The sequence below is a fragment of the Argiope bruennichi genome, chromosome 11 (assembly GCF_947563725.1).
Source record: "Argiope bruennichi chromosome 11, qqArgBrue1.1, whole genome shotgun sequence".
NCBI lineage: Eukaryota > Metazoa > Arthropoda > Arachnida > Araneae > Araneidae > Argiope > Argiope bruennichi.
The window spans coordinates 100,363,895-100,426,295 of record NC_079161.1 but is presented as its reverse complement, the minus strand read 5'-3'; the positions used below and the strand labels follow the sequence as shown (position 1 = coordinate 100,426,295).

Genomic DNA, 62,401 nt, shown 5'->3' with positions numbered 1-62,401 from the left:
TATGTATACAGAATTATATAAGTTATATCGGAATTTTACTCCATTGTAGTTTGAAGATTTTTAATTATTGGTATGAAAATTATTCGTGCTTTAAGGTATTGAAATACCTGCAAAAATGCTGTAGCACCATGAAAAAAATAATTTTACTTTTAACCTTTTATAAAATTCATTTTATGCAAAAGAAATCCAATTATCCACTGCAAATTCCTTATCAGGTTGTTTCCACTAAACAATTTTATTTTTCACTACACGGCAAATTTTATTTGACAAATTTGTCACTAAACAAATTAAAAAAAAAATAGTTTTTAAAAAATCTATGAAACCAAAACAAGTGGAAAGCAAAAGGTCACTGCATTTAAACATATTAAACTTTTAACAATTACTCCCCACTACATGTCTCTGAATGCTTTCTTATCTTTTAACACTTAAAATAAATCGCCTTCTAAAGCTATTAATGGAACGACCCGCTCTTTATTTAAACATGGAAGTGCTCGAGAAAAACTATTTGTTGAGTTTTTTCCCTGCTTTTTTTTCCCCACTCGAGTCTTTCCGTGAACGACAATGCAGTGGGGATAATTAAATTAGGAGTTTTCCCCATTCCGGACTTGCTAATGAATTTTTGCTACTTTAAAATTATCTCTAAGAATTCATTAGTTTAAATTCACGAATTTAATTCTCTACTCATGCTTCTCCATAAATTGAAATCTTTAGTTTTTAATGAGCACTTTTTCCCTTGCCCTTTAGATACAGCGCGGGAGAGAGAGGAGGCCGGCTTAATTCGAAAATATTGCATTTGTTTGTGCCTTTAATCCTTAATTAGTTCTATAATCCAAGAGAATTTCTCCAAGAAATGATATTTATTTGAAATTAAAACATTATTTAAAGTATTTTTCTGATAGTTTATGTCATGATTTGGAAAGTAATGAGCAACATGTAATCTTAGGTATTTCGGAATCATATTTAAAGCTTCGCTCTAAACGGGGGGATATCTTAAAATATTGGTCCCTTTTGGTTTTAAATTGTATTTTTAACGAATAAATATGTAGATATATATTAAATGCTGCCATATACTAAGATTAAAAATAAGTTCTAAACACTGAAACCTTGCTTTTAATAAGTTTCAGAAGAACACATTTCACTCCAATTAGTAGTTAGAAGCTCTCATTTCCAGAAAGATTATAATCTTTAATTAAATTTATAGATTTTTATGGTTGATTTGTATTTCTAATACTTATATCAATAAAGTTTTCTCTTTTTTCAATTCATTTACTCCTCCAAATTATATTTTTAAGGATTAAAATGAGGCATCATCAAGTAAATGCATTTTAAAGCATATAAATTGCTTTAGATAAAAGTTCAAAATTAGGAAGCTTATTGATATAAGGTGGGTTGTTACATTAAAGTGTTCTTTTTAATTTTCGAATAAATTTAAAAAGTGATAGTATGTCAGTATATTTCATATATAATTAGAAATAAGATTTTCAATAATTTATTTGTGAGCCAATGTTCTGAACATCGAAAAGCGAGCTTGTGTTGCGTACTGAAACAAAGATTAGCGCCCCTAGTGGGTAAATAGGGAATTCCATTATTTTTTCTGAAAAATGTTTGGAGATAGAGAGAAGGGAAAAGAAAATTAGAAAAGCTTCAGAGCTGTTGATTTAATAAAAAAAAATGACAATCCATGTACAATTACAACATAAAAATCATTTGCATATTTGACACATAAATAGCTACAGAACTTAACAAGATTCACAGAAAACTATGACACATTAAAATTAATGGGCAAGACTGGATTAAAACATTTTAGATCCATTAATCAATGCAAGTATCTGGCCTCTTTTTCTTCCCTAATTCTTAAAACAAATGTTTCTTTTATATAAATTTCATTTTTTTTTTCGTATGGATCTTTACGTAGCATATTTTAACAAAGTGAAATATTAGAATATTTAACCCTTTTTTGCATGATGATGGAAATTTCCATCATAATATTTAGTGCACAAAAAATTATACTCAAAACAGGTGTATTGTAAATTGGTTGTTGCTGACAACTTTTTTCACGACTATTGCGTAATAAGGAATGTAGCTGTGAAAAAAAAATCAAATGTCACAATGATTAAAGCGGGTTTGAACTTTTCATTCCGTTGTTTGTTGTGGTTGTAAGAAACGTGCGATTTCTTGAATATTTCTTTTATAACTTATCTCAGATTTTTTTTCTAATAAACGCGATAATGAGTAGAGAAATTCAGAAGAGAGAGACACTGAAGATATTTTACTGAGCTTAACATGTAAATTTGCATGATGATGGATATTTCCTTCATACTTTTTTTAATTGTTTTTATTATATATTTATACTAGGGTTTTTTAAACATTTTTCCTGAAATCCAGAACATGAGTTATGTCACTTTGATTTATTTCACTGACACACACACAAAAAAATATATAATGCAAAGAAGGGTTGATTGCGGATTATTTTCAAAAGAGTTAGTTTCTGTATATCGCATTTAAAAAACACACAATTAAGATATGCATATGTGATTTTAAACTATATAATAAAAAAATGGAAATATTTTTTTCTTTTTTTATAAAATCACTTTTTTCAGCTATAAACCACCGCATTATCTAGAATTATAAAAATAGAATTAAATAAAGAAACCAAATAATGCATAATTTTGAAAGAAAATATTCCAAAATGTAAACAGTATTTGATTTCAGTTTGAATAAGTCAACTTTCCTAAATATAAAATTTTTATTGCTATAATTAAATAAAGAAATCATATGGAATAACATAATTAAATAAATTTGAAAATACCGCAAAATGAATTTCATGAGCTCTGTGTTTTCTAAAGTTATTGAGCCCAAAACAATTGTCTATTTTGCCTATTTAATAATCTGGCCCTGTTAAAAAAACATAGATATTTTTTCTTTAATATTTTTGAAGAATTTTCCTTTTAATATTTCATATTTTTAATCGAGATGTCATATTTATTTTATGATTCTTTGATTTATATTATTGTTCTTACACTAAAAGGTTTAATTCTCCTTTTCCATTTCAGGACACATGAAGAGGAACTGCAAAACGTAAGTGCATTATATAATTTTTCAATAATTATGTAAAGAATTCTTTTTTGTTGCATAACAAATGCATTAGTTTTTTAAAAAAATTTAAAGTATCACTTGTAAAATCTATTTCCATTTTTTTAATAGATTAATTGCATCTAGTGTTTCAAATTTTATTAAATAAATTTTAGTAATTTTTCATATGAAAATACCTTTGTAACAATATCAACAAAGACAATAAGACAAATGTTTAAATATTTTGTTGTTGTTGTTTTTAATTCTGAAACCTAAGATAGTAATGTTTTATTTGCATATTTTTAAAATAAAAAAAAAAATACACCTTGAATTTAAATTTTGTTGGAAATGGAAATTATTTTAAATGCATAAATTGTCTAAACAGACTTGATCATGCCTAAAGTCTAAGGAGTTTTACATATATAATATATCATTTCTTGACAGTGAATTCGAGATAACGGTTGTTTTAATTAACTCTTTAAAGTATACATAAAAAAGCCTTTAAAGCCACGATGTTATGATTTAATGAAATCTTGAAAGGACTGATGAAGTCAAAGTCAGTATCTCTTAGTAAATGAATCACGGCTTGAAAGTGGGTAGTAATCATTTCTTACAAACTTTCCGAAGACTCACACTCGAAGTGAAATAAAGAGCTTTCAAAATGCATCGCATGTTACATCTATCACCACGTGACTAGATCGAAATAGATCTTTTGGCGATCCTAGGGAGAATGGAAATCATTATTCCACCGACGAAAATAGAGAAGAATGATCGTCTGTCTCTTAATCACAAACACCCCATCGTAGACCCCCTATCAAGAAAAAAAAAGAGCATCAATCATCACATTGCCTTTATATTACCTCTGTATTAATCAAAACATCAGACGACTCTTCGGGCTCTTAAGCCCCCTCATCATACCCTTTGCCAAGTCCCGAGGAAACCCAATAATAACGTAGATCTTTCTTCGCCCTACCCCTGTGGCATACTAAAGCAGACGACTTTTCTAGGAGACGTCCATCCCCAGCGAGTCGTTCCAACATTCGAAAATTCAGGACCCACATAATCCCGAGGTGGTGGTCAGTGGACAAGATTCTTGACCGACGTCCATCCGCGTGAGAAGTAGTCTCGCGAAATCTTGTGGGATTTTCCGTTGACCCTTGCTAATCCTTTCGGCTGGTATGGAATAAATTGGATGTGGGCCAGCAGGGGGCGCTGAATGAAAGCTATTAAGGCAGTAGTGGTTTCCATCGGGCTCCTGCCCGGTGGGGAGCTGGGGAGGCCCTGCCTGGAGATTGCAGGAAATGTTTCTGTGGTAAGGGGATGAGTTTAGTAGGAATAAAAGGGTAGAAAAAGTTCTTTTTAAAGAACATTTTTTGTGACTAGAAGTTTTCTTTAGACTATTCGTAAATAGTATAAAGAATCTAGCAATTTATTTTAAAGTAGAATTTTGGTGATTTAGTATATCCTAAAGTAGGAATTCGTAAATTGGGTATCCTAACCTTCCATATATTCTTAGAGACTGTTTGGGGGATTTTAAGAGCTTGAATTTGAGATGAATTTGGAATTTGTTTTTAACTTAAAAACTGAAATAAACATAAAAAAATATTTTGCTTTAAAAGAATTCTCTAAAATTTCCAAGAATTTTTGCAAAGCTTGAAAGTAGTCATAATTGCTTAATCACAACAGTTCTCCTGATAATGAGGAGTTAATGAGTGTAATAACTAGTATATCTTGATAATCTCGTTATTATGTAGAAAGAAGACATTTATCCATCCCATATACGCAAGAAATCAGAAGAAGTATTTTTTTCTCCAACGGTTGTTCTTCAAATGTATATCCTACATTGGAATAACGTTTAAGAAAAAACAAGTGTACAAAAATTTGATCAGAATAATTTATTGTTTTAAAATATATTAAGGATTTGCTATTTGTGATTTTCTTGGTACCACGAATTGATTTAATAGTCATAACGATTCTACGTAAAATAGTAGAACGGCTGTATTTCCTTCACGGTTGGTCCTGAAAGAAATTACAACTGTTTTTTTTTTTTTTTTTCACATTTTCTTCAGATAAAAATCTCTGAAAAATATATCTTAAAAATTATTTTATTTTGTATCAGTGATAAAGGTTGCATATTTATTTAAGATTTGGGAATTACATTATTAAAATAAACCACACATGACCATAATAATGTAAAAAATACGTCCTTTCAATTTCCACAATGAAAGATATAAAACAATTATTATCATGTTTTTGTTTCTAATTATAATTACTCTACAACAATAACGGAAGAATATGAATGTTAAGCAATGTGAATAACGAATGATTAAATTTTTCGATGAAATAAAAGGTCATTCAGAGATATTAGGTTTATAATGCAGAAGTACCCAAGAATAAGTATCCTCATGAAAGTAATGAAAATACAGTGTCAAAAATCTGCTTTGATTGTAATCAATTAGCACGGAAATAAAACTAATGTTTCTTCTTGTCTTTTCCCCATTGTTTTAGGTCAGAAGCGCTTTTGAAGAATGGCAAAGAGGGCAATCCAGACATGTGCATCATTGTTCCGGATGAAGACGAGAAGCCACCGGAAATCGCTTACCAGAATCCACCAGGTTAGAAAAAAAATTGAGCATTTTATTCAGTTTTAATCTTGAAAACAACCAGCGGTAGTGGTTTCCCTAAAACATTCTTGTATAATTTCAAGTAAAATTTTGTCCTAGAGAACGCCTTGCTTGGTATTGGTGTACAATAGTTAAGAAATATTTCAATTTGGCGCGAATTTAGCATTTTTATCGAATCTATCGTGCCATGATTGGCGAGTTATTTTTACGATGAAGCCCTGGCATGCAGTTAATAGCATCCGAAAATCAAATTTGTATTTGAGACACACTTTTTTCCAACTGAAAGGAAACAAAAACATTTTACACAGAGTTACATTTGTAGTCACAAAATCCCATACCAAATTTGATATATTTAAGTCACTGTGTTTTTGAATCATCTCGTTTATATGTTTCTGAAAGTGCAGACCGAAGGTTAATTAATCCCTTATTGGATTTTTCTGAACATTTTAGAGTTATCTACACTATAGTTATTGAATAAGTGTTCTGAATTTTATTCATCTAGATCCTTAGATATCAGTTTAACATTTTTACTGATTATATATCGGATGATTTTGGAGAGTATCCCGTATTTTACATGCGTTTTATCCAACTGATTAAAAAAAATTGGCGCAAAACTATCATTGTAGTCACAAAATTTTATAAGGAAATTTGATATATTTTGTCATTGCGTTTAAGAATTTTCGCGTTTACATATTTCTGAAAGTACAGATGGACAGACGTTTAACCCTTTTTTGGATATGGCTCAAAATTTTATGGGTATCTATACCAGAGATGTGAAATCTATGTACTGAATTAGTTCTCTTTATTAATCATCCTAATTTGCATTCCAATAGTGGAGAGACATTCAAAAAGTTCAAAATTGATAAAAATCTACATTTGAAGTAAAGACGTATACCACATTTCATCCATCTATCTCAATGCATTTTTGAGTTCATTTGTCAGATGAAGGACAGACAATCAAACTGGCTTATACTTTTCAAAAGTATTGTTACGAACCTGTGATGCTGTTTCCCAGCATAGTTGGTTCCATAGAAGGTCCCAGAGCTTGGCGACAAACTTGGCGACCATTTGGCGACTTGGCGACAAAATAGATTATACCCGGAACATCGAGAATTTTCCCGATCCGTCCAGTAGGAACCGAGTGACGCCTCGAACGTTCCTGATTGGTTGAGAGGCTTCTAGCCCCTCCTCCTGAGACCTATAAAAGGAAGCAGCCGCAGCTGCCGGGCAGTCCTGGACCAGTGGAGTCGAAAAGTCGTGAACCAGACGGTGGTGAATTGAGTAGTCGAAGAGTAGTCGAAAGCGACAGAGAAGAGTAGTCGTGGACCAGTGGAGTCGGAGAGTAGTCGGAATCGACGGTGAAGAACTGATCTTCCAGGGATTAGCGGAGCAGCGACGGAGTCAAGCTAGTGCTGTACTAAGCTGTGTGCTATTGTCTGTCTGTCTGTCTTGTTATATGCTGCTGTGTATGCTGTTTTGTATGGTGCTGTGTATGCTGTTGTTGCTGCACGTCTCGGCTGAAGATAATCGTCTTCTGTGCTGTATATAGTTGTCGTCTTTGTGCTGTCCTGTGTGTCTTCGTGTAAATAAACGTCGTTGTTTTATTTTCTACTGCCGCCTGCTGATGGAGATTTCTCCACACCATATAACTTCCACTATCCGAACGAACCCCAGGAAATTTCGGAACAGTATAATTTTCGGACTTATGGAGGTCTAAAATTTTGAGATTTGTCAAAATCTTTTTGTTTGAATTTTTTGATGATTACAATACTTGCACTGTACTTCGCATACGAGAAAGTAAAAATTTCTTTAACCAATGTATTAAAGTGTCCATGGAATGAATCACTAGACTCTTTCAGTTGATTTGAATCTATGTCATGCAAGATCCTGAAAAAAAAGTAATTTATCATGTAATGCAGCTGCAAGATTGAGAATCCAGTTAAAATGCAAAGAAAAGAAGCAGAGTCAAATACAAGAAAACTTGAGTGAAATACTATTGCACTCAATAAATTTACGATTGATTGAATATTGAAAGTATAAACTTTGTTTAATATAAACCCTCGTACAAATGATTTCGGGGACAGAAAGTTCTCTAAGAAATCTGAAAGGATGGTCAAATGGCTCAAAAAATGGCCATATTTTGCTTAGTATCCCTCAGCTTTACTATCTTTCGTCTGTCCACTTCTACATGAGCTCGAAGGATCTCAGAAATGAAAGTTGAATTAATTCAATTAAATGAGCATTTCCCGTCAAGAGGGGATAATACTTTGAATTCGAACCAAAATTCAGAAGCTGGTCCTAGCAAAGATTCATCATGCGTGTGCATTTGATACACTTTAAATATTAAAGTCTCTTACTGGCGTGGTGCAGAAATGAAGACAGAAGCAGTTGGCTATGCAAAAATCATCTTTGTCGTCTGAGTTCAGGGGAAAAAATAGAAAGGTTAAGGATATTTCAAACTATCAAATCCAGATGATATGTTAGATTTTCATTGTTTAAAAACCCGTTTTAAGGCAGAGATACTATATCAGGGTTAAACCTAAATGAGGTGTTAGAAATAAAAAAAAAAAATATTTGGATATGTCTGGAACTTTAAAAATTTAGTAACAGAAGAAAATTTTATTGCTTTATTTGATTACAGTTTTATATTTTTAATGGCCTTTTTATAAAATATATTTAAATAAATGAAAGTGATTTTGAGTATGATTTTCGCTCCATTTCTCTCCTATCCGTAATATGGATAAAGTATAGTAGTCGTCAAAAAATTCAAACTCAAGATGTTGACGAATCTCCCCGTTTTAGATCTCTCTGAGTTCAAAAACAGATGTTTGGAAAATGTCCGTCTGTCTAAAGTAAAGATAATTCGAAAACAGTACGAGTTAGAGTTGAAACTTAGTACATACTCTTTCACACCAAATTTGCAGATTTTCATCAAATATTCCTTAAAATCTGCTCAAACGAAGTCCGGCTGTTCGAATATAAGTTAACGCAACAATCATAAAGCGAAGAGAGCCGGATAAATAAAATTCGGCGCACAGAGTTAAAATCTGCAGTGCGGACATCTACCAAATATTGGACTAAATCCAACAACGGGTTAACTATCTGTCGGTCTGTATTTTTAAAAATAAATAAACATGATAGCTCAAAAACGCAATGGCTTAAATACATCAAATTGGGTGTGTGATTTTGTGACTAAAAGTGCAGTTTTGAATCAATTTTTTTAATTGGTTGAGAAAAATGCGTCCAAAGCACAAATTCTGTTTTTGGATACTATTAACAGTATGTTAGGGCAGCGATTCTCAACCTATGGGGCACGCCCCCCTAGGGGGGCGCGAGCACACTAGAACGGGAGCGTCAGAATATCCAAGAGAAAATATTATTTAAAAGAGAAAATATTATGACTGAAAGAGAAAATATGACTGAAAGGAAAGCTCACATACACATATAAAACAAAATACATTTCGACATATTTAATAACTTATTAAAGTAAAACAACTTACTTAATCAAAACATACTAAATTAAAAACAAATTTAATAATTATTAGTGACTTCCTTGGGCCTGTCTTGCAAAGCAAAGTTTTTCTAAGAAAGGCTTAATATTAGAAATATCCATTCTCAGTTCTCGAATATGTCGACCAAGTTCCTCAATTTCATCACAAATAAACTATCGTGAAAATTCTCGGCCTCCTGTCAGTTTTCTTCTTCTAGGAAATGGCGATTTCTTCTCTTAATTCATAAACACGTTGCAAAAATTTCCCACGTGATGACCATCTTGCCTCGCAATAAAATAGGAACGCTGAATGTACTGAACCCATGTCTTCACAAAGTGCGGAAAAGATTCTCGATTTCAGGGGTCTCATTTTTATATAATTTACTACGGTTACAACCGTAGTTAACGCAATATTCAAACCAGGACTCATTTCTTTCGAAGCCAAAGTTTCTCTGTGGATCATGCAATGTGTGCACTGAGGCGATATTTGTTTTAAAAGTGCTTGTATATCTTGGAATCTTTCGGGCATTAAACGAGCACCATCAGTGCATATTCCGACGCAATTTTTCCATTCTATGTTTGCCTCGTTCATAAAATCATTCAAAATAGCAAATAATGTGAGCGCTGATGTTTTGAGTTCTATTGGTTTGCAGAAAAGTAGTTCTACTACTGACATATTACCACAAATTCGAACGTGGCAATTAAATGAGCATCTTTATTACTATCTATTGCTTCGTCAAGCTGTATTGAAAACAATTTGTCACGCAAATTGTTATGATTGTTATTGCTTATTATATGATTTTAATTTTAATTCGAAGAATTCTCTGGGTTTGTTGACGTACTCACTATGAAGCCTTTCCGAATGTCGTTTAACGATATTAGGAACGTTTTACGTCGTTAACGATATAACGTTTTACGTCGTTAACGATGTCGTTTAACGATATTAGTTTTATTAGGTTTCATGCTGTCTGCGGCCAACAATTTTGAGCAAATGATATACAGGGGCCTTTTTTCTTCATTTACTTCAGTACTGGTAAATCCAAAATCTAAGTATTCTTGGGAATATTTCCTTGATTTTATTTTCGGAACCACACACGTCTGTGTACTTGTTGATGCTTGAGTATCGTCTAATGCTTGCTTACTTCCGCTTAAAAATTTATTCATGAGTCTGCATAAATCTGCTGCCGTGAATATTTAATATGGTGAATTGCAATTAACACGAAAACATATATAACATACACATTCACAATTGATTCGATAGCGATAAAAGGATCGACTCGAATGAATCTGGCTGGAATTGAAACTTGCGTTATCGAATATTTTTCTTCTTCTTATGAGAAAACATTTACTCCGCGCATGCTCGGGACGACCTCGGTCGTGTGGATTTCCTTGCACAAACATTCCTATTTTTTTTCACTTTTGTTTTGTTATGCTTCTATTTTATTTCTTTTATTATTCTAAAAAATGTATTCCCGTTTCTAATTTTAGCTCACCCCGTCTAGGTTAACTTTCATTGACGATTTTTTCTACTTTCATATTCTTTTCACGTTATCGCCCTATTTGACTTTCATCTCAATTATAATATTTAAATTTTCACCGCTTTCATTCGCTTCATCTGTCCACTGTCCGCTTGTCCAAAATGCAAGATGTGGTTTCTCGCCAACGTTGGCTCGCTTTTACTCTTGTTTTGGCAGTAAATTAAAAATAACTGAAAAACAGAATCCAAAATACTCACTATACATTATTGTTGTATTCATTTTATTGTAAGGGGGGGCGATGAAAGTTAGGATTGAAAACTGGGCCACGAATACTGAAAAGTTGAGAAGCGCTGTGTTAGGGTTTAATCTCCAAATAACTCGCTAAGGATGACACGATAGATTCAGTAAAAATGATAAGTTCACACCGAAATATAATATTTCTTAACTATTGTAAGTCAATGCCATGTAAGGCCAGTGTGAGAGAAAGTTTTGGGCAGACCACTCCTGATGGTTAAACATTGATTTTAGAGAAGAAATCTCAAAATTAAAAGTTTTTTTAATTATTTCAGTGCTAGTCATTTTTCTCATTATTATCAATATTTTTCATTTTTCTTGCATGATTCTTTTAAAATATAAAAGAGATTCATTGCTACGAATAGAGTTTTGTCAAGAAATTCGTTTCCAATGCAAAACTGATTTCTTTTCGGCGAAGTAAGCCACATTAATCAATTCACCGAAGAATTATGAACCGATGGAGCCTTGCAATGCGACCCAAACTTGTTCTCTCCGTTTCCATCTGGAATATTAAGCGTGCTGCAATGACAAAAGACAACTTTTGCTTTCGTAATTCTGACTTGAGTACGTGCTTATTTCGTTTATACACTTCAGATAAACGCTCTGTATTCAGAAACAATGTTGTGAGTCGCGCCTCACGTTCGGCTTTATTAGACGGAAATTTCAAGCTGCAGGTATTAAGGGCTCTCATAGACTTGTCATCAGCGAAACTGTTAGAATAAAGTATTGTTCTGTTTAATTTTCCGTAGAATCAGTGTTTTCAGAAAAAAGGAAGTTCTTTAGAGCAAAGTAGCAAAGGAAAAGAGCCATGAAATACAATATGGGAAAATAATAGGAATGGCCACAAATTATTTCTAAATATATTCATAGAATATTAAATATTAGAAATAGTACTTTTAATAATCTTTTAAACGAAATGTAACATTTTTTTCTTCTACGAGGATTTTAGCAGAATAATAGGAAAGTACTTGTCATCTTTTTTGAACAAATTCATAGACACATTTTGTTGGCCTTTTAAATGACTTATGGGGTTAGTTGAAAAATATGAAAGTGCTTACTATCTTTTTTGAACAAATAAATAGACAAAATATGTGGGCCTTTATCCCACTTATGGGGTTATTTAAACTTTTCTTTTCTCAATAGCAATGAATCAATCCTTACCTTTACGTATACCGGAGGATAACGAACTAAAAACTCTGCTAAGTGTTTAAGTATTCTATAGATTATCATTCGATGGAAATGAAGAGCAGATGTTTCAAAACATGAGCCATGCAAAAATTCTAATAGGACAGCGTTTACTACTGATAAAAGAATTCATAAACAGAAAATCACAAATTAAAGGATGGATCCATTAAAATGATTAAATTATCAATTAAAGATGTTTAAAACATTTTTTAAAAATAATGACAGAATATCAGACAAGAATGTTCAATGTCAGTTGGCTTTGTTATGCTCACCATTTTTATCTTTAAATTTGACGGCATTTTGATCGATTATGAAGTAGTAATTTAAGAGCCTTGAAAAATTTTTTATCCACCTTATTAAAATAAACATAGTTCCATTTACATTTACAATAAAATTACCGCTAAAAATCATTCAAGATAATAACTTAGGCATGGTTAAAGTAACATTAAAAGTTGTAGCGAAAGTAACACAGACAATGTATATTTTGTAAGTGCTGTACCTACGAATGAAAACTGTTTTTTGTTACTAAGAGTATTCCAACGGGTTCGGCCATAACAAATCCTGTCGACCCTTTTTCGTTCAGTAATGTCGAGGTGGTCAGCTATATACAACAAAAATAAGTACTCTAATGAAGGACTCTTGGAGCGTTTGAACAGTATCGGGCACAATCAGTACTTTGAGTACTCCAGGCATCCTTTTGACTCGCGGACATTTTTAGCTTTATTATATGATGTTTAATTATTCATAACTGGCTCAGTAAAACGTTACTTCCAATTTAAGTATAAATAATTACATTACCACGAATTTTTTTCTATTAATCTATTATTAAAAAGTCTAATTAAATATAATTCTGAAATATTTCTCATTGTACTTACTACAAGCAGTTTCTATTTTTAACAAATATTTAATAGTTTGTTTTTAATCCGTTGTTAAATACTACAGAACAAAGATGTAAATTATGTTTGGAAAATACGATTTGAACTTATAAATTATTTTTAAAAAAATATTATTAACAAGTCCCATTGGATGGAAAGTTATAGAAATGAACGTAAACACCTTAGGGAAACATATTGCTTAAATTTAGATCACACACTAGTATTAAGGAGGAGGAAAAAAATAAAATTATTGTCTACAAATCAACTTGGCCGAGACGAAAAGCGATCCGTGGTGGTCAGGTGGTAAGACCAAGCCCGACTTTACCGTAGAACCATCATGTAAGCGGGCTTGGTGCACGTTAAATCAGTAAAGGCCAAATCTCCTCCCGAGGTTGTGGTGTAGAAGTTTGGAGCGGATGGCGGTGCCGACTCAGGTATCATCCTCGGCTTCTGACCACAATTTAAAATTACAAAGTTCGCCTCAAAGTAAACTTAGTGTTTCTTTAAAACGCGACGTTAATATTATTAAACAAATATTAACTGGAAAAATAAAGCGAAATGAGTTGAAAAAATAAATTTTATAAATATCACTTTTAACTATTTTTTTCCACCAATATTTACATAGATTTGTAATGAAAGTTACAGGAAGGTGGCTAAAATCGAACTTGTGTCCTGAAAGTCAGAAAGTGAGTACTGTACCGATCATGCTGTTAGGACTTTGCATGAAATGAAGATAATTGAATGCTATTTCCTTTCTTTCATTTCCTCTCATTTGTAAAAAAATTTAAGGTAGACAATTCAATGAAAATTTGCAATTTTTCAATGGTGAATCAATCAAACAATTGACTTGCATTCCCAACAACTGCCAAAAATAGCTTCACATTCCGTTAAACATCATTTAAGCTTATGGAGTTCATTGAGATAGTAAATTGAATTTATATCGATATCTTGCAAGAAGTCCAATTTTAGATCTGAAAATCTCAGTAAATATATTGTCTGCAGGAAAATAAAGGAAATGGATTTGAAATTCATATTTTAAATTAGATTAAATGAAAGTTGAAAGCTTCAAACTATTTTTGATAAAACGTTGAAAAATAACGTTGATCTTTCTTTTAATAATCTCATATCAGATTCAAAGTGCAAAAATAATGTTTCTAAATTGATACGGTACCGGCATATTGAATTTAAGAAAACTTGAAAATAACATTTTAAATTAGAGAATAGTGCAGCAAGAAATAATGATTTATCCATAATTATCAAACTTGCCAAAAAAGATCCCTTTCAAAGCTTAAATCAAAAAAGTGCCTTTTACAAAAAGGTTTTGGAAAATTGAAAAAGATATTTTTAACTTGATTTAAAATTTCTTAATAAAAGTTTTTATTATATTTTTTTGTACTTTTTAAAATTAATTGTAACTTAAGTTTCTATTTCTACCGGTTTCGTTTGAAAAAATTATCAGTTGGGACCAGCTGTTTCTGTAATCCTTTGCCAATAATCCTTAAATTTATCAGACAGACAATTTAATTAAAAATTGCTTAAATCTACTCAACAAATGTCAGAGTAGACAGACTGTTTTCGTTCTAGTAAGCTGTGAGCTACAAATAAAAACCCCAAATTGATAAATGATTTCAAAATAACAATGCCTAAAAGATAAAATGTGTGAAAGCAGCATGGTTTTAGGAAAACTTTATTTTTTTTAAACGAATTTTCCTTTATTAGTTTTTTTGTGAAAGAAAAAGTAAAAGAATTGAATAGATTTTGGAAAACAAGAACAGTAATAAATAAGTGCAGAAAACAATTCATAATAATTTTTTTAATGAGACAGCATACGATAATACAATCATCGTCCACTATGAAAAGACAATTATATTTTTCCGAACTGCTTGATGTATATATAAAAAAATATCTTTCATGCATGAAGAAAGTCATACAAATAGTGAAGTATTGCAGAATTTTACTAAAGTTTTGAGCAGATTTTCAAACATAACATAGAATATTTTTTATCGTAAGTTATCAGCTTGAAGATTGATAGTTTTTAAAAGAAAGGCCAGCTTAAAATATATCATTACAGATACAAAAACTATATCAGCTCATTTACTAATGAGCTGATGTAGTTAGTTTTTATGCAATACCAGCTGGTATCAGGCGCGTTAGTGCCTCAGAAGAAATAATTTTGGAAATATAGTTTGAAATTTGAAATAGAAATCCTGTTTAATTAGGAATGATAGAATAAATGATATTTGTTTTCTTGTCGACATTGAATAAACTCAGTGAAATTGAATGATATATAAAGTAGAATTTAGTATTTAGTTTGACTTTTTTTTTTACTTTGTTATTCAACTGTACTTTAGGATAGACAATATTTTTGTTTTTTGTTTTTCGGTCTTCAGCAAAATCAAATAAATTTCTTGGCTGTCGGACTTGTGAATATTCAAGATACAACTGACCATTTGAAAAGCATCGATTTTCTAGGTTAAATCAATAAGTTGGCAACATCTTTTCTCAATCAGAGGAATGGTATGGCATCGCATAAAATGCGAACAAGGAAGAATTTATTTTTATATATTAGATTTTTTTAGCGCGTGTTAATATACTTTTAAATTAATAACGCAAACAAACTTTAAATTCATTCATGAAAATTAATTTTTCGTATTTTGCCTTATTTCAATCAACAAATACTTCAGGGCATTTAAATAAATCATCATATGTATAATATTATCATATTGCATCGTTTCTATGTAATAACATTTCTGTATGTGAGTGTGCATATGAGCGAATCATTTCATAAGATAAACGAGCTTTAAATTCATTTTTGAAAGTAAATTATTATTATTTCACCTTATTTCAGTCAACAAGTATTTCGTTATATTTAAAAAAAAATATATATGGAATAAATTATTTTAACCATAATATGGGACTGAGAAAGAAATTCGGACACCTAATATCTTCGTAAAAGAACTTTTCGATTTGAAAGCCAATACCATGTAAATCAAACATAACAGAAACTGAGTTTTAATATTTTTAGAACTTATTTCTATTCGGTGGCATCTTCGCAGGAGACGCGTTTTAACGAAAATGGAGCATAAAATGAATGTCATAAAAAACATAAAATCTCCACATGTACAAATGAGAATAATAATCGATGAAAAGTGAACATTTTATACTTTTGTTAATTTCCTATCGATTTTCGGAATCAGATTATAGTAAATACATGCAGACTATGAGAACCTCGAGGAATGTCGCAGATTCGAAAGAATCGACGGACTGCCCGGTCTGTCCCTTAAGAACTCGAGAACCATAGGGTGATCCTATGGAGACCTGGGGACATTGCATATTATAATTATTAAAGGTCAATTATTTTTTCATTGGCGTGGACTTAAAACTTCAAACTGCCCAGAAGTAGTTTTCGTCGAAATTACCATGTTTCAGAATTATAAATCTATCCTAAAATAACTTTTGTGAGATTTCATAAAGGAACGTTTATCGAACAAATCAAATCTAAATTAAATGAAGCTCTCGGATGTGACGGGATTATGGTATGCCGAGTATTGTGAAAATCTGCATTCTACTTGCCAAAATTGCCATCGTGCAATTCATAACAATGGCGATGTTTGATAGCAAACTGCCTGTCCGCTATAATCGTCAGCAGTGTGTACAAAATTTGGCACGTTTTCCTGCTACTTGACACAAGATCCTCTCATTCCTGTGTAAAGGATGTTTTTGTGCCCTTCATGGTTGACTTTTGTTCTCTAAACTTTTAAGATAGCTTTTTTGAACATTTATTTTTTTTAAAAAATGTAATCATATAAAACCTATGAAAGGGAAGTTTTGAGAACCGTGCTCGCCAAGGAAACCAAGAAACAGATACACTTACTAGCATTTTATATAAATAAACATATTAAGCTTTATAAACTTATATAACCCTGTGAACCCTGACCTCCCGATATCGCCCCGTCCTACAGGAGCTTGACAGGCTCTTTAGGGCAGTTAAATGAGTTTAAATGAGCGCTTGTCGAGAAATTCCTTTCACCTCCTTAAACTCATTTATCCGCCCCAAAGTGCCTGAATCAGGCCCTTGTGAAACGGGGCGAAATCGGGCGGTCAGGGCTCACAGGGATAAACATTAAACATATAAATATGCAAAAAAACATACAAGCAAATATAAAACATGTAAGCATATAAATATATAAAAAACATATAAGCATATAAAATCATATAAATATATAAAAAACATAGAAACGTATAAAATCATATAAATATATAAATTTATATAAACATATTAAGTACAATTTTCATAAGATTTTTTATACTGGGCCAATCGAATTTTCCTTTTACTCATGTGATAGATAGGTGACCGGTTAGTATATTGTTTGGTCACGGATATCGCTTTTAATGAATATTTTTTTTTTTGTATTTGATGGCTTATTTGCTCTTTTCAGAGGTGATAACGATGACCAATCCGTACATTGATGACCTGTACTGCCCAAGAGAGACGAAGCCTCCATCTCCATACCTGAGCGATTACGACAAAGAAGAGCCCATACGCAGGAGAGACAATGTACTAGTAAGTAACTTCTTTTTACTCATTGAAATTAAATAACAGAAATTAACATAAAACCCTAGTACTGAACTTTTGACTACTAGCAACTACCAATAACAACAATTACGTAATAGCAACTAGTATTATGATATTGTACAACTTGTGTTAAGTAGTAAGTAAATTTCTTTTAACTCTTTGGTATTAAATAACATAAATTAAAACAAGACTCCAGTGCGTAAACTTTTGACTCTTCACTATATTCTAGTAATTAGTATTATGACAATGTACTAGTAAGTAATTATTAATTAACATTAGACCGTAGTATTAGACACTATATACTAAGAAATTAACGTTAGACCCTAGTATGTAAACTTTAGATTTTTCACTATAATATTTTATTTGTGGGATGATGAAAAAGACCATCAATAATCAGTATTCTAATCATTCCAACTTTGTAGCCTCTGTGCAAAATCAGAAGAAATTTTTTCATGTCTTTCAGTGTTTAAAGCAAATTCTTTATAATAAAATTTACAACCTGTTGTTTAATGAACTGATTTTTTTTACAGGTCCGACTGCAGCACTCCCTGACGCGGCGGAAACGGAGCTGTGACGCTGATCGGGGTCTGGATGAGGGCAGCCAGCTACAGACGTTCGGCACCTTGGATAAGAAGGGGGGTGTCTCGCTGCCCACCTCCATCAGCCAGCACCAGTCGATGGAGACTATGATTGCTGATGACCCTCGTACGTCCCTCATATTGCACTTACACAATCGCATGCTATCAATTATCCCTCATGTTAACAGTATGGAAAAAGCTATATATTTATCCCTAAATGGACACATTTATGCAATCGGCATCTGCCATTTAATGAGTTTGGGATCAAAAATGCTAACTTTATACAAAAATGGATCAGTTAGGATGGGTTGCTTTATAGATTACTTATAATTAAATAATTATAATTGTAAGAACAAAGGCAATAGAATTTAACAATCACTTTTTGCAAAGATTATAGGGCCATGGTGGTTTGGAGCTAAAGTCTCGGCTTTGGAAGCAGAAGGTTTCAGATTCGAGATCCGATTCCAGGGAAGAACCGCCGTGTAAGTGGGTCTGGTGGACGTCAATCCCTAGGGGCCAAACGTTGCCCCGCTGATGTGGTGCGAAACCTTGGGGAGTGGGGATGTCAGCTGGTGTCGTCTGACCACCGTTCAGAATTACGAGATCCGTCCCGAAATAGCCCTAGTGATACTTTAGAACGGGGCAGTAATTTAACTAAACTTGCCAAGTTTATATTTAGCCAGTGCAAATATTGTTGCATGCATTTCAACAATATAAACCATTTTACTCGTAGTTTGTATTTTATAATGAAGAGAATCCAATATGCAGTTTTTACCACTTCCAATTAATAAAATTAATATAAAATATAGCGGATACCGAAAATTTTGAACTCAAGACTATATATCGAATTTTGTTCAACTTGGTTATTATACACTTGAGTCAATATATATATATATATATATATATATATGTAACATTTTTTTATTGAAGTAGAATGCAGGTTGAAGTAGGTTCGAAGCAGTGAAGAGACTTGGTATTTTTAATTTTTAATTCCGTTTTATTCTATTCCGAGTGGCAGGCATGATTATATACAAGAAAACGCAACGCGGTACACACATAAGTAAGAAAAAGGAAAAAAAGACCAAACAGATGATCACTAGCCTTATATAACATTGGATTTCTGGCCAGGCTCCAATTCAATACACGTGCGACCTTTGACACCTTTTGAAGGGCAAAAGTATCACTTTCATTTAATACGTAGTACTGATGGCGCATTATTTTTACAAAGGGATTAATTAAACCGAAAGTGGAATTGGATCACGAAATAAGAGAATATTTTAGAATGAAATTCGGAAGGGCTAAATTCAGGTAAAGTTTTGGAAATTAATTTGGATTAAATTAAGAGTTTAAAATATGATTATATATATATATATATATATATATATATATATATATATATATATATATATATATATATATATATATATATATATATATATATATATATATATATATATATATATATATATATATATATATATATACATGGGTATACAAACAAAGACGAAAGAGACCAGTAGACAGATTTAACTTATAAAAAAAGCATATATCAACAATTTTAGAAAAAAAAATATTGTGTACCGCGATTCACACATTTAACTTATCCCGCTTACGAATCATCCCCACACAATGAATATGAACTGAGAGATCAATACAGAATGATGCATTTTATACAAATCTTGATGGGAATCAGCAATGTAGAATTAAAACCAAATTCATCCATCTAGCATCGTGTTTTTTTATGCCTTGCTGAAATATACTCAAATTCACAGATTTCCTCGGATAGAACCCGTCCAAAATTTAATATAGATCTATAAATTTTATGCTTATACCACATATCAAATTTCATTACATCTATGTTCTTTCATGCTCATTAAGAGATGGATGTAAAATCAATAACCAGTGTGGTGGTCTTCTCAAAAGTGTTTCGCATACTCTTTTGTATTATTAACCGTACACCATTCGTAAACAGTAAATTACAATCGAGAATAATAGCAAGCGATCTTTCTCGATGAATCGCTTGAATGCGTTATTGCAGAAGCACCAGTATACTGATTAAATATTTTGGATTTTTTTTGACCAAAAGAATCAAAATTTAACATAGAAATGTAATCACAAAAATCACCTGGCGAATTTCAAGCATTTAACTCATTGCAGTCTTGAGTTATCGCATTTACATGCTTATGACATTAAAGATAGACAAATGGTAAATTCCTTAACATATTTAATTTGAAATTTGATTCGTATCTATAATTTATATTTTAAATTTTAGTACCGAATTTATCTATATAAAGCTATCTTCGTGTTGTATTCATCGTGTTATCTCGCATTTGAACAGCGTACAGACAAACGTTTATTGAATGCGATGAAATTCAATATTCGAAATATACAAATTTGGAGTTTATGAATTAAATTTTATTCTGTTTGTCTCAAAACGTGCTTGAGTTAACAAATTCGGAGACAGACGGACATAACGCCAAAAATGCATTTTCAGACACCGGCAGATCTAAAACGTGGAGATTCTACAAAGTTTCTAGTCGAATTTTTTGAGACGATTACAATCGTTTCTCTGTATATCAAATACCTTAAAGTAAAGGGTGTCCCAGAATGAAAGCAAGATTAGAATGTGCCACCATTCGTTTAGTAAAGAGTCGGCAATCGTATTAAAAAACCATTAAACAGCTGTTAGTTTAAGGGTAGTCATAATGCAGGATGACATGATAGAAAACGTGAAAACTCAAGATTTAAGTTAAATAACACACATTTTTTTCTTTAAATTATTATCTTTTTATTGAATTGTAAAGTACACAGGATATTGTAATGTACAAAACAACACATAGAGCAAATGACCTCCACGATTTTGCTGGCATATGAGCATTCTTTGGCGAAATTTTCCATGTTCATTTGCATAAATGTGACTGAATTTCGTCGATGCAGCGTTGAATTTCCTCCTTTAATGCACGCCTGCTTGTCGGCTTGTTGGCTTAGACATTTGACTCCAAATAACCATTGATATTAAATCCCACTATCTAAGGGCCTAATTTTCAAAGACTTTCATTATTTTTGAAATATTGATCAAGAATGAAAACAGGTTGTTTTATCGTGGAACTAAATTTTTATTAACCTTAAACTATCAGCTACCAGATGTTTTTTTTAATAGGGTTGCCAACACTTTACTGCACGGATGGTGGAGAATTCAAATCTTGCTTTAATTTTGGGACACCCTATAAAAATGGCTGTTTGAGTCAGAATGGTCTTAAGCGTTTAAATTTCTCAATATTTCGAGGTAATTATTTTTAACGATTACAATATTTTCTCATTCTCAACAAGATAGTAAACCAGTGTTTATTAGGGAAAGAACCTATTGTTAAATAAAATCTTACAAAAATTGCTTTATTTTATTGTAGAGAGAAGTAAATGACAAATTAAGACTCAATTACGTTATTTCAATTCTATCTTTAGAGCAAAAGTTGTATTTTGAACGATTTGTATTTGTCCTTTCATTCTTTGAAATATATATTTGTCCAATTAATTATGAAGGGGTTATGCGTAGCTTTCTCTATACTGTGAACTTGTGTGATTATTCATTAAATAAACAGCGAAATTAGGAGAATTTTAAAATTAATGGAGGTTTAAAACTTAGCACAATCAATTCATCCTTTTATGCTGGAATTCCGGTGCTCAAAATTGGTCATTGTGTAAAATAAACTCCTCTAATTTTTTCCAAAAATAATTGAGGGAATTATTTTTCGTTCATTTAAAATATTCTAAATACTTCCACTTAAATTAATAATACATTTCTAACGTATTACAATCAAATTATTGTAGAATTATCTTTAAAATGAAAAAAAAAATATATACAAACTGCTGAAAGACAATTCTAGCAGTCATGAAATTAATAACAACAGAATAATTTGCACTTTGATAACAACAGAATAATTTGCACTTCCATATCTTTATGATCGTCATGAAATAACTTATAAGATATAATTAGAATCTAAAATATATATTTCTTTAAGAATGCAATATATTTCTAACATACTTCATTCAAATTTATTTTAAAATTTAAACATGTAACTTTAGTTTAAAAAAAACACAAATATTAATTAAAAATGTTCTTTTTCTTTAACTTTAGTGCGAACAATATTTCATATTTTTTTCTGAAGAGAGTATTTATATTTTTTTAATTAACAATTATCCTTCATCCTGAAGAATTTATTAGCTGTAGTGTATTTTTATTGAATTGTTAATTGCATTGTTATTGTATTGTTATTGTAATCTTCGAAAACCATCAAACAGTACCAGAAGGAACTGAAAGCTATATTTCTCCTTAAAATTGCTGGAAGAGGGTTTTTTTTCGTATCAAATTAAAGAATTTTATCATTCCATAATGCAATAATAACAGGTTTGATTATTAATATGGGCTGCGGTGGCCGGGTGGTAAGATCCCACTTTCGCTACTGCAGGATTTCAAGTTCGAGACCCGATTCCACCGAAAGAACTGGCGTACAAGCTTGTCTGGTGCACGCTAATTCCGTCTGGGCTAAACGGCCTTCTGCTGATGTAGTGTGGAAGTTTGCAGAGGAGGGTGCCATTTTAGGTTTTTGTTGTTTTCGTCATCTGACCGAGGTTAAAAATTACGAGGTTCAACCCAAAATAGCCCTAGTGTTGCTTTAAAAGTGGGACGTTAATATAACTAAACTATAATAACTGAGGATTAATACAATTTATTTGAACCGAATAAGAATCTTCTAATAGTAGATAATGTTCCATCTATCAAATTATTAACTGAAAAATAAATTTTAATATAATTGTCACAACATTAATTCAATTCAACTCAAAGAATTATATTTAAATTTTATATTTTATTAACTGAATTTGGAACATTAAAATAATTAATTAGCAAAATGTTTCACTTTATACAAGCTACTTAAAAATTATCTTCAAGAAATGTGGATATTTGTAATAGTTGCGTTGTAATTCTTTAAGATAGCTAAATATCAACTTTCAGGTAGTTGCAGACGATATCTGGAACAACTAAGTAGCAAGAATATGTTACTAAGCATCCATTCAGGAATTTCGACGTCAGAATATTTCTTGAATTTAAGCGCTAAATGAATAAATTATCTCTCATATTTGTTGTGAGGTCTCCAAGTGTTGCCCTGAAGCAATTAAGAAACAACTGCTGAGACCATTAAAGGATTAAATTTGAATCTTGTGATGCAATTAAGATGGAAACTTTAACGGAACATTTCTGAAGCAGCTAAACAAGAAGATTGTAAGAAATTAATTAGTAATTCGGGCGTTTGAAATTATTTCGTATTCTAGCACCGTAACGGAATCTTTTATGAAACGGATATGTAATGATTATAAATTAAGTTGATACCATGTTAAAAACTGTAAGAAAAACGTTTACTTGAAAGCTACAAATATACGCTTAATCAATCATTTTCTATCAGAAGTTTTAATTGAAACAGTTGGTAAAACAAATATTTAGAATTATCATTTTTAAAATAGGTTTTTCGATTTTTGAAAACATATATTATTGCAGTTCTAACATATTAGCATTTAAGGTATCCGACTAGGTTGCAAAAATGTTTTTTCCCGAAAATTTTTTAATTACTTTTATGATCTGAATATAAAGTCCAAACTTCGTAGATTTAAAGTGTGTTTTATTTACGAAGATAAAACACATATATTAATACCTTATTAACACATATTATTACGTATATTAATATATGTAAGATAGACCAATAGATACAGTAGTTTCAATAATACATAACAAATAAATGCGATATCGGAAACAGTGATGATTTTAACCGAAAATGAGTAATTTATTTCATTTTTACTGTAAAATTCCCAAAATAATATTTGATATGTTTACATTAACTCTCTACCTTCTCAGCCGTTGTTTGCTTAATTTTTGCGTTTCTGTTAAAAAGGCGTGAAAATTACATTTGTTTCAAGCACATTTGGATGAACTAATTTGCAAATATGATATATAAATGAATTTTCTAAAGAATGAATATTTCATTGTGATTGATACAGAGAAAACATGATACCTCAAATTCAATTCTATAAAATTTCCTGAAATTTGGTATGCATGTATCCAAAAAACGTTGAAGATGTGATTGACAGCGGATTTTAAGATACCTTCATTCAGACATGTTTTACAGACTCTTTAAGTTCAAAACATATACAAATTTTGACAAAAAAATCCTTAACGGCGACTCCAAATGATTATAAAATTTTTATATATTAAAATACTTTTTATCTCGAAGTCTTATGTAGTTTGAGATATATATTTTTGTGAAACAAAAATTAAATTATTTTCAAATTATTTTGTTTTTCCTAACATTAAAAATTTTGCTAAATTTTCTTTAAATAATCTGTGTTTTTTTTCTCAAAACCTAAAGGCAATGAGCGTATTTTTTGTTCTTTTAATAGTGACCTTTATAGTATGTGTTAGCTATCTGGTACAAAAAAAAAGTTTATGTATCATTTTTCAATAATTCGTCTCCAAATTTATCGGATACCTTAAATAAAATTTTGATTTTAATTTTACTGTCTGAAACTCTAATTATTTTAAATTAAAAAAAAATAATTGAATTTTCTTGATTGCTTTGCAATTCAATTTTTAGAATTTACTATCGATATTACCAAAATTGAACATCCTTATTTTCTATAATTTAGGCCACAGAAAAGTTTCAGCATCTAAAATAAATTAAAAGGAGTAAAAATTTAACAAAAAATTTGTACGCTCATTTCACGAGATAACAGATGAGTATGACGCGTTGGAGTGATCTCACATTTTTGGTCCTCCCATTGTGCTGAGGCGCACCTCAAACATGGAGACACGGAGAAGCGCAAAACACTGAGCAAGTTCTCATTTCATTTGAAAGTGTAAAAATGTTAATGTTGCTTCTGAATTCTCTTATTAAAAGCCACTCTTAAATCTAAACTCTTGGTCAGTGACAGAACGTATCATTGTATGTGGGATCGGGGCATGAGCTGCTAAATCGGATAATTTTGAGATGACCACATACTCCATTATTCGTCAGATTCATTTTATTTTGCAGTTCATCGCTGGTGCTTTGATTATTTTTTTGATGCTTCGGGACATAAGCATTGTTTATCAAATTTGATTCTTTAAATATGTTTCATGCCGGCGTCCTTTCTAAGAGTAGCGCGTCTTTCCCATGACCTGGGAGTCCTGGTTCGGGAATGGTTGTTCCTTACCCTGTGTTCTATCTGTGAAGTTTGTGAATGAGCCTCTCTTAAAAAGGGGTTGTGGAAACAAGTGTGTGAGGGTCATCTTCATATGAGCTAGAAATCAGACTTCTGTCTTCTGTTTCTGAGAGGTCTTTACCCTCAGACGCTACTGCCCCCTCTACCGCTGTAAAGCGTAGAATACATCATCATCGTATATGATTTAGGACAAAAACCTTTTTTTGAACCCTAGCTTCGTTTAATATGAATACACGTGTAGGTAGCTTCTCGATTCGTTTCCCTGTTCTTCGAATGAAAATATGTTGATCTATAAAATGCAAGCGATATCTGTTCAACACTTTGCATAAATGCATGGCTACAAAATAACCTTCAAGTCGAAATACCCTATATTTCGAAAGATTTTTTTAACTACTAATAACTTGCGAAAAACATTTTTTTAAAAAATAGTAACCTATGATTTCTTTTCGTTAAGGGGTACGCATCTTCATGGAATTAAAATCCCCCCCCAGAAAGTTCATTTACTTTGTCTGCAACGCCATCAGTAAATGGCTCTAAAGTTTATTCAGCATAGCTAGCAATATGGATCTAGAAAAATAATTCCGAAAGAGAATATCTCGCTTGGGGAGATATTGGAAATTTGAGAAGGAGCCACCGAAAATGTGCTAAACAGCCATTGCTACATTGACAATATCGTATCAAGAGATATTTTTGCTCAAATGGCATCAAAATTCCTCGCTCCACAGTTTTGGTACCACGAATCCCTTGAATATGAAGTTGGTACAATCCTTTTTCAGTACTTAGCAACCATAGAATTCCGTATATCCGAAAAACACTAAATTATTTTTGTTATTTCTTATTCGCTATTATAAAGTAAAAATATCTTCACTTATCAAGCTGATGCCAGGATGAGTTTGAACCTCCACAAGTGACTCACACAAAAAAGGGCCTTATTTAACCAAAATTAAATCTCTGTTCCACTTTATCCTGCAGAAAACTGGAGACCAAGTTGTTTATTGGTCTCACTCGATTCACCCATCGACATTTGTTGACGGAGGGTCTAACACCATTTTGCTCAATTTGTGACAGTCCTATGTCTGTTTTACACATTCTTGCAGAATGTCCACGATTTTCTTTACAGCGTCTTGTACTTTTTCATAAATCTCAATATGATTTGAGCGAGTTGCTTTCCAAAACGCCTTGTGTTAACTTTTTTTTTTTAATATTAGCTTTTATAATCACATATAAACATCAACATCAGCATATATACCTTACATCATTGTTGTCCTTTTTCATGACTCACGTTTTTACGCTTTTCGACATTTGGATTTTGTAGATCTTCCATGTTTTGATTTTTATAAATTGATGCAAATATTTTAATTCCAAGATTGTGGAGCAGCTTAGCCAAAGATTACATCAACTGAAAACTAACTGATTATTTTACAGTTTTCTAGTAGAAAGTGAATATACATACAAGAAGAAAAAGAAAATTCGAGAAAGTGGCCGAGAACGCACACAATTTTATTCTTACTCCTATAAATCCTTTTCCCCCTTTGATAAATTATTTTGTAAGGGCTCATCAAGTGAAAAAAGTGATTATTTTGATGCACGATGATAAACTTTTTACCAAACTTCCGGCACTCAATCTTTGCAAATGGTAGGATAGATTTGAACCCCTTTGTAAGCATTTCCTTCAGCAGGTAAGCATGCATTTTGATCTTTACAGCTGACTGCATTCAAGTGACGAGCGCAAAATGACCTCTCTTCCTTAGACAACCGATGGTTTTCTGATGTGCAGTCCGGCTTGGAACCCGAACGAGTCCACATCGTGACCGGAATGACCACGCCGTGCTGACCAAATCACCCAGCCGTGTAAAGCCTGATTGAGAAGACGCACTCGTGCAGCTCCGAACGAGTCCAGCAGAGTAATTCACAACTGTCCCGCAGGATGGCACCACTTGTAAATCTAGGGTCAAAAGTATTAGCTAATCGAATTATGAGTTACAAAATCAAAAGAGATCACAATAAGAGAGGATATATGTATTTCTTAATTTCTTTCGAACAGAGGTTTACACAAGATTCATACTTATAAATAAAAGAGGTGAAGAAAACCAGGCAAAATTTAATAACAAATTAATAAAGTATGTTTAAAGATTATACAGTCAGTGTTCCTAGAATGATACGAAATAACGATGCTTTTTTTTTTTTTTTTTTTTGGAAATCCAGTTATGTTATTATCTGAGATTTATATTCTTTACTAGTCAGCTTTTGCTAAAAATAAGAAACAAAAAGTTTTTTATTAAAAATGGTGCTATAACACACACACACAAACACAAACACACACGCACACACACACACACACAGAGAGAGAGAGAGAGACAGAGAAGGTCATTATTTTTTTTATTCAAAAAAAGATAATATTAGGAAATAAGTAGAAGTAAGAGTTGCGCAAACGTTTCAATCAAATAATGAATAAATGAGAGAAAAAAATTGAGATAAAAAATCCCGAGATTAAACTATTTGCAATATTACACTTCTTTAAAAGAAAAATAATTTCTATTGTTAGTGTTTATTTTCTTATTAGTTTAATCCTTTTTCATATAAATGGCTCTCATTTTCATTTTTTTATCTACGAGCAGCACTTTAAGGCCATTACCTCAATGAAGGAAATAAAACCGACAATCATATTCATGCTCTATTTCCTATAATAAAATCATAAAAAAAATGAAGTTTCGTTGTACAAAATAAATAAGGAAATTATTTTCAATACTGATTAGAAATGCAAAATCGATATGATGAAACATTTCAACTAATTTATCGGAAAAAAAAATGTTAGAATTACTTCGTTTTAAGATTATTACAAAATAAAATTCATAAAATGTGTAAAAAGCGAACGAAACTCACACAAAATATTTTTTCACTTCCCCCCTTCCTCTCTCATATTCTGGTAGCAATTCGATACGGAGGAAGTGACGTCAAGAGTCGAAGGAGTTGCCTCATTTACCTAGCAAAAGTAGATTCTGTTCGGCGAACAAAATAACAAAAATGACTCGCATCCCTCCTTTCAATTATCGAACTGGTTACAAAAGAATCGATCTTTTTTATGCGGTGAAATATTTCGAAGTTCGATAAAATTACATTTTGGCTTACTTTACGTTTCGGAAGATGCTTTGGACAAGAAGAAAGTGAAAAGTTGATAGTTTCGTGGAAAAGAATAGAATTTATTTGCAGCTACTTTTTGGAATATTTTCGAGAACTCGATAAAGAAGTTATTGAGCGCCATCTAGTGGAAAGAATATGACTGCCTCAGTTTGAAATTTCTCTATTATTTGGAATGAAGCAATTTAAATGTTACAGTTTTATTTTGAATCTAAAAAGAAATAAGCATTACTCTTTGATAGTAAAATTCAATTTTTTTAAATATAATTTATTATTAATTATATTTATGAACGGATTATTGGCATTCTATGCTGCAAAAACAGTTATGAATAGATAATATTAATTATTTATGCTACTTCAGACATATTACATATTTGCGTGGCATTAGTAATGCCTAACTAAATTGTAGGATCATGTTCAAAATTTCAACATTTCATTGAAATAATTAAATGGGTACCTTTTTTTTAAATTTTAGATAAGTGCTACCATGTTTTGAAAATATATAATAAAATGCCCTTTATACAAGGAACTAATTTAAAAAACATATAATAGAAATTTTAATAAACAACTTTGAATGCTACAAATTTGATTCTACAATGTAAATTCATTTGAGCCTATTAATTCTAAATTTTTTCCAAAAGCACTTTATGTACTATTGAGAACAATATTTAAATTTTAAAACTGAACATTTATCATAAAATAATAACAGGCCTTTATTGCATATTTTGAATTCTTATTATATAATTCTTAATTTATAAGGTTTATGCGAAAGTAACACTTATTAAAAATATTTTTAATCATCATCTGACTTGCTGATTATTTGCGAATTTCAAATATAGCTTTAAGAATTTAATTGAGCTAGTTGAATTTTTTTTTCCATTACACTTGAAAAAAAAAAATGACAGACAAAATTTTTGATGGCAAAAAAAAAAAAAAGTTCCCGAACAGGACATAATTTTTTCATGGAATGCATATTTCTATAAATACTGGTTAAGTAATCTTTTTGCATGTTTTTTTCATTCTCACTTAAATAAATAAATTACAATTTATTTACAATTGAGAAAAAAATCTCTCTTTACAAGAGAAACAACACCTGAAACAGAAAATTTATAAATTTTAAAAATTAGAAGATTATATAAATTTTGTACCGTATATGCGGAAGCTGCGAATAAATAATGTATAATTGAGAAATGTAAAAGTATGTAGCTATTTACTATATTTTCAAAAAAAAAAAGAAAATAACCAAGGTTTTCGATTCATATTCTTTAATATGTTGCCTAACTCCACTACATGGGTAAAATGAAGAGACCTATGAGTCTTTTTTTGGAATGAGTTGTCTCACTCTATTGCTATATACAGTTAATTTAATTCTTAATGCTGCATTTAAAAATATTTTTATTGAGGTATCGCATTCGGTAAAAGATGACTTAAATTATTAATTAAGATTCAAAATTAATTAATAATTATGTATTAAGAACAAAAATTGAAATTTGAGATAAAATTCTGATTCTCATCATTCATTCTTACTTTGAGTATTGAAATTTCAAATCAAATGCCATTACGTTATATTTTAAATATTAGATAATAAATTAATACCACTGTTGCCAATTAATACCATACCTATCTGGGTTTATTTAAATATTAACATATAGTGTCTAAAAAAACACAGCATATAAGCAAATAATTCAAAATTTTGTACCAATACGAGCTCTCATTTCTTTTGAAAGTGCCCAGTATGTTTAAAAACTAAAAGAATAATCTTTAGTTAATTACCCAAGTTAAGAGACAAATCGCTTGAAAATATAAGTTATAAAAATAAATATTCAACTTTATCAATTCAATATTTGAAGCAAAACTTATTGAAAAACTAACAGTTTTCCGTGATTCAATGAACCATTTCATAGGGTAAATGTACTGTAAGAAAGTTTTAGCTTATATGGATCTTAAATTTAGATGTGTCATTAAACAAGGTATAAAACGGCGTTTTTCTCTTTTTGGGGTTAACCTAACTATTAAACATTCAAGATATATGGGTTACTAAAACTAGCAGATGTCTCCACTTACTGCTCTTTAATGTGTACCAGAATAGGCAATAAATGCTTCCAATGGTATAACGCAAGGATAAGTTATTTTTCTATGCGATTTCTTAGGCCAAAAGCAGAACATTCTTATTTTTCATATTTCAATATATCTTAAGCATTTGTATTTGCTTTTAAAATGCCGCTTTCCTTATCCGAACTACCTGTTTAAAAATATCTGTTTCACCTTAATAAACAAAACTTTTCGAAAGAAGTAAGTCATTAAATTAAAAATATGAGCCAAAAATTTTAAGTTAATATAGAAAATGGTATTATTTTATAATTTTGCTATATCCAATCGATTTGTTACAAATATCACTAGCCCATCGGAACACGATATTAGAGTAAACTTTTGAGCTTTAGAAAAATGTTTCATTTTCTAATTTATTTTAAAGTAGTTAAAAATGATTTTAAATTCATATGAAAACAATACATTTCATTTTCGCTTTTAGAATAGCTAATAAATTCTCATAAACACTTTTTTTTTTCTTTGGAAAACTCTTTCAGGTATAAACTTTAATAATCAAGTAGGGAATTAAATTAAAAATACTTGTAAGATAATGGTTCATCGATGTTTTTAATTGATGAACAAAAATTTTAATCACATTGCAAGCTACTTTTAATAATTTTCTTTCAAATATCGTTCAGGTAAAACTTCGAAACATTTGGTTGAGCGCCATCTATATTCATAAAAATGAAGTATTTTTCTCTTTCCAACTTAATCCAGCAAATTAGAAAGATTTATTTTATTGCAAAGATTTAGTTAAACAATGGTGAAATTATACTAATGAAGGATAGATGAAGTAAGCTTCAAAATGAGTGTGAAATTCTAAGGCAACTTTTATTTCTTAAAAAATTAACTCTATCAATATAATTTTTTTTAATTTAATCAAAATTCTCATTTTCTTTTCCGAAATAAATTAGAAACATGTTATTTTCTACTTTATCTAATTTACGAAACAGTTTAATTGTTTCGAAAATAATTTCAAATTGAAATCTTTAAAAGGGATTTCAAAATAATTAGCAATGTAAGTTAGTATTTTTTTTAATCCAAATTTTTTTGGCATCTTGTTTGTCAAGAAATAATATTACAAAAAAATGAAAATGATATCGATAAATTAAAAAAAATAATTAAAAATCGCTCTATAATGAGATGATAATACATAGTGCTGGTATTTAGATAGGTTATCATGCATTCCTTGAGCGTTCATTTTATAGGAGGTAATGAGCCTATATCAAATTTTAATCGCTGAATGGATATTTACACGCCGAGAAGCTTTCTTATGTACTTCTTATAAAAAAATATTTATCGGCTTTTTTTTGCTTTATTTTATTAAATGGTAAATGTAAAGATTTGCAATGTAAGAATGTTTCCTTAACTTAAATGACGGTACATATTTTCAGAAAGAACGTATAAATAATTACACGAAATTTAAAACATGAACAATAATATTTAATTATATTGAATCTTTATATGCAGTATATGGAAATATTTAAGAATCATGTTGGCGTTCCATATTATTTTCATGCTATAATATTATTACAACCATATATTATTTAAACTTATCTTCCATTTTTACAATTGATTTCATTCAGAAATTAAATAATTTTATGCAGTTGAAAATAAGAAAATTCAAGTGCATTGTAAAATTTACATACATTCTATTTCTATAATTGGCAGTTAATCCCAAATATATAAATTGTTTCATTGTCCACATTTAAATCTACGAACATTGGATAATTTCAAATCTTGTATGAAACTGACCACAATAGGTAAGTATTCATATAATTTTATAAAAACCTCCTTAATAGCACACAAATATTGTGCAATATTGTATGACATGGATCAATATTCGCAATATTGTTTAATATTGTGGAATATTAGTTGATACCATATAGTATCGCACAGTATTGTACAGTACTGTGTGATATTATATGATATTAAACAAAATTAAACAATATTGTACAATATTGTATGACATGGATCAATATTCGCAATATTGTTTAATATTGTGGAATATTAGTTGATACCATATAGTATCGCACAATATTGTACAGTACTGTGCGATATTATATGATACTAAGCAAAATTAAACAGTATTGTACAATATTGCGTGATATTATATGATATTAAACAATATTCCACAATATTGTACAATATTACATGATATTATATGATATCAAAATTCCACATTATTGTACAATATTACATGATATTATATGATATCAAACAATATTCCACAATATTGTACAATATTACATGATATTAAACAATTTTCCACAATATTGTACAATATTGGGCAAAAGGCGTGCTACCTGAGCAATTTAAGGTTTAAGGTTTTTATTGATATAATATTTTAATTTTTATGAATTGACATCGAGCTACGGCGCCATCTTCCAGTTGCATGTTCATACATGCTCTGTATCGCCAAACTATTATTAAGAGAGACTAAATGGAAAGCCATCCTGCTGGACATTTGTGAAAGCCTCGATGCCAAATCCTGCCTTGAAATTCGAAAACAAATGCTCAGAAGACACAGACTGTGAAATGAATGTCGTGGAAGTCGTGCTGTTTGTCTACTTCCGTGCTATTTTCGTGCACAAATGAACTGTTTTTTAATAAAAAAAAAACTTTACTCATGTATATATGGAAATAAATATAATATTCAGATGATGGTATATGTGAGAATCATGGTTGTGAAACATTTAATTGTATATTTAAATGTTGCAACTGCCTGTAGTTGAGTAGTTACATGGCAAGATGGAATCGGAATTTCAATTCAAAGATTTTTTAATTTAATTTTTATTTATTTAAATAGTAGTTTTAGTTGCTATTTTTTAAAATATATGTTTCAAAAATTCAAAAGTGTTAAAAATATAAATAATGAAGCTAAATATATGAATTAAGTATTTTTGAATACTAAGGAAATATTAGTTGAAGTATATAAAAGGATATTTAATATTTCAGAATTTTTTTCCTGTTTTCAAGAGTAATAATCAATATTTTACATAATTTCGAGTAAAAATATTTATTTTAAATAGGAATGAAAGATTATTTTCAGTAAAATATTCCTTCCATATAATGTAAGCATTGTTTTCATAAAACTGATATTATTTTCTAGTTTGAGTTTAATGATAATTTTTTATGATTAGCTAAAACACTTATATGAATTTAGAACAATTTTAATGTTCCATTCAAAAAATTATAGTGGCTACCTTATCATGTTCTTATAATTTTAAGACTAATTATTTAATATGTTCTAAATGTTTTAAATTAACATTGGCTAAAGTTATTTGCTCATTTTAGTAACATCTACAATTTATTGCATATTCTGTCCAGCTATCTCAAGATTAACGAATAATCTCAAGGTTATAGGAGAGGGAATAATGTTTTGAAATATTTTATCTCTCAATTAAGAAACTCACCATCTTTACAACATTTGAATGCAAAGAACTTTTCAATATATATTAAATGTCTCTATAATTCCCCATGAATTTTTAGAAAAAAGTTTATTTTTATTGACAGTAAAGATCAATGTACCTTTCCCTCTACAATTATCATTACTGAATGTTGCATATTATTTAAATCATTGCTTCAATGAGATCTATTTACCAAGAAGATCTTTATGAGTTGTGACACATGTTTTTAGTTTATTAAGAATATCGCTGGCTCTGATGTTAAGTTTTTTTAATATGAAAAAACATTGTTTAGAAATTTTTTATTATAATAATAAAACGAAATGATGTTATAATTTTCGTAACATTTATATATTATTCTCTAGATGTATTTAGGCGAAAAATGAAAATCGAATCTTCATTTCATGGTGGACTCGAGGGCAATCGCTCAGTCAATGGATATGCAACATGAATGCATTTTATGAAGTAAAATAAACATTTAAAAGATCAGTTACTAACAATTATGTTACGATAGTAAATGTATGAAAAATTGTATTGATAATCCAACTCCTTTATTACCAAGATGTTATATTTTAGTTCATTTATTGATTTGCTAGTTTTCTTGTTTATCCGTGGTAGCCAGTGTTAGTGGTAAGTAGAAAATGGCAGGGCTGAATGTATAATTTCTGGGTTAATCGTTTATATGTGGTTTCAAGGAATGAAATTTATGGTGCTTTAAAGAGGTTCTCAGGTCTTTATCTCTCCGAATTATATATATTATTATCGTAAGATAGCTGGAAAGTTTTAGCCGATATTTCCAGTATTCGATAAAGTCCAGTTTTTGAAGTTTATAAATTCTACCGTAAGTGTAATAGAAATTTTTAATTTTTGGGAAACTAAAGCGTTACGCATGAAATAGTGTCTCAATCTTCAAATTTTGTTGGTAAGCGGATGGGAGATTGATTCATCTCTGAGTCTAAATATAATATGGAAAATATTAGCACAATATTGATAAAGTTTTAGTGATTTGAATTTCGAAAAGCGTCTATAAATATCACAAAATGAATGGTGTGAATACATCAATTATCTTAATTTGAATATTACAAAACTGAAATCATCGATGATCTGGATTTCGAATAGTTTTTGTATAACAATGTAGATAGTGAAATAGATAGTTAATGTCACAATACAGATAGTGATCATCAATGTATCGGAACATTAACACGAAAAGGTAAAAACAGATCATTGCTCATATTATGCATTTGGTCTATAGAACGTAAGTTCGTTGAGACGACATTATGTAACAACAATGCAAAAATTAACATAGATTTAAAAAAAACCAAAGCTATTAAAATCCAAGTCTATTAAAGATTTCATTATTTTTTTAAATAATAATGAGCAAATACATTAAATATTTTTGAAGCTACAGAAGTCTTAGAAAAATAATTTTGATTATTGACTTATATTGGTAGATTGACTTGGTATTGTTATAATATAGCTTATTTATTTAAAGCTGTTCTTAAAAAACAGCTTAAAACTTAAAAGAAAATATTTTATTAATAATGTATAAAAAACACTGATGACATCAAATAATGCGTTTACAAGATTTTGATAGTACGGCGAAGTGCATTACAATAGGGCATCACATTATAACTTTGATTATGACTTTTTAGTAACATTATAAATTAATGAAACTTGCAATATTCCATCACTCTAACGGCAGAATAATATTATTAATTGTGACATAATTGAGTGACTTCAAAAATATTATGAATAATTCATATTATAAGAAAAATAATTTAAGTCTATTATTATCCAATAAGTAAATATTTAAAAAACTAAAATATAAGCATAAACTCCGATACATTATAAAACATAACTGAAATGACATAGTATTCCAAGAAAAGACTGAAAGTAAATAAAAAAAAAACTAAGCACTTTATTTCTAACTTAACTACTAATGATTGATCCAGATTTATTTTTTCAAAAATAGTGGGTAATCATAAAATTAGTTACAATTCAAATTTGAGTAAATAATTCAGTCCTTATTAAAATTACATTTTTGTAATTTAAAAGACAAAACATTTTCTTTTACTTGGACAAAGAATAAGGCTGAATTGTTCTCCATGAGTCATTTATTTGTATGCAACGTAATTAGATACAGTTGTTAAAAGCAATGTAACAGTTCAGAAGTTGTTAGAATTGTGATATAAAAAAGGCTTGCAGTAGAGTTGCATTTAATGCAACATAATAATCTTTTTTTTTCACGATCACCTATCTTTTTAAAGAATATATTTTATCTTCATAACTATAGTCAAAATATCATTAAATTTAATTTTTGATTTAATGGAAACATTGAAATTTAACAGAGTAACTTGAATGGTTTTTGAAACTTTTCATATAGAATTACCTTTCATAATTACCATTCATTTGACATTCTATAGAGGATGAAAAAATCTAAGAATCTGTAAATAAAATTTAATTTCAAATAAAAGGAAGATAGAAAATTACAACATTTTTATTTCCAAGCCAATTATAAGATTTTAAGAAGAAAGAAGTCAGAAAAATTTTTTATATGACATAAAAGAATCGTTTGCAAGAAAATGATTTAAAAAAATTCCACCAGTAAATCTGAATTAAAATGTAGGTCTATTTTAGCACAATATTTTCTTATATATCAAAAGTATTAACTAAGTCAAACAATAATATTTGTTAATTTGACATAATATACTATTTTAATTACAAATAAACTAATACTTAGTCAACTTGGAAAGTCTGAAATAAAATGAAATTCATTTTCTATTTTGCAAGTAAAATATTGAAGAAATTCTTAAATCGTATACCTGTTTCCTCAAACAGTTACAAAATTATGTATTAATATATAATATGTGAATTATTTCCTGCCTTAGACATTTTAAATTATATGAAAGAATGAAAAATGAAATAATTAACTCTATTTAAATTCGGATATTTTTTTGTGGAATATTTCAAAGAAGTTTAGTTGATTACAAATAATACTATCTTCAAAATATAATGCAATAAAGTAAATCAGTAAGTCATACATTAACAGTGATTATTTTTTTAATTATATCAGATTTTTTTTATCAATTAATTTTTCTTATATTTTAAAATCTTATTTACAAGCATATAATTATTTCATATTTCTATTTTGCATGTACAATTAACTCATTTGGGAAAATTAGTCAACACGTTTTATGATTTAAGTATTTTATGAATATCTTATTACTTTGAATCTTATTACATACAGTAGAATATTAGTTCAAAATGTTAAATTTTGTGTTTTAGATTTTTAAAAAAGACAATACTCATATTATAATTGATTTGAAAAGAATACAGTTTGTCATTTTGCAAACAAATATCGAAATATTCATAACAATTATTCGAAATTGTTATTTCATTTCAAGGCGCAATCATTAAGTTCGTAGAACAGAACAGCTGGAAACGCATTGCATGAAAATTCCAGCTGCAACTCGGACGATTCCACCTTGCCATTCTTTAGAGGGTTGTTCGCACATTTTGTGGAGGTTTCACAGCTATCTTCTCAACCAAGCTTCCAAAGAGAGAGATAGCAAATTTTTTATGTCCACAATTTCTGAGTTTTTCGCATGTTTTGCGAAAACGAATACTTTGGAATCATGTGAGCTATACTTTCCTGTTGTTTAGGTGAAAATATGAACGTTTTTCACTGTTTCAAAACATTTTAAATAAAGTTATCTATGCAAAAAGTTTTGTATTTTTCTCTTATGGTATGTCTCATAGTTTAACATTTTGCTTGAAAAAAAAGGCACATAAAATTCTCATACTTGTACTTTACTAATGACTTATTAAAATTATTATATTAATTTGATAAGGCAGCTGTGATAGACAAATAAACCTAAAATAAAGAAATTTAAATGTCTGTTGATTGCATTGTATTACCTACTATTTGTGCAATACTACTACTATTAATAATAATAATAATAAATTTCGTTAATAACCAGCTACTTTTGGACACTAATTGGTTTCCTATTCCTAAAAGTAGTACTCATTTTATCAGCTCAGTCACCTTTAAATTTTTGTTTTTTTGTGTGAAATTGTGAATTGTTGCTATAAAATTCCAAGAAGCAAAGGGCATAACAATTAAAAAAAACAGTACAAAGAACATCTCTAGGGTATTTCATTTAAGTTTTGATGCATAAGTAAAAGAAAAAGTACCGAAAGTTTTGTATAAAATAACATTAAAATTATATATCCTTACATTCAACTGCTGAAAATGTTTTGGAAGAAAGAGCAGCAGGTCTGGTCTACCCAAAATGTTCTCTCATACTCTTTTAATTAAAAATGAATTTATTTTTAAACTCGATTTTTTCCGAAACGTTTGATGCCAAATTCAACACAAAACGCAAAATTGTAATCAAAAATTCCATACCGAATTTGATATATTTAAGTCAATGCGTTTTTGAAGAATAGCATTTATATGCTTCTGAAAGTAAACAGATCTACAAACGGTTGAATTTATCTAAGAATTTGATAAGTATCTACAGTGTAGATGTTAAATTTGTGTCCCGAATGTTATTTATATAACATTCTTCGTTTGTGGTTATAGTTTTAATTTATGTTCGAATACGGGACGGGCAGACTTCCTCTGAATAAATTTTGCTCAAAATTTGATAGAAAAATACTACTTAGGGGAAAGACCATATAACAAATTTCACCCACCTAGCTCAAAGTGGTTTTAAGTCACCTTTCGCATTAAGTCATCATTATTTCATTTATTTTAGTCACGCGTGATTCGAATTACATTAAATGATTAAAATTTATCTTCAAACCCGGGCCATATTTTTGTAGTCATGATGAACTTTAATGAGTTAGCATCTTCTGCTTGATTAATATGAATTAAATTTCCCAAGATAATAAACGGAGTAAAAACTATTGTTGCGAAAGACTTTGAACAAACATTAATTCATATAATTACGAAATAATATTTATATTCGTTAACATATATAATATGTTTTATTTGTTTACGAAAAAAAGATTTTTTAGCAACATGTTTTATTAAAAAAAGTAATATGATAAAAGGTAATGTCTCATGTATTATCCTACCATTTCATAATTTAATCAGTTTTTCAATAGTTTTTTTAAAAACTATTATGTATTTTCTTAATACAATTTCTCTGCAAAGTTTTGCACGATGGCTGCCGTGCGAATACCTTATGTAGAATGTGTACAATTCTGCATCTGGTTTCTAAATAACTAAAACAATTTCTAGAAAACGTTTCTTTACGGGAGAGTAAAAAGTGAAATTAAAATGGGGGATAAAAAGTGAGGCAATTAAAACTGAAACAGAATGTGAACACTGTATTTCATTAAATCTTCCTCCTAAACAAAAGAAAATATAACAGAAGTTTCCAACTTTGCTTTCAAACGATACAGAAAAAAAAAGTTGAGCTCAGAAAAAAAAAACTTTTCAAAGAATGAAATTAAACAATAATTTAATCCCTCAATGGAAGTAGTTACAGATTATATTAAAGAATTCATTTTAACTTGTTAATTTTAGAGACAAAATATCAGAATAAAATGATTGGGATACATAATAAAGAGTAAATAAAAAAAGTAAAAAGGAGTTAAGTAAATGCAGAAAAAAGCAAAATAAGTTTTTAAAAAATTAAAAAGGAGGTCATACAATTCTTTTTATTTAGCAATGAAAGGCATCTTATAATCTGAAAAAATAGATCAGACCTCTATTAAAAATATAAATGTTTTATAAATCTAATAAACATTTTTGTATTGAATCACAATTGAAAATATATTTAATAGCCCGAAATAACTGATGATATAAAAACAATTCCTGTTCGAAGATATTTTCTAAATAATGGAAGATAGCTTCTCATTTTCAATAATAAAATTTTTACAAATAATACCAACACATTTCCGACTTTCAAGGAACACTGTGTCAGATCTGTTGACTCCAAAGCAAATACACGTGCAGGCACATAGAGTGGTGCGCATGCGCTTACGCACGCACCAAAAAATCTTCACATTTCTTCGTAGAAAAGAGAGATAAATAGACAATTTGAAATTTTATCGATTTGCCTTTGCCAAATGGGTTCAAAATTTCGTGCTAACCAACGATTTGATATCAACATAAAGTTACACATTAAAGCACAACCTTTAATTTTGAATTTTTATGCACGTGGTGCAATAGATTGTCAGACTGCCCACTGTCAAATCTGTAGAAAAATTTCCAGTTTCATTAAAAGGCATAATTGTAATATTACAGCTGTTTAGATCTATGGTTTTTGAGTTCGTCTATGTAAAAGATAAACATGATTCTATGTCTATGAAACTGTCTTTCCGATTGGAGAAAGTTCAAAATACCATTATAAAAATGATACGGAATCAGAAAAAACGTACTGAAAATTTTGAAAACCAGTATTACACGGTAGAGGAAATTTTAAAACTAGTATGAAACCATACTGGAATTCTTCAGACCAGCTTTCATACATGAAATTTTGCTACCAGTTTCCATACATACTGACAATTTTCATAGCAGTTCATACGTACTAGAAATTTTCATAGCAGTTCATACGTACTAGAAATTTTCATGCCAGGTTTCATGCAGGAAATTTTCATATCAGTTTCCATACATACTAAAAATTTTCATACCAGTTTCCATACATACTGGAAAGTTTCATACCAGTTTTCAAATATACTGGAAATTTTCAGACCAAATTAAAAATATATCGGAAGTTTTGATACCAATATAAAAACAAACAGGAAATTTTGATGCCAGTGCGTTAACATATTGGAAGTTCTCAAACCAATATGAAAACATACTGGAAATATTTAACACAGTGTACTGGGATAGATGTTTGTTATAATAACTGAAATGCTTATAACATAATTAATATGATATCTATTAGCCACGGATGGAAAATTTAAAATACATATAATTAAGTAGATATAATCCAGATTTTTTTTTTCGAACTCGAAAAGTTCTGATAGGAGAAGAAGAATCCAAATCTCAATTTTTATTTATTTTATTTATTTATTTATTTTATTTATTTATTTATTTATTTTTTGTTTTTTGAGATTTGCAATAGTTTCTATTTGTATGTTTTCTAATTAAAGAAAGTAAAGCATGATCTGACAACATTCAAATATCAGGAAAAATAACTATTTTTGGATTCTAAAATAGTGTTTGTGAGTTATTACAATTTTTGGGCACATTAAAAATTTATATTTTATACCAAAGATCAACTATTTGATACGAAACAATACGAAGAACGTTCGTATCTTTTAAATATTAATTCTTTAAAGACCCCTGTAGCTGACTTCATTGGCAAATTAATCTACAAATCGAATGTCGGTCGATACAGGCAGAAGTCAAGTAAAGCAATATGTAGACTAATCAGGCATTAGTCTGATAATTTTGATTATTAGGAAAAAATCCTAATTGTTTAATGATACAAACTTTGCTTTAAGAAGAGAAATGGTATTCATAAATCATCTTAGAAAAGATTACAAAATATTAATAACTTTCGTCTTTACCTTCGTACGTAATGTGTGTGTGTATTCTTGAAAAATAATCGAAAGTTTATCACTATTTTTTTTAAAAAAATGATATTTTTAAAAATTTATTTTCCAGTTTAACTAAAGCGCATAAAATCCTATGTAATAATCATAAAAGACACAAAATGTGCAATGCCGAGCAAATCCAGATGTTGTGAATTCCGATATGTTTAGGCAACTGTTTTATTATGTTAAAAATATATATAGCTTGCTTCTGTTACATTTCATGGAAAAGATATGTCCTCTTGCGTCTGAATTTTATAGGCAGAAACTACAAAGTTGCATCAAAAATGCGTAAATCATCCGCTGAGTATCAAAACTTGTCGAGGTTTATATTTTTATGCTTCTGGTAAAATACCGAATAAGGCACCATGGAAAATGGTTCTTTAGCTATTATAGAAATTCGGATATTTTTGGAAAACGAAAAGATTTTTTTAATAAAAATAAACAATGGCTATAATGAATTATTTTTAAAAATCAATTCTTATCAACGAATAACATTTAACTCATTTTTTACATCCAAAATGTTTTTAAGTCACCTCTATATTTCTGTTTCTTTTAAAGTGACTGGAATTATAATAATGGTTGAAAAGTTTTTACTTCTTGTCTGACTAATATGAGTATGAAAAAGGGATACATTTTATGCGTCAGTTCATCACAAAAAACAATTCGTCATGCGTCAAAACTTCAGAAATATTAAATGATTGAACTCGATGAGTGTGAAAATTCCAGATCCTCAAAAACCTGGAGAAGTTTATCGAGAATGGAAACAAAATGGAATAGTCTCTTTCATTTGCACTACTTATGGCCCATTTCAGTTCACCCCTAAATTTTTTACTCTGAGCCCGAAAACAGCCGAGTAAAGATGTGTCGGCGACCGAGCGCTCATAAAGTCAAATGATTGTCCAACATGATAATAGTCGCAATCTCCATCTAAGGACGAGTCAGAGACATAAGCAAATCTACTAAGATTAAATGTAAAAAAAAAAAAAAAAAAAAAGCTTTTCTGTTTATTAAAGAAAAAAATTCTTATTTCCCATATCGAATCATATTACAGAATGTGAAGAATTACATATTACAATATATTACAGAAATAATCATATTGCAGAAAGAATACGAAACTTGAGACGAATCTGCGCGAATCGAAAATTTTGTAAATAAAAATTACTGCTAGAATAGAAGAAAATTAAAAAAAAATAAGCATACAGAGGAACGAAAATAATAATTAACACAAAATAAGCATTAATACAAAATTTTTTATAAACCTATAACAAAGAAACAACGATTCATTCAATATACATACATTTACAAGTAAATAAAGTTATAAAAAATTAAAAACATATGTAATAAATAAAATTTTGCAGCATAGGCACAAAAATTTATAAATTTCTATTAATAGAAGTAAGGAACTAGCTATATGAAACGTCAACAAAAAGAAGACAGCAAAAAATTTAAAGAAAAAAAAACTAAAAGGTATTTATAATTCAATATAGAAAAGAACAGAAAATTCTATTTATAATAAAATATAGAAATAAGGAAAGAAGCTGAAGGTTATGATTGCCAAATGAAACATTGTACATGAAATCACTCATTTTCAAAATATTCCAATTTTAGAAATAACATTGTTATTGCCGATTAAAATTTTGAGTTCTTCTCCTTTAAAATCATTAAAAGTTTATTTAGATGAAACGCTTTCTTGAGGATGCAGTGCAAAACATTGTATCTTGCATTAAAGTTTCCAGTTTTCATTAACATATTAAAAAATCATCAAAAATCATTTCATCGTCAAAAAGAAGATTGAAAAGTTTAGCAAACTAGTCAAACAAAAGTTTAACATGGACAATTAAAATGAATTGACTATTTAAACGTTACAATATTTATTTGTGGGATATTTAAATGTTTTTGTTTTCCTTTCAAAAGCTTTTCTCACCGTGTGTAAAAAAAATACTTTTGGCATGTTTCATTCATCGCAATGATGCCATTCTTAAGATGCAAAATCCATAAATAAATTCAAATCCATAATCAAAATAAATAATCGCCTTATTTATCATCCATTGTAACATTTTCTGCACTGAATAAACCAGAACTTGTAAGACCGCCTCTAAATTCGGTCAAGAGATGCAGAAAAAAAAATGTATCGATCTACTCAAAATGCAAGGGAAATTTCTCTTAACAAGACATTTCCATTTACTTCAATTCTTTCTAAAAGAGAAAGGATCCTGAATCGATCATACTCGATGCAAATGCAGTCATTGAAGGAATAATAAACTACCCAAAACAAGCAAATAATGAAATCTATAGGAGCGAAAAACTGAAAAAGTAAATAAAAAAATCAGAAACAACAAGCGCGCCCTGGGAAAGTTACTTTCAGTGAAAAATTCGATCGGAAAAGGAAATTAAGTTACTATGGATCCGATAAGAGAAGGGAGAGATTCCGGTAAATTCCTATTGTTTATGGTACTGTTGCCAGTTCCTTGAGAAAAAAAAAGGAAGGGTCATGGAAAATTTATACGCGAAATTATTAAATGAAGGAATTATTAAGTATTAATCGTTTTTTTAAAGACGCCATTGGTAAGTATGCAAAATAGTCTTTAATTAATTTATAAGTCACCATGTTTATTCATAAAAATATAAAAAATAATGGGTCACAACAACATGAAATAACAATAAATTTTGTTTTATATTTACTAAATTATAAGATCTAGGAAATGTAGCTGTTTCAAATTTTCTATTAAAAAGTTAAATTACTTTAAACTGAACGAAGTAAGTATAAATGGATCGAAAAGTTCTGACTAAGAGAAGAAATCATGAAACTAACAAAAAACCTTCACGAAATTTATTGGGTACTGTCTTATTCTAAGAATTCAAAAAGGGTGAAACTTATATTTTGATATATCATTCACCTTCAATAAAATTCCATATAAAATGAAATCTAAATAATATATTTCACAATAAAATGAAAAATCATTCTATACTTCCATAAAAACAAATCAGCAGCATATTTTAGAATGAGAATGTTTCTATTTGACCACAGTAACGACATCGAATATTCGATAAGTATCGAAATTTCGATATATCAAAAGTTCAATCAGCACTGAACTTTCGATCACATTGAGTATCTAAATTTAGACGTTAACCAAATGGCGGTGAACCGATATGCCGCTAAAATTATTTTTATCATATATAAAAGACATAATTTAAGGAAAAATATATTATGGAATAGATACGTAGCATTAATTTTTGACATATCATGTTTAAAAAATTATACATTTTTGAAAATTTAAGAACACTTACTGTAGAAAAAAAATAATTTAAAAAAAGTTTCAAGATAAAACTCGGAGCTGATTTTGAAATTTCAATCTAGATAGACAATTTGATCAGATGTAAAAGTAATTGATCAAACGACTGTTAAAATCGCAATTTTAATTCCTCAATAACCATTTTCTATTTTTGAGATTGTCTTGCCTTAACCATTGCTAATAAAGTAACAAATCAATTTTCGAAAATATTTCAAAAAATAAAAATAATGCAATTTAAATCTTTTAGTACATGAACATTAAAATTTCTAATACATAATAAATATTCAAATAGAAAAAAAAAAGAAAAATTAGCCACATTTGGTTTTAAAGGAGGTAATGAAATTTGCTGATATATTTCAAATTTATTTTATAATAACTATAATTAGAAACATGACATTTTCAATTCTATTTTTCAATGACCAATAAATACTGTAACGAGGAAAAAAATTGACTCAAGTTGTCTTACACATTTAAAAGTAAATATTAAATCCTTGCAAACGTCAATTTAAATGCTTGATATAAATTGGATTGAATTTTACAAAACGAAACCAGCTACCAATTTATTGAATTTTGGTTTCAATATTGAAACATGTGTGCTGTTGCAATGTGTCGTCCAAAACTGTTTCATTGCACAAGAAACTTTATATAAAATGAAGTATTTACATTTGAATATAAAAAAGATTTAATTTTTTATCATATTTTATTATTTATTTCAAGTTTTCATTTCAAAATATGATTTCGAATTGGTTCCTTAAATGATAATTAAATCGAAATGAACTTTAGAAAAGCAATATAAGAATAAAATATACAGCCGTACTGAAAACAATAATCAACTGTGCACATGGACTTATCCGATCATGATTAATCATCGAATCATGGTCTACATTCGATAAATATAATCGATACTATTTACTGACAATAAATCTATATTTTTAAAGAATGATGTGAAAAATCAATATTTTCGCATTATCGATTTTTTTTCGATATATCAAAAATCTACACGCTTCATTTGTATGGTGAGGATCGATGGACAACAAATATGTAACGCGAACTTGTTTGGTGTTTTTTTTCTCCTAAGCAACTTGTAGCAATAAAATGAATGTGAGAGAAACGGTATAATCTTAAGAATTTGCCCTTTTATTCTCTTTAATTCTTCAGTGCTCTTCTTGCTGATAATTGAGAGGTTTTTAAATATTTAAAAAGCAGTTATGGGAATCAAATGGTATAACATTATCCTTTAAGAGTTAAAGAAATTTTTTTCTGGGATTTTAATCGCAAGATTAAAGTGACTTTCTCAAACTTAATTTAGAGTTATTTGTCTGCATTTTTTAAATATCTGGAAAAAATAATTATGATTGAAATTACAATTTTCTAAAAGACTGAACTGCTTATGGATTTGCATTACATAAACATTTTCTTAGCAGACTTCTGCAAATGAAGCTAAAAAAAACCCTCCCGATCTGCCGTCGAAGTAATAGAAACCCTTATTTACCAATTTTTATTCTTTTTCTTCGATTGAAGTCTTCTAACTATCTTTGAAGTGGTATAAAAGAAAAAAAAGCATAGTAAAATGCAAGCGAAATTTCTTCTAACATTATATTTCCATTGAATTTAATTCTTTTTAAAGCAAAAGGGATGACATATATCGATAATATTGATGAAAATGAAATAGATGAAAAAATAATGAAACAAGTAAATAATGAAATGGGAAGTTTAAAAAATGAATGAAAGAAACAACAAAAAAAATCCGAAAATAAAAACACCAACCGTATTATTCTAGAAAATGCTATTTCCAGAGAAAAATTCGATCGAAAGCTGAAATTAAGTTGCAACAAATCCAATAAGAGTGAGCAGAAATCTATAAAATCGAATTGCTTGTAATATCGCTTCAAATTGGAAGACTTTAAAGAAAGCGGCGGATCCCAATTACCTCCAGCGACGGGTAATAGAAACGAATAATTAAATATTGATAGATTTCAAAACAATGTCTGGAAGAGTACGACACTGCTCGACCTTAGCAAAACTATTGCGTCTATGTGCATGTACGCTTAGTTATTCTTTGAAGCCATTTAATGTGAAAAAAAATATGTTTGGGGTTATAAATTCTGAAGTATGAATTCAATCAAACTTCAGAATATTCGTAGAATTTTGAAATAAAGATTTTATTCAGTAAATACTTACTGATATAAAACTAACAAATGCAATAAAATTTGATGCTGCATAAAATAAAATAAAAAATAATCAAAGATCTTTCTTGTATAAAAGCCTTTTACCTGAAGATCATTTGAGATTCTTAAAAGGCGGTCATTGTGAATAATCAATAAAATTCCTTCAGAAGTTCTATGATTTTAATATTATCCCAAACAAATCGAATTCAGTGTTGATAAAAACATCGTCGAACTGTTTGAACAGGTATCAAATAACCAATTATAATTATATGATTGTCAATACTAAACTTCACAATTTGTATTTAAAAAAAACTGCTTGTCATTTGGGTGCTTAGTGGTAAGAGTTAGATTTCAGGGCTTAAGATTCAAGGTTATAAATCTGATTCTACCGGAGGAACACTTTTAATTTCACCTGGTGCGCTTTAAAACATCATTGTTATATACCCTCATGCTGGTGAGGAGCGGTAAATTGGAAAGATAGTTGAAGATTCTGTACCGTTTTCGTTATCTGATAACAGTGTAAAATTACAAAATCTGGGCCGAAATAACCCAAATGACGCTTCAAAATGTGCCATAAATATTACAAAATCAAAGACGTTTTGGAATTATTCCATAACTTAATATTATACTATGTTTGATGTCTAGAATGAATTATCAGTATGGACTATATAAATCGTTAAGACATAGATCACGAACTGGAGCAGCAGATCTATTTTCCCAAAAGACTGAACAATTGGACTGCGCTTTTGTCTTTCATAACCTTGGGGTTATCTTATCAATATTCATAAATTATTAGTATTTCTGGCACGTTATGTACCATTTCTAAAGCTCAGTTTGGCAAAAGGGACAAAAAAAATCGCCCTTGTTCCAGAAAAATGTATTAAATCATCTGATATTACATTAATTGATTTACTACAAAACAAAATTTAGTATGGTGCTTATACCTGCTCAATATAAAAACAGAATATTTGAAAAGAAACACTTTTAAACATTTTTATTTAGCATGGCATTTTAATGTTTTTATTTAATTAGCACTTTCTTTTATTGTAATCGAATTTCATACACTTTCTGAGGTTGATTTCATATACTTATGGATTAAAGAATCAGAATATATATATATATATATATATATATATATATATATATATATATATATATATATATATATATATATATATATAAGTAACATATCAAAGTAAGAAATATTTTGAAAACGAAACTAAAATGAAAACGAAGCGAAATAGCTTCGGAATCGCAACTAAAAATTATTTCTTATTCAAACTAAAACCAAAAAAAGAACAGGAAAAACTTAATAGTATTTAGAGAGCGCAAATGCAGCTACTTCTAAAACACAGATGAATTGAGACAGAAGTATTAAAAACAAGTTAATAGGAAAAACAAATAAACCAAATTAAAAAAGACTCCGGCCTGAAGACGTTTTCAAAAAAAGGGATTTTTTTCTCTGAGGAAATACAGACAAGAAAGTCTAATAATGATTCCTCGTGACACGAAAATCCGCTGAAATTAGGCCTAAGATATATACCATTTTATCATAAAGGACAATACATATATATATATATATATATATATATATACAAAAGTATTAGAATCAAGTTAATAGGAAAAACAAAAATCAAATAAAAATTAAACCAAAAAAATTATTAAAAAATTAAAAAAGAATCCGGCCTGAAGACTTTTTCAAGGGTCACCCTCAGGCAGGGATTCAAATAAAGGGATTTTTTCTGTGAGGATGACCCTTGAAAAAGTCTTCAGGCCGGATTCTTTTTTAATATTTTTTAATAATTTTTTTGGTTTAATTTTTATTTGATTTTTGTTTTTCCTATTAACTTGATTCTAATACTTTTGTATCAATTCATCTGTGTTTTAGAAGTAGCTGCAATTGCGCTCTCTAAATACTATGAAGTTCCTTTTTGGTTTTAGTTTAAATAGTTTATAAATTTTAGTTGCGATTTCGAAACTGTTTTGTTTCGTTTTCATTTTAGTTTCGTTTTCAAATTTTTTCTTACTTTAGATTGGTTATATATATATATATATATATATATATATTATGAATTGAAGAACCAGAGCCAGAAATAAAACTGAAGAACAAGAAAAACAAGCATACCTGCTTAACATTATACCATACGATGTGGTGTAGGTCTCTTCCAAATAGCTCATTGTAAAGAATCACAGATGTGTTCAATAAAATTCATGTCTGATGATTATGGGGACCACTTGAATTGGCTCTGCTGTGATTGTCTATTATTCTGCTGGAATTGTCGAAATCCATCGAAATTTATGATGGCCATGCATGCGTTTAGGTGAATGGGCAAAACGTTTATGCATTTCTCACTTGTCAGATTTATCTCTTGGCATATCAGGGGTCCCATATCAAACTAACTACAGACGCTCCATACCATCCCAGAGAATCCATTAGATTGAACTTGAGAGATTGATTTCATGATATTGTTGCTATAGCAATGTTCATCTCTCGTCCCGATACATCTGGAAATGAGATTGTTTATCAAGGCAACGTGTTTAGAGGCATCAACAATCCAAAAACGGTATCGGCGATCTCAAGTATACGTAAAGCTTAATCCCATGTAGTCAAACCGGTACATGAGTGGAGTGTCGTCTCAAAAATGCAATGGAAATCAGGGATAATCTATTCAATAGTCCAATGATTGAAACCTGTTGATGCTCCAATATTCAAATTTATGGCAATCTGTGGAAGTGTTTCACATCTTTCCCATTTAATAATTCTCGTCTGTAGTCCGGTTCTTTGAAGATCTTGTTCTGGATGCATCGATGTCGGAGATTTGACTTTTTATCTCATATTCGATATTCAGGTACACTCTTGAAACTGTCATACTCAAAAATCGAAATTTCTTAGCGACCTCGAAGATCCTTTGTCTCATCTGTGGTGTGTTGACTTTAACTCCAACTTCAAAATAATTTACAATTTGATCATTTGCCGTTATTGCAGATTTGCCAGACACCTACTGTCTTATTATAAGCTAAATAGATTCTTTATTTGGATATACACACTTACATCCATTTTTCTGGTTCTTCAAAGTATTGTTCTTAAAATTTAATTATCAGTTACTGGATTAATTCAAATTAATTTAATTTTGATTCCATACGTGTGGTGCAAACTGATAGCCAATTAAAAATATTTCGGAAGTACACGAAACTTATATTAATTATTCAAAAATTAAAGATTAAGAAATAGGGAATATTTAAACAAAAATATTTCTATTTTTAAGTATATTGATAAAAATGCATCTTTAAAAGCCAATTTTAATTTAGTTGAATTTTTTTAACAAAATTTCATACCGATATTCCTTTTTAGGCCACTTTATCTATTTGAAATTTTTATTTTATTAATATGCATTCAAATTGAGTGCCCTTTGAACAGGGATGGCGAACCCGTGGCACGCGTGCCATTGATGGCACGCAACATTATATATTGGGCACACCGCCCATTAAAACGGTGTGCATTTTAGCTCAAAATATGAAATTTACTATGAAGTATTACGGACAAGCTGAGTGATTGTGCTCGGTGCGCGTATTCCCATTCCCTACCTATTTTTTGAATGGAAGAAAATCTGGCAATATTATTCGTTCTCACCATCGCGCACTCCACAAAGAAAGTATAACGTCATTATGTGCAAACTTTGAAATAGTTTCAGTTCGTATTGCTAGGATTGTACTTCGTAATTTCCGAAGAACAAATTTGTCTTTATGCTTTGTTGTATGATTTTATCTCTCCCCCTACCCCCTCTCTCTCTGAGCATATTCGTATGAATAACAGTCAAGAATCTCCCCCCCCTCCTAATTTCGAAACTGAAATTGTTAATGGTAGGGAGTGGATGGTATTGTAAAGTCTCGATCCAATAACAGGTAGCGTTATGATCAAATTCTTTATTTACAGCTTTATTACATAAAAACAACTCTTTCTCATCTAGGTTAAATGAATGATGCTATTTATAGCACGAAATTTAAACAAGAATAGTTCCTCGAACAAATTTGGAGAAAACGCCTTCACAAGAACAGCTAACAGGCGGTTGGCGTCTCAGGCTACTGCAGGGTTAGCTCTAGGAATCCACCGAATTTCCTTCGGGTTGAAGTTTTCTCAGAAGTCCACTTCATACCAAGCTCCTCTCTCCCTCTTCTTCCGAAAAATCTCACCTTTTATCTTTCTCTCAGACTCCACCTTTCCTGTCCACTCCCTGTTACCCAATCACCGTTCAGAACAACCTGAATCGTCTCTGGTCGCCCGTGGGAAATGTCCATTGATGATCCACCCTCCACAATGGGAAAAATGAAGGACATCTGCACATCTGGAGTGTTTGACACTCTCGCCTTTCGAAGACACGATTTATTTCCCTGGGAAACGCACGTGTGGTTCCTTATCTGGATTAGCACTAATTGGCCTGACGACCGTACTTAAAAGGAGGGTCTTCTATTTGGCAATCTGGAGGCACTTAACACTGTGGGAGTTTCGTTGATGAAGAATAGCCCGGAATGTAAATTATCGAGTGTGGGAAAAGGAATGTCACAGTGGTCACCCAGGAAGAAGCTGAATCATTACAGTATCAACGAATGAGTGAAATAATTTAGAAATTCAACAAATACTAAGTGGAACAATAGAAAATCATGTCCTTCAAAAAAATTATTTACTGTTAAGTTAAGGCTTTCAAAATTGTCGTTTTTTAAAGACATATGCCAACATTTCAATGAACTGAAAGCTTCAAGGCACAAATAAAACAATTACCTTCCTGATAGATCTCATTCGCGCTTTTGACGCTAAACTGCATGTTTTCAGGAACGATATTATTACAAGAAATTACGAGTACTTATCAAACTTGAAAAAATATATCAAAGATTCAGATGTAGATGAGAAACCAATTCGAAGAAAAAGTTATTGAAGAATTCATTTCCGTAACTGATTCTTCAATCAAAGAATTTTCAGCGCAATTTTCTGAGTTTAAAGAACGCCCAAGTTCAATATGTACCCCAATGTGACTTCATTTCATAAACTGAACTTGTCGCGATTCGATTGGTTGGAAATTGAAGAATTTGAAATGCAACAGATGGATTCACACTCTAGTTCAATATGGATTCAAAAATTTATTGAAACAAGGAAAAAGTTGGAATTGATTGAAACAGAAAGCTTAACAAGCCATATAAGTAAAAATGACAGTAACGAAATTTTGGAAACATGGAATTCGATTTCAGACACAATTAACTGTTTGAAGAAGCTTGCTCATGCTATTTTAACCATATTTTCATCTACCTATGCCTGCGAGTCATTATTTTCAGAGATGAATAACATAAAAGATTCGCTTAGAAACCGATGGGTAGATGACTTCGATTCAGCATGCATTCTGCTAAAAATAACATCTTACAATACATCGTAACATATTACAATTATCTAATATAAGTTATTTATCATCTAATCTGCAACAACAGAAGTCACACTAATGTTACTTTAATTTGAATTACACGTATAACTAAAACATTTACTACTATATAATGCAAAATGTATTTTTTCGTAGTAAATAAAGAGTTTCGAATAATTAGTATTTAGTTTTATTATTTTTCTAATAATCACAAGTCAAAATTATTTGACTGCACGTCTATACCTCATTAAATATTTCTTTAGAAAAAATGGCACTTTGATCCATAAAGGTTCGCCAACCCTGCCTTAGAATAACGGCCGGAGAAAGACCAAATCAATTTTGACATCAAGACCATAAATATTAACGGTGTCCAGAACTCAAGGAGCTCTTTAGAACTGATGAAAAAAAATTGACTTCTTTTCTTGTTTTATTTTTAATTTTAATTTAGATTGATTGAATTCTTTGATTTGTTTTATTTTTAATTTAGCTTTTCTAACTGCATTTATATTTTCATCATTCAAATAAAGAATTTTTTATATTAATTTACGAATAAAATTTATTTTTAATTAAATCAAAATTATAACTACGAAAGCATCTCTAACTAATCAGATTGTGCTGATCCTACCACCAGAAGGCGCCATGGCAAAGTACTATATCACTAAAAAACGGCCATTATAAACAAAACAGATGAAAGTGGTGCTTGTGTGAGTTTTCTAATAAAATAAAGTACAAAAAAGGAAGTTTGCTGAAAAAGTTACAAATAAGCAGTTTAAATTAATTATATCGCACATACAGGATGATTATAATTAAATTTCCCCTATAAACAGCATCATACAACGCAAACGGGTGAAAGGATTGCAACGAAATTTGATCAATAGACTATACACAAGATGCTCTCACAAAATTTTGAAAAAAAAAAAATATTTAGTTCTAAAATGTCTGCCAGAGGCCGCCTTTTCTGGAAAAACATTAAATTTAATACAATAAACGACCAAAACAGAATACAGAAAGAATATTAACATTTATTGACTAATTTCTGATCACATTTTCATCAAACCGCATTAAGTAAAGGTAAGGAAAAAATTACAGTACGCTGTTTGAGGAGGGGGGGGGGTAGTTCTGTTTGCAGAAAAAAAAGATGATAGTACGTAATTCTATAGGAGCAGCAATTGTTAATCGTGTCTAGGACGATGTAAGGAAAGGTGTTACGTATGATCACTGTCATTCACTTGCAAGTCGTTGGGCAGTGTGTTAAACAACAGATCGTCACTGATCAGGTTGTGATGTTTCGCACTTGAAGCGTTATAGTGTTCTTTAAGTCATTCAACGTCGCAACACTTCCACGATACACCAGACTTTTAAGTGGCCCCATAACCAGAAATCGCACGTATTTAGATCCGGTGAACATGGTGACCATGGCCTGACCGGTGAACGTGGTGAAAGAAACGACTAATAACACGCTCGTCTGTGAAGTGATGGAGTAATAGCGCCTTCATGGACTCGTGGATATGTGGGGACTCACCATACTGCATGAAAATGGCCGATGTAAGAATCTGGCTTTGCTATAGTTGCGGCACAACAAACGTCTGCATCATATCATGGTACAGACGGACCGTAACGGAACATGTTACAGGACCCGTGCAGTTATTTACTCAAAGAAGAATGGCCCAAGGATGAATGTCGCCGTGAATCCACACCAGACAGTCATCATTGAAGAATGTAGGGGACATACAGTGTGCGTTTTCCTTAGCTCAAATGCGGCAATTATGGGTGTTGGCTGTCCTATTCAGGAAGAAATGATCCTCGTCGTTCCATAGAATATTCCAAGGCCATGACAGATGGGGAGTCATTCTGTGGAAAAAAACTGACTGCAAATGAGAGACGTTGTAGCTTGTCCCTATCAAGCAGCTGTTGGGTATGGTGGATCTTATATGGGAAGTAGTGCATTATGTTTTTGAGCATTTTTCGAATGGTGCTGTAAGAATAGCTTGTCTGTCGAGAAACTGCACGCGCGCTACTGCTTCAAAACTCTGATGTTTGTATCTGTGCAGCAGCATCTGTCTTGAAGGCATTTAACAAGTGTTGGTGTGACAAGTTTACGGCCTCTTCCAGGTTGAGCTCCTAATGTCCCCGTTGCTTCAAATCTCTTTATCATGGCCCGGATATCTTTAGTATCAGTATCGATCCACGTCGTAGGTTCTTTACACGACGGAATTAAAGAAACTGCAGCAGAAGCATTCTCCTTGTTTTCGTAAAACTGTTTCACCAATAACGAACGTTCAACTACAGATACCGCTATCATTACAGCCATAAACATGAACATAAAACATGACAAAGACTACACACGTTTCTTACCCTAATCTGTTTTGCATAAAGCTTCCTCTTCTTCGCAAGCATGCAAATCTCAATATTTTTTCCTAGAACTGATAGCTTTTCCCAGTTTTACATTTTATTACTCATACTATTGTTTCTGTATTCCGTTTAGATCGTTTATTGTGTTAAATGTAATATTTATTTTCCGGAAAAGGCGCCCTCTAGTGGAGATTTTAGAACATTTTTTTTTCGGAATTCCGTAAGCGCATCTATTGTATAGTCTAGATACCAAATTTTGTTGCATTCCTTTGAAATGTTTGCGTTGTAGGATGCTGTTTAAAGGGGAAGTTTAATTATAACCACCCTGCATATCATGCATTACTTCAAATAGCTACAGATATCTTTTCTGACTAAAAAGGAGTAAATATGAATTAAAAAACAACAACATAATAAATTACATCAATAACATATTTATCGATAAATTATTTCAGTTCAAATGCATAGTGCTACTCTAGGTATTACTAAAGTGATAAACTAAAAGTTAAAAGAAAACGACTAACCGAGAGAGAATACTAAAGACATGATCTTTAACTCTTAACATGGACGATACGGTATCTACGGAGGCTTTTTTAAACACCTCAACTATTTCGTTCTACAACGTCTCTCAGATTGCACTTCCCTTTTAGTGTTCCAGTATTATACAAGGTTTGGTAGATGGCTCTCTCTTGGTCCACGAAATATCATTCAAATTTATTATGAAGCAGAGATTCAGAGATTTTTAAATGAAGCAGAAAGGGATTTTAGGGATTAAGGTAACTGTACAGAAGATTTTTTCGATGAAAGTTCACATTCGACTGATCCTGATGTGTATGTTCAAATACAATTAATTTTTTTTTGTATGTGTTAATGCATTTGAATAGTTTCTAAAATGTATTAATATACCAAGAGAAATATCTACAGAATTTACAGGCTGAGTTTTATACTACTACTTAAGATGTAAGCTTAAAATGCCCTCGAAAACCATGCTACGAATGTTCACTCGGAGATATGATGCCGATAAAAAAAGGTTCAATTTTATACACTGTCAATGTTTTTATTTTTCATACCATTGTTGAATTTTCCATTATATTGTTACAAAATTTTTCTTCTACAAATACCGCTAATAAATCGCAACACATTTAATCGCTAGTTCAGCAGCTTTCTTGCTTGCTGTCTAATCCTCTCAAAATCTCTTTTACTCGTCGAAGACTCCGACTACTCTCACTCACCACTTCTGACGATACACACAACTTCACTGCAGCTTCAGAGTGCCCGTCTTTTATAGTTCCGGGAGGCGGGGCAAGAATTTTCAAACCAATCAGAACGTATCTGAATGTATCTTGGTTCCTACTGGATGGATCGTGAAACTTCTCGAACTTTCCAGTAGGATCCATTTAGTCGCCAAACTCGCAAAATTCGTCACCAAGTCGCCAATTGGTCGCCAAGCTATCATGTCATTGACGCGGCAGCCGCTCAGCACAGATCTTACAACGGTCTTACCGGTTTTTTTCTACGATGATACTATTCAGATTTGTAACAATATTGTTTTCTATATTATCTATATTTCTGTATATATAAATTGGAAAAATGAATATAATTGAAAAGTAAAAAGTAATTTGTTTTTTTCAAGAATATTATTTGTTGTAACTTGTAGTTTGATAAGAAAGTGTACGTTCAAACGCAATTATTTTTTCAATGATAATATATTTTGATTAATTTTTGTCAGACGATATTTGGGTTCAAACCCTGTAATTGTCAAGATCAATCGTCTGTAAGGCCCGCAGAGTAAAATGTTCAAATAATAGCAGTGAAAAATGCATGTGACTGGTGCTTATAAAATGTTGCAGGTCAAGAAGACTTCTTAAAAACACAGACTTTTATTTCTTGCGACAAACAAACATTTAATACATTATAAAATATCACATATTACAGCAACACAGACTACAAACACAAGTGAAAAAAAAAGAATCTGAATCTACGTCTAAGTATGCGCGTACGAGTGCTTCCGCTCTTATATAGAGTGAAAAAACATTTGCATAAAACCGTCAAATAACATCTTGCATAAATAATTGGGAGCATTATTTTATTTCATGTGATAAATCGTTGCGAACGGGGTAATACAACTCACAGTGTTCGCAATCCGATTACTCACATCGAATCAACAACAGTTTGTGTACACGCATTCGGATGGAAAGAAAATCCCAATATGAAACGAGTATCCTATTTTTGCTAATAATTTTTAAAACATATTTATGTATCAAAAAGTATATGCAGAATATATTGGCCGATTTTGATACTAATACTTTCAATAGAAAATTTAATTTGAGTGTAAAGAAAATGAAGACTCGTAGACCTACCCAGTTAAGTTCTAAATTTTTACATCCCCTTTTAAGGATTTATTCTCTAATAAACGCTTTATTTTATATGCAATCTACTTTCTTATTTTGCAGAAGGAAAATTTTAAAAACCATCCTTTCTATTCTAAAATAAACAGAATCCTTATCTATCATTCATTTTTAATTTTGTTTCCAATAGAATATATTAGAATACGCTAGATTCCTCTGAACGTATTTCTTAGAAAGAGAAAAATAATGAAACGAATCGATTTAAAACGCACCATTTCCATTCTTTCCTTAAGAATAAGAACGTTCGTATCGATCATATCTGATTCAAATGGAATTGATGGCGAAATAATAAACTACCGAAACAAGTAAATAAGCAAATCTACAGATAGAAAGAAAAAATAAATAAATAAGAAAAAATAAATAATATAAACAATAAAAGGAAATTAGGAAGTATTTGTTTTATTGAAAAATCCTATTTAAAAAGAAAATTCAGACGCTAATAATCCAATAATATATTGATGAGTTCTCGTTTAATGGTTTCGTTTGTTGGATCCATTCAGAATTTTTTAAAAGGCAATGAATGCAAATAATTGCAATAAAAGTTAATATGTATTAGCTATTAAATATTGATTGGGTTTAAAAACAAGGATTACATGAGAATACGCGAATTTCATCTTCCTAAGCCAATCAACTTGGAAAAAAAATAATTTTTTAAAAATTAACCTTTAGGAAATGGGTTCTCCTTTATTTCAGAAATGAGTCTTCCATTTACTAATTCCTACAGTTGACAAAATGTTTATTTGTACACTTCAATTTTGGAATATTATAGCAAAATAAAATAAGGTAACTAAGTTAAAATTGCAGAAATATATTCTAGTGAGGTAAAATAATAATAAAATATCAACAAAAAAAAACAATCACATAAACTAGTTGATTAACGAATAAAACTTTATAAAAACTATACAAAAAGAGTATTTGTACACTTACTTAGTGACACATTTTAAACATAATTATAATTATTTTATAGAAATTTAATACTTTATATGCATTCCATTGGCTTTTACAATTGCTTCAAGACGTCTCTGCATTGATTCTATTAACTTTTTGGTAGTTTCTTGATCTATTTCTTCACAAGCTTCCATGAGTGCTTCTTTCAAACTATTTTTACTTGTAATATTTTTTTTTTCGGACTTGAGCATCCAATAGCATCCACAAATTTTCAATTGGATTTATATCCGGGGACTGTGGTGGAGTTTCAAGCGTCTTGACTCATTATAAAGCAACCATGTTTTAGTAACTATCGCAGTGTGTTTTGGATCGTTATCTTGCTGGAATAAGAAAGTGTCACCGATACCCAATTTTCCAGCACTGTCTAATAAGTTATGCCGCAACACATCAATGTAACCTAAAGCTGTCATTTTTGTGTCAATATAATTTTCCCACACCGCCATGAGCTACACAGCCCCAAACCATCACAATTCCACCACCATGTTTCAGGGTTTGAAGTACATTTTTACTATCAAGGGCTGTTTTATTTTTTCGCCAGATTTTTCGGTTACTAGGGGGTGAAAAAATTTCAAACTTACTCTCATCTGAAAAAATAACCTTTTTCCAGAAGTTCATCGGTTTGTCTTTGTATTTCATAGCAAATTCTAGATGCTTCTTCCTATTTACTTCAGAGATCATTGGTTTTTTTCTCAGAGTTCTGCCTTTTAAACCAGCACCATGCAACACATTTCTTATTGTTTGAGCAGTCACTCTAATGTTAGAAGAGGCGAGAAGGTCATCTGAAATTTTCTGAGCAGAAATTTGTGGTTTTCTAATAGCTGATTTAACAAAACTTCGTTTATTTCTTGAAGTTAATTTACTCGGTCCGCCTGACCTGCGTTCATTTTCAACGCGTCCAGTATTTTTATATTTTCTTACGATGTAACCAATAATTGTAAAGGGTAACTTAACCATCTTTTGAATTTCTCGATAAGATTTTCCACTTTTATCAAGGTTAACAATATGAGTTCTCATGTCTAAAGAGACTTCTTTTGATTTCGGAGCCATTTCTCAACTTTTCTCTGCGAGTGACCTTCACTGTTAAAAAAAATAACCTTCAATGTTAAAAAAATTCAAACTATCCAAAAAATTAACTATAATGTGAAAAATTAAATGAAATGATAGTAATACTTATCGGCGATATAGGTGTACAAATACACTTTTTGCAAGAAATTTTCCAAGTTTGTTAAATTTAGAATTTATTTTCAATTATTTCAAAATATTTTTTTCGTTTACTTAGAAATAAGCAACAAACTCAAGCTCACACGTCACAATGTATAAAATAGCTGCTTATATGTTTCTAAAACTTTAAAAAAAAGTGGTGTACAAATAATCATTTTGCCTACTGTATATTATTTATTGTTGGCTAATTTTTTAATGAAAATCGCTTTTCATCTTTAATATTCTCTAAATTTCGCCATGCTTGTCCAGAATGCCTTGCATGTTAATGAAAAAAAAATATTTTATTAGTTAATATATTTTATATAACTAATAATAAATATATTTCATTAGTTATACATAAATCTTTAATTTACTAGCTTATAAAGGATGCCCCAAAATTAACGCAAGAATTCAATTTGCTACCATTCGTGCGGTAAAGTGATGGAAACCCTATTAAAAAACGATTTGATGGCTGATAGTTCGGAGTTACTAAAAATGGAGCGTTGCATAGTAGAACAAGGTGTTAACACAAGATTTGAATTAAATAAAAACACAGTTTTTTCCCTTTAAATTGTTATATTTTTTATTGAATCGTAAAGTACACAAAATAGACTTATGTATTGAATAACACATAGGACAAATGACCTCCATGACTTTTGTGGCACATATGCATTCTTTTGTCGATATTTTCCATGACAATTTTGCATGAATGCGGCTGAATTTCGTTGATGCAGTGTTGAATTTCTTGCTTCAATGCATGCGCTTGTGGGCTAGTCATAGATCTTTGACTTCAAATAACCTCATAAAAAGTAATACAATGATGTTAAATCACACAATCTAGGGGCACAATTCTCAAATTTTTGAACTTTGATCGCCGGGTTTTCATTACTTTTGAAATATTGTTCAACAATGAAAACACGTTGTTCTATCTCGTAACGCCAGATTTTTACTAACCCTAAACTATTAGTTGTCAAATGTTTTTTTAATGGAGTTCCAACAGTTTACTGCACGACTGGTGGCAAATTCAAATATTTCGTTAATTTTGGGACAATCATCGTTTCCGTGAAATATATATATATATATATATATATTGATGAAAAGTAATGATAATTTCACAACAATTGAAAGAAAATTGATGTATTTTGAGTAAAAGTGGATTTGCTTCTAAATTTTACGTGTAACTATATCCTTTTGTGGCACAAAATCATGAATGTGGAAATATGTTTCAGCTTGCAAGTTTCAAAATATTTTTTTTCCTAGTTTCTCCTAATTATTTTACATTATTTTTCTAAAACTCAAGTAGTCTTATTTGAAGTTGGAAATTAAACTTTGCAGTTTCTATAAAGGTAATAAGCTTTTCAACAATTTTGATATACTTTTGCCAAAAATGTTGAAGGAATGATGATTTTAGTAAGTATTGTGCTGGAAATTGCAATAAAATCATGCTCAAGCTTTCAACTTTTTTTTAGACTTTGCCATCATTCAATTATTTTCAATGAATTATTTTATACAAATAAATTTCCAAAAGCAAGAATTCATTCATTAACATTTTTATGACGCACAAGAGTACATGCATTCAGAGCAAACTTTCCACTAAACAGATCTGCAAAAGAAAGATGTGTAAAAAATTCAAAAAGAAACCGGATGCTTCAAAAAGAATATTACATTAGAAGCGAACAATTTGAGTACGTCTTTCAGAAACATACGATCCTCTCTTGGTGCGAAGATCCTTGATACAAATTCCGAAATCTGAGCTCGAGAAACAGACGAAATAAATTTTAACCTTGTTTAAAAAATCCGAGTCACGCTGGAGAGCAATCCATTCCTTTGACATAAAAGGGACGCTTTATTTCTAAAACAAACTTTAAAAAATGTGTTAAGTTGAATGTGTGGTTGGAATGAAAAATAATCCAAACTCTTTAAAATACTTTTGCTTATTTTTGTTTAATCAGCTGTTATGGATTTTAAAATAAGCGCGACAGCAAAATAAATTTAGACATTTTCTATTAAGTATAAATGAGTAAATTCGCGTGATAACACATTTGATGAAATGGATGAGCATAATAGAAATATTTGTTTATTTATTTTTAGGATAATATTTCTCAATCAATTTTAGGATCTGTTTTTTTTTCTTTTTTTTTAAATTTCGAATTCTATTAAAGTAACTTTGATGAATTAGAATTTATAATCCATGGCCCATCCCCGATTGTATGAAATGTTAACAAAAAATTTCGCAATGGAAAAGCGACTTTGCAAAACAGAGAAAAAAGCAGAAAATAATGAAAAAATAAAAGAATTTTGAGGAAAAATTGCAGCATCGAGCAAAAAAGGGGCAATAATTTTTTTAAGTTGAAAGCAACAGGCCTGTTGTGTTATGACTCCATCAACAGAAAAAGGGCGTTTTTGGACTGAAACTATTTATCTTAAGATCTACAGTTCATGTGGGACTTATGCCCATTAAAGTTCAATACCAAATACCTTTTATTTGGTGTATCACGGAAAGTGAATAAGTAATTATCATTTTAAAACTAAGCGTGACGATTAAAAATGGTCCTCTTTATATTCCAAAACAGGATTTTATACTGTTATGAATTTATACTATTGCTTCTTAACGCAATTATTTCCATCACAAGGAAGGCGACTTTATGGCTAGCCTTGATGGATGTTGAGCGGATGATGGATTAGTAACACCCGGCATTGGTGACACATTTTGCAATCATTTGGCTACCTTGGGTACAAAAGGGGAGATTTCAGAATAAATAGGAATATAATCATTATGACGCGAATTATACAGTTCCTTCAAGATGTTTTTGTGGCCTGCTTCATAAATTATAAAAAGCTGAGAGACCAAGCTGAAGTCAGTCATTTGAGTTGAGCTTAAGTTAGTAGTTGAGCGAGTTCTGTCTGTAAGCTTTTCTTGCTGTTTATTAACATTTTACTGCTTGCATTCTACTGTTTTCTGCAAGTGTTGGTGCAGTGCAAGTGTATGGTGAGTTTTGTTGCCTGCGCGTTCATTCTTT

General features: G+C 30.2%; 1 protein-coding gene across 1 annotated transcript; it reads left to right on the top strand.

The window, feature by feature from the left end:
• The first annotated feature begins 5,608 nt into the window (after nt 1–5,608).
• LOC129956467 (uncharacterized) lies at nt 5,609–27,572 on the top strand. Its single transcript, XM_056068367.1, has 4 exons — nt 5,609–5,687; nt 17,458–17,582; nt 18,125–18,299; nt 27,172–27,572. The coding sequence occupies exons 1-4, from the start codon at nt 5,624–5,626 to the stop codon at nt 27,252–27,254; spliced, it is 447 nt and encodes a 148-aa protein (XP_055924342.1). The 5' UTR covers nt 5,609–5,623; the 3' UTR covers nt 27,255–27,572.
• Nucleotides 27,573–62,401: the final 34,829 nt, after the last annotated feature.

Bases quoted from the DNA above. Each gene is read 5' to 3' on its own strand.
- LOC129956467 (XM_056068367.1), top strand. From the start codon at position 5,624: ATGTGCATCATTGTTCCGGATGAAGACGAGAAGCCACCGGAAATCGCT. The intron at 5,688-17,457 runs GTTAGAAAAAAA...TGCTCTTTTCAG, and splicing joins CGCTTACCAGAATCCACCAG to AGGTGATAACGATGACCAAT. The intron at 17,583-18,124 runs GTAAGTAACTTC...TTTTTTTTACAG, and splicing joins GCAGGAGAGACAATGTACTA to GTCCGACTGCAGCACTCCCT.